At 36.3% G+C, this 55438-nt stretch overlaps 3 protein-coding genes and 1 non-coding gene across 12 annotated transcripts; 2 read left to right on the top strand and 2 right to left on the bottom strand.

Annotated features, from left to right (window-relative positions):
• Positions 1 to 8206: 8206 nt before the first annotated feature.
• On the bottom strand, positions 8207 to 15939 carry AMY2 (alpha-amylase-like 2). 8 transcript variants are annotated; one of them, XM_088845731.1, is made up of 15 exons: positions 15560 to 15939; positions 15249 to 15443; positions 15001 to 15119; positions 14748 to 14839; positions 14557 to 14593; positions 14132 to 14172; positions 12206 to 12332; positions 11896 to 12122; positions 10644 to 10789; positions 10449 to 10558; positions 9972 to 10060; positions 9536 to 9658; positions 9401 to 9436; positions 8914 to 9012; positions 8207 to 8666 (listed from the first exon to the last, which is right to left on the bottom strand). In XM_088845731.1, the coding sequence occupies exons 4-15, from the start codon at positions 14763 to 14765 to the stop codon at positions 8475 to 8477; spliced, it is 1245 nt and encodes a 414-aa protein (XP_088701857.1). In that variant the 5' UTR covers positions 14766 to 14839; positions 15001 to 15119; positions 15249 to 15443; positions 15560 to 15939; the 3' UTR covers positions 8207 to 8474. The 8 variants fall into 8 exon arrangements, with proteins under 8 accessions (XP_088701857.1, XP_088701858.1, XP_088701856.1 ...); XM_088845732.1 differs by having other exon boundaries at positions 10644 to 10778; positions 14972 to 15119; XM_088845730.1 differs by having other exon boundaries at positions 14972 to 15119.
• A 6903-nt stretch (positions 15940 to 22842) lies between these two features.
• On the top strand, positions 22843 to 26165 carry LOC18424232 (uncharacterized). The gene is made up of 2 exons (XM_006828822.4): positions 22843 to 24783; positions 25394 to 26165. Exons 1-2 carry the CDS (start codon positions 23276 to 23278, stop codon positions 25707 to 25709), a joined length of 1824 nt encoding a protein of 607 aa, XP_006828885.1. The 5' UTR covers positions 22843 to 23275; the 3' UTR covers positions 25710 to 26165.
• Positions 22883 to 22985, bottom strand: LOC148780360 (U6 spliceosomal RNA). Its single transcript, XR_016041811.1, has one exon. It is a non-coding gene; the product is annotated as a U6 spliceosomal RNA (small nuclear RNA).
• A 20093-nt stretch (positions 26166 to 46258) lies between the features above and the next one.
• Positions 46259 to 54485, top strand: LOC18424233 (putative methyltransferase PMT24). 2 transcript variants are annotated; one of them, XM_006828823.4, is made up of 8 exons: positions 46259 to 48349; positions 48722 to 48871; positions 51320 to 51590; positions 51906 to 52016; positions 52139 to 52313; positions 52600 to 52872; positions 53536 to 53730; positions 53997 to 54485. In XM_006828823.4, exons 1-8 carry the CDS (start codon positions 46982 to 46984, stop codon positions 54211 to 54213), a joined length of 2760 nt encoding a protein of 919 aa, XP_006828886.4. In that variant the 5' UTR covers positions 46259 to 46981; the 3' UTR covers positions 54214 to 54485. The 2 variants fall into 2 exon arrangements, with proteins under 2 accessions (XP_006828886.4, XP_020517335.2); XM_020661676.2 differs by lacking the exon at positions 53997 to 54485 and having other exon boundaries at positions 53536 to 53734.
• The last annotated feature ends 953 nt before the right edge of the window (positions 54486 to 55438 follow it).

The raw sequence follows: 55438 nt of genomic DNA on the forward strand, positions 1-55438 counted from the left end.
ATGATCTAACTTTAGAATTTTTCTTTTCAAAAAATATAAGTATTATTTTTTGTATTCTTTTCTTCACCTTCCATTTTAACTTTGAGTGGATGTAACTTTTTTACATTCATCTAAAAGATGGGTGTTAGATGGACAAGGGAACACATGGTAATAGGTAAGTCGGCTAACTCCCCTGATTACATGTGCATGTAAGGATATTTTGTTGAGCGAAGTATACTATGATCCCGTGGGAATATACTGTGCAACTACTACCTCACCCAAAATACCTATTTAGTAAGATTTTTTAGTCTAAAATCATGGGAACCATTTAAAAATTATTACATGATTATTCTCAAAAGAAAAATTTTTATTTTTGACTTTTGTGATACTTAGATTTAGCCTTTTAAAAATTAGATTGTCTCCATTCAATCTTGAAGCACTATTTTTTTTAGTACATAAAGAGTTTATTTGGAAGATTTCTTGAATTGAGATTAATCTGTAAGTTATAGAGATTACATATCCAACAATTAAGATCTAAAAAATATTCCTAGCATATAGTGTGCCCGATTAACCTAGCAGGAGTGGGAATTCTTTCGGGTATTTTGTTTTCTTCGATGGCCTCCAAGTCTGTCTCTCTCTTTCACACACACAACACACATTAAAGTTGTGTTTAAGTTCGTTTGAAAACAATTTGAGGAAATTTCTATAAATAGGAATTGAACATGGATGAATTTGAAATTGAGAAAAAAAACTTGAAAGGTGACCATAGACATGAATGGAAGACTGCCAATCCATAGAAGTAGTTTTTAAAAAATTGACAATTTCTCTTCATGCGCCGTCTTTAATTTCTTCCTGAAAACTATCGGTTAGATATGTAGCCGCTTTTCAAAGATCTTTTCCCAAAATAGCCTGAGTTCAATCCCTATAGTAAATTTGTTTTAATATTTAGTGGGGCACTATTGGTAAGAGAATACTTTGATTTAAGGGAAAATATCGTACAAATCCCTAATTCTCCATCTTATTTCATGGTAGATCCTTTTTCTATTTTTCTTTCAAACGGCATAAAAAAACTCGCGAGTATTTCACCATACCCCCTCATCTCTTCTCTCCTACCTTTATTCATTTTTTGCCACAAAGTAGCCCTCCCATGTTTATTTACTTTTGACTACAAAAACTGGCCCCGACAAATTGTTTTATTTCATTTCAATCCAAAAGCCTTTTTAACCCTATTTTGCTCTTTTTAAAAAAGTAGATTGAGATGGAATAAAACAATTTATTGGAGCTAGTTTTTATAGCAAAAAATGAATAAATATGGGAGAGAAGAGATGAGAGGGTACGGTGGAATACTTGAAGGTTTTTTTATGCCACTCGAAAAAAAAAAAAGAGGGTCTACCGTGAAATACGATGGGGAATTACGAAATTTTCCCTCGATTTAATGGTTCAATATTTCACTCGTCTCCAATGGTAGTTGGGAAGCCCATATATTATTGATTTTACTAAAGATTTTCATGTCTAAAGGTTGTGGTTTTTTGTTACCTTGTAAAGGGAAACATGCTTATTCATCTTAGTATATTTTGGATGGGATATATGGGAAATTTATTAAAATGTACCCAAGAGATGATCTAGTTAAAATTTTACTCATGTTTGTTATTCAATTCTAAAAAGCCCATCAAAATACAGAGTCTCATGAGTTAGAATAGTTGAAAATCAGAAAATTATTAAATAGTTGATAAGTTAAGTGTGCTTTGATAAATTTTCTATGATAAATGTCTATTTTTTGTCAAATGCTTGGACTGCGACCCTGACGCGTCAAGATTCCATCTGTTCTTCCTATCCCTTCAAACAGTGAAAATCTAGTTGCCCTGTTTTGGCAAGATCTTCATTTAAATTATTTCCGTTGTTTTATTGGGTTAATATCTATAACTTATCATCTCAACCTTTCTTATTGAATTCAAGTCTCTTCTTACCAATTCTTTGAATTATTTAACACTTTAGATATCTATGTTTGCAGTTCAAAGAGTTCACAGACAAAGTTGTTATAGTTTACTACTGGCTGCCTCCTCTAAGTATGATTTTAACATGAAAGAGGATTGCACATTTCATATGTATTTTATGGAGGGACTAATTTCATGAAAATATATTTTAAAGGCTATCATAAAGATTTCCCGTATTGAAACCACATTTATAGGCATTATTTGAATATGCGCTTTAAGTTGATTGTTTAGAGCCTCGGCTCTATATAAACCGCACCCTTAGTTAATAAACCTGCCGAGTTCTGATTAGACCTCATATTGTCCAGTATAATTACTCTATCTCTTAGTCATTGTCTCTGTGCCTGAAGTGGATACGCCTCGACTTTCCATTATAGATCTCATGCATCACTCAATAAATAGTAACATCCCTATCATAGTAGATTGAGATGGCGGGCAATGGCATCCTTAACAAGTATATGTCTACCAGTAAGTTCCTTAACGATTCTCCCTCTAAACTGGTGGCCTCCAAGGAAATTCTCTAACTCTACAGTGGATATTGAGATATATGTTCACTTGAATATGTCAAAATTTGATATCTTTGGGTTCGCCAACATATTGTAGGACAAAAATACATATTACCTTTGAGTTATTAAAGAATCCTTCGGATACATTCAAATGCTCTGGGCTTAGGTTACTGGTAAACTTACTCAATTTGCATATTTTTATAATTCAAATGCAACATCAGCTCCAGTACAATATACATTGCATAGTAAGGTTTTTGGGATGGATTTGGGTTTTGTTGACCCTGGGACATGCGTTAAGTGTGCAACAACTGGGAAAGTGAAAGAATTGAAGTCTGAAATTCTAAAAGTCCAAAGAATGGATGAGCTGAAATCCCATGTGCTCTGATGCTTTATGGTTAGGGTTCAATGAACCACGTACCATTCCATGCACGTGAGTAACCAATGGTCGCATATGAAGAGAAATGCAATGGCTTGAGCCATGTGATGGTCAGTGGTGATATGCATAAGGCGCCAAACTCATGCTTGATAGCAAGAGTTATGGCGGCAACGGGTTGGGTCTGGGTTGCCATACCCAGACCTGGAAAAATGATATGGGACCTGGACCCAGACTCTAATAGTCCTCGGGTCCAAGATTTGGACTTGGACTTGGACCTGGGCCCAACCCCCTAAGTCCAATTTTTGAACCCATACCCAGACCCAGATCAAGTCTTCCCCTCAAGTCCCAGGTCAAGTCCGGGGTCCATTGCTACACCTACGTCTGAATTCAAATCATTATAATGCTTGACGCGAAAACCAAATGGACATAAGTTCCCACAGCCTAGACTCACAATTGCGGCTTAATTATGCGAACTGCAAAATGAATCACTTGAACCGTCAATAGTTGTGTCCAATGTCTTAAAACCTAGACTGGTCAGGTGAACTGGCCATCTAGAAACCTGTTCCGGAATGGCAGCTTGCCGGTCTAGATTGCTAAATTGGATTGACTCTTCGGTGTGAGAATCTGTCCAAAATATACAAAATGAAAAAAAAACAAAAATTTAAAAATAATAAAAAGTATATTGTGTAGGAGCCAGCAATCTAGCTGTTTTTTATCGCTCGGTTCCTAAACAAACTCATCCAATTCCCTGACAGAACTAGACGGTGTTACGGGAAGTTTTGACAAGGAACAGTGTTTCCCGATCTATATCAGTGATTCACAATCCATTTTTTTAAACAATGATTCAAATGCCCGAAAAACTCAATGTCAGTGATTCACAATCCATTTTTTTAAACAATCATTCAAATGCCCGAAAAACTCAATGACGGTATTTGAATGATGAGGTGCCCACACGTAAGATATCAAAGCATCGTATCTCCCAGCAGCAGCAGGAGGACGAAACACCAGGTCCGAACATCTAACGTATCTAGGGTTTAAACAAAAAAGAGCTATGGTAAAATGGAACTAATCATTTTTTTGCTTTAGTCACCATTAACTCGCTCAACTGTGGCAGATCATTTCCATTAGACACTTTGTACGTTTTAAACTAATGTAGGACTACTGCATACCTAATCTTCACTGTTATTAGGAACTTGCGACATTTTAAGGCATGATTGGATGTATTTATTATCATTGATACTTCACTGTTTCAATAAAATTAACCTTGATGAATTATATGTTTTGTATTCTTTAAAAAAAAAAATTATATTTTGTTTGGCAGTCTCCATTATAAAATTATCTAAGTTAACTTATAGGTAGTTTTACTTGAAATTTTATCTTTTTTGATAATTTTTCTGCTATTTTATTTAAAGTTATTTGCTGAAATTCAAATGTTTTTAGTCATATATAACTTAGAATAGCTGAAAACTGGTAAAATGGTTAAATAATTGAATATATTATACATAACACAAGGATGTATTAAATAACTAATAAAACAATAAGAAATGTATAAAATGAAAATCACTTAACTTCGGCAAATAGTGGTCACAATTAATCTTGACCATTGGATGTAAAATTGGGTGACTGTATTTATTCAATTTTTCATGCTCAAAGTTCAAAATGAATTTTTTCGAACTTTGTAATACATCCAAGCTATCAGATTTTACATCGGATAGATATAAGTAATTGTGACGTCCGTATGCCAAAGGTAAATGGCCTCATTGTATGTAATTCTAAAATAATATTATTCAAAGTATATTAATTGTAAAAAAGATGATGGGAAAAGTTTATATAGAGCCGAGGCTCTAAACAATCAAATTAGAGCCTACCTCAAAATTTTCATTAGAAGATGTTTTTTTGATGCCCAAATGTCCTCAAATTGATCATCTCGTCATCAAGATGCATGACATGAGAAAAAAATGGATTTCAAGTTTCGAAAATAGTATATTTTGTAATGCATTTTTTGACCGTCAATTTTCAAGATTTTTAGATCTGTCAATCTACACTATATTTGAAGCTTTAAACTTTATAAATAAAGATGAAAATATATTTTAAGGCTAAAGATTTTCAGCATTGAAACTGCATTTCTCGATACTATTTGAAGGTAGGCTCTAATTTGATTGTTTAGAGCCTAACTATATACAAACCGCATCCTAAGGTAATATATTCAAGATACAATTAATTGTTGGAAAAGTATACAAAGTCACCATTTACTTTTAGTATAAAGAAGTCAACCATTTTTGTTCATTAAATTTCAAATCAAATGGTTGTAAGATAGATGGTCTCATAGTATGCAATCCCTTAATTGTTAGACAAATAGGGCTTTAGGGTACAAAGGAACATGCAGAATGTTCATATTTTATTCCTACGTGTAATGGGGAATACGCATTGATTCCCTATATCAAAACCTAAAATTATTACTATGGGCAGGTACCTAAAGGAAACCGTTGTTGAACTACTAAGCCTGGCTAACTTTTGTGGATGAAGGCATGTTCTCTTATGTGACCATCCAAAGTTTGAGATCAATGTAGATTAAAGATATTGTGCTATTGGTAGTAACCATATATCTTATAGAGTGTAATTAAGTCCTTGGCCGTAAACCGGGCACTACAACCTTATAAGTTTGACTCTTTTTTTTTAACAAAGCTTATAGTTTTGATTTCTCATGATCTAAGTCTTATATGCACATATTTAGTAATTATTTCATACGGGCTGAACCCCATTTCTCCAATATGTGGTCCAGAGTTATAAAGCATCCATCTTAAAGATGGATGCAAATAGGTAGTCCATCTAAAAAACAAGTGTAACTAACAGTTCAAATGTTTTTTTAATATAATTATTACTTTTAGTTTTCAGTTTTTTTTTTTTTTTTTTCATATTCATGATCTCCATGTTAAGGATTATATATGCCTTAAAAATTAAAATTAAATTATATTTAAAACATATATTTATTACGAAGCCCGCATTTCTACAATATGCGGGCTGGCCGCATAGAAACCTCCTTTAGAGATTGAGTTAACTTATATTTTCGTTTCTCCATTGTATCGTTCGGCCCCAACCATCCTTACCATGAACCAAGCGTTTCCAATGAATAGACCCTACACTATACAAGTCAAGTTCTAAATTAAGGTTCAAACCCACTTTGAATCCACCATGGCCTCCATCATGAAAGGAAGGCAAAGAAGGGAAATGGCTTTACTTAACTACCATCCAAAATCTAAAAAAGTAAAAACTATAGGTTAATAATACAGGAAAAGTAACTTTTTCTATTTTATTTTGAGTGTATGCATTATTTAGTTTTCCTTCTTTCTGAAAGAATTTGGTTTCTTTTCCCCACAGATCTTCCAATAATTTCCTGGAAAACCCAAAGTTTTACCCAAGAATTTCTCTAGTCCCCAAGGAAATCCTTCAAACACAATCTGCCATAAACGTGTAAATTTTGTCATTAAAAAATTCAATTGTCAGTATTTTTGGGTTTTGAAAGATACTTATGTGTATTTCAAAGTACCATAGTGTTTTGTATGATTTTCTAATCTTTATTTTGTAGAGAGAAATATGTGGGTTTTTACTCTCACATTTAAGAAGAGAGTGTGGATTGCGTAATATTTGAGTGTAAACATTCCCATGCATAATAGTCTTACAACAATGATGAGAATGATGGTGCATGTGTGCAGCATATGTGAGAGGGTTCGATGGTGCACTTTGCCCGCTCGCACTAGCTCATGATATGGATTAGGCTCGAGGCTCCGATATCTTTTCACGAGTGTGGTTGGTGTGAGACATCCAACGGTCACTATTGGTTGACGAGGTTCGATATCTTTTTGCTAGCTTGGCACATATGAGAAGAGATGGAGGCTTGTATCCCAGTCATGCCGTTGAAGAGATGGAAGCTTATAACCCAATCACTAACTGTTGAAGAGATGGAGGCTTATAACCCAATCACTAGCCGTTGAAGAGATGGAGGCTTGTAAATATCACAGCCACCAAAACTAAATGTGATTGTTAGTGCATGAAACCACCAAACAGTAGATGGGCAGCTTCTTGGAACTCTATAAAGGGGAACATTTTTTCATATGAATTACATATAGAATACAATATCTCTCTGCGAATTTCCAAAGAACTTAATAGAGCACTCATCCATCTCTCTCTATCTCTTTCTCTCTAAGAATACATAACTTCGATGTTCTACAATGAGCTTCAAATTCAGGTACATAAAGCTTTGAAACATAAAAAAAAACCCATCTATTTTCCTGTATCTTGAGGACAAATTATCCTTAATACACACCTATTACAATATCAAAAAGGGGCAAACATCAATTTGAAAAAGTGCTCCACGAGCTTGAGAATTGTCCTTATGCACACCTATTACAATATCAAAAGGGGCAAAATAGGATATTGAGAAAGTGCTATGCATGTCCGAAAACATGAAGGATATTTGCCTATTTCATCTATATTTTCTACCTCATTTTCACCCCAACCAATTTCCAACAAATTCAACCGATTTCCAACAATTTCAACCAAGAACTGATTGTGTTAACAAACTTCTTTTTTTGGGTATGGTGACGCTCGTTGTGTTGTGAAGTTCATTGTCGTAAACACTTGTGTTTTTTGAAATCAACAGAGCTCACAAACCATGGTTAATTACTCTCAGAGAGTATCATGGTTAATTACTCCCACGCCATTTACAGGCATGCGCGCCAAGAGAGAGAGAAATGCATTAGAAAAGGAACAGGCTTTGCATGCATTAATTGTACTATTCATGGTTTATAAGGAGTTACTGATCATCCCCATGGTCTTTCCTCACAGACGGACCGTGCCTCGAACTTAACAGACAATGGCACACTTTGATCAGGGGAATGCTTCATCTCCACCGTCCGACATCGAAGACAAAGAGTGGTGATGAGCATTATGTAACAAAGTCATACATAGAGCATATACTATAATACTTGGCTTGGGCCACCAAGTAGTTTGTTACTATCCCCCTGCTCTACAGGTAGAGCAAACCAGGATGTTCAAAGAGCCTTTTGAACTTAAAATAATTTCTTCTGCAAATTTCAGTCACATTCATGGTTTTCTTCATGGATAAAACATCGCCTTACTTTCCAGATATTCATCAAATAATTAGTTTTTTATCCTTTTTGCCAATACGATAAGTTCCTCGCATCAATCAGCCAATCTCCTGATTTTAAACCTGTAATGGTTATTAGTATCTCATCCCTTTCAAACCACTAAAAATCAATAGTGGCACCCACCTCAGGAACTCCACAAGGGGCAGCGGGGCTTATCCTCAGTTTGATCCTTAATAACAGTATCAATTTTCCAACACAAATATAACCCACTTGGATATAAGCAACATCCAGAAACTAACAAAAAAACCATGCTTCAGCTACTGGTAACAAAACTAATGGGGCACATTTCTGTTATTAGAAATATTGCATTAAACATTTAGAATAGAATGGCAACCTCAAAATAGGCAAGTCTACTTAGCCCAAACGGCATTTTATTTTATTTTACTTTATTTTTGTGCCATTTATTTTCTTCCCCATAGGATACCTAAGTTCATATCTAGGACTCTTTAGTACTCTACTTATGCCATACAGCATATCTATGGCCAGAGGTTGCTAGTTTCCACTCCCTTCCACTTGGGCACCACAATCCATCCCCAATTTTCATGCAAACCTTGTCTCCTATCATTGCACAATAAAGGTTATGATGGGCTTCCAAAATTCGTATAGGCGAGCGACTATAAATGCCTTGTTGTTTCCTTATATCCATCTGCAAGAAACAGGCCAAAGCTAAGAAATGATCCCAAGCTCAAAATACTAGAGTAGTCAGCATGACCCAAAGCTCAAGATACTTGAGACTTAAGACGTAAGTCCAAGATCCACATCCTAGGTAGCTACACTATGAAGATAACCTCAAAATGCTTGAAGGCAGAGCTATAGCCCAAGCTCAAAACATTCAAGAATTAAGATATCCCATGTTGAAAATGCTAAGTGAATTTTCGGCACTTTTGGCTTACCAGTTTTACAATTTCGTGGTGGATGGAGTCACCCCAGTCATAGAAATGGTCATAAAATACTGTCGGTATTCCAGGATGAGTCAATATATAGGCGTACCCCTGTATGTTGGATTATTTGTTAGACAAACCCTCAGAGATGGGACAAAAAGGGGAAATATCCAGTATGGGGAGCATGAATTCAAGAAAGAATAATACAACCAATGGGCTATAGAAAATCATTGGTCCGTTGGGGTCATTACTTTCAATTAAATGATGGACAGGGATAGAGAGTGGGACTTAACGAAACACCCCAATGCTGGGTCCATCTCTCTTGACCGTCCATCATTTCATCAAATGATGGAATATCTTCATCCATCATCCTTTGGGTTATAATATAATTTTTCATAAACTTAACAGAGAAGAAATGCTCTCTGTTAATGCAGTTATTAAACAACATAACTTCCATATATATGAAGACCATGTGCTAATCAAAGGAAGTATAACTTACCTCCATAATGTGATGAGAAGGGAAAGGCCAGTGTCCCTGAAACATTGAAATGGCCAAGAGTTATATGATAGGATTATGTGTCCAACTTTGGCATCACAGTTAAGAAAAAAGAAATGGAAGCCCCCCATAATTTACCTGAGTCGATCCTGTATCATGGTTTTCTATAAATGTGACAGCCCTTGATGGCCACCATCCAACTACTCCAGGTGGCTTCCCTTGGGCATCACGTAGCCGCCAAAGTTCTCCCTTCACTGCTTCCTTTTCATGACAAAGATGATAGTGCAGCATATCTCATTAATAAGCAAGCTCCTTTGTGGCTGCTTCTTCATGAAAGAGAAGTGTAGTCCAAATGACTGTGGAATATGGAACTCCAAGTCTACATCTACCATCCTTTCAAAATAAATGATCGATGGTTGGAGATTAATTACAGTGGGGTCCAAAGGGACTTCCAACCAAGTAGAATTGATGTCCAACCCTTTGATGGAAAAGTTAGGGCGATCTAACTTGGAGTACCACACACCAAAGTCCTTGACCTTTAGTGTACTCTCCCCATTATCTGAAACAGTAATACCTGAAGGATACCCTTTGTCGTGAAATCAAATGCTGCACAACATCCCCCTGTGTTGTCTATCCAATTGATGATTCGCTGTCTGTGGCTGTCTGTACCAAGTAAAGGCAATATCAGACTGTTTCTACTTCCCACAGTCCAACAGAACACACATTAAAACCAGGACAAACAAATAGGGTAAGTGTCTCGTGGAGTAGTATTCCTATCCAACTGGACCCAATAGATGTTCTGGATCCCTCTCAGGCCAGCAATAAATAAGTAAGCTATAGAAAGATGCAGAAAATATCAAGGTAACCACCAGTTATTTTATGGGTATTTGATAAAATAAAAATGAAACACAACATTCAAGTACAGCAAAATAGACAAATAGCGAAAAAGGGAAAGTGGCAAAGGGAGAGGATAGTTTAAAAGGTGATTCACAACATTAACCTATCAAGAGGTAAACTGAGAGGGGACCACACCACTAAATAGCAACTATACCTTGATTGTAATCCAACTGAGGGCAGTAATTGCAGGAATCCCAATATTCTCCAACAGAGAAAAGAGGCTGTGCCTTCTCAACATATTCTTTCACATACTTTGCTGCATAGCTGATAGTTGTGCAATATAGTTAGGAAATGAAGCAACTCCACGAGATATGACAATTAGCAACAATTAACAGCAATACATTCATACCCTTTAGCAAAATCAAAACGGAAATCCTGAAAGCCAACCCTTTTGCGAAGCCACCTCAACCATTCAATAATGTCCTTTTGGACAAACGGTTGGGTATGATCTACATTTGGAACTCCATTGAAGTTGTCGCCTGTGCTGCGATTCCCCTAAAATTTATCATGAAAAATTGCAAGCTCGGTAGAAACTAGAAAAGAATACAAGACACAGATCTCATTATACAGATGCATTGTAAGTAAAAATTTTCTGAACTTTTCTAATTCCATATTCCCAAATTATTAGAGCAAGAAACAAGTCTTCCAAACACGCAGATGTATCAATCATATTACTCTGTAAGACAATGTCTGACTGAGCGTACGGCCCTTGATAAAGCTGAATGGCAGAACAGGTTTGTGTAGCTGACCACAAATATTTGGGATAAGGCTCAGATTATGATGATGATAATACTCTCTAAGAAAAATCAAAGGCCCTGCAAGCCTTTGATTGAAGATGAAAATCAGTTCAAGTGGCATTAAAACCTAACAATATGATTCTACATATGACTGTCAATCTTTATATGTATGTTGAAACAGCAGTTTGTAATAATGTAATGCCACTGTGCACGACATATATATTTGGTATCTATTATTTTCAATTGGACAATACTGGCGAAGGGCCTAGAACAGGGATAACATGCATAGACCATGGATCATATGACTTGGTCTATTTGTATGAGCATACACAAGGATTTTGTGATGATATGGATGAGCATAGATCACTGTATGGAAACTGGAACATTTTATACAATCTGATGAGTTGCCACACATTAGGAACATAATGAGTTAACCATAAATTGGAAGATTACAAGTATTTCATGTGTGACATCTATTTTAATGACCATAAGTACAGCCAGTATTATGTACTCATGAACCGTCCATGACATTTCACATTAAGCTCAAGTAGGGTATCAGTTACTGTGTAGTAGGTTTTGAGACATTCTTGAATTACCAAATAATGTTTATGCTTGAACCGAGAAAGTACATGTCTCTAGGATAGTACAGAACCTCTAAATCAGAGCACTGCAAGTGCCCCAAATCTTTCATCAAAACTGTGACTGCAGCAGAAATTTGCTGGATACATAGAAGTCCAATAATTTCAAACACATGACAAAAATATACATTTCTCAACCAGAGGTAAACTGTCACGTTATTGATGAATCCGACATGAAAGGTTCTTTAAGAACAAATAATATACTTAACAGTACAAAATAACTTACCAGACCACCAGAACAAGATGTGACAGATCTTTCATCCCATGGCAAAGGAATGCCATCATAACGATTATACATGCCCCCATGTCCCTTAGTCGTCCCAATACGATGATTTATAACAATGTCAGCCATTGCTCTAACCTTGTGTTGCTGCATTTTATAGAGTAATGCTTTCAGTTGATGCTCTGAACCATATGTTGAGTCAAGAGAGTAAAGGTTTTGAGGAAGGTAACCTGAAAGGAGAGATGAGCTAAATATATGATCACGGAAGGTAACATTAAAGGTAAAAAGATGACAAACATGATACAACGCTGACCTTCTCGTGAGAATGAATGGGTTGCAGGAGGCAACCACACTGATGTAAACCCAGAGTTCCCAATATCAGGAACTTTATTTTCCAAATTTTGCCACCAGTCATATTTGTGGGATTCCCAATTAAAACCCTGTAAGCCAGAATTCTCAATGATCAATAAAAGAAAAAGGCAAACTTTTCGAATGCAAGCTTAATCACAAACAATCATCAATTTGGAAACTCGGACTCATATGAACAGCCTTTATATAATGGTCAACTCTAGCCAACAGCACACTGAAACCATACCATATCATGCACTAAAATATGCTCGACACATATACAAGCATACTTATCTATTTTTTACCATACAAACAAACCACATTCATCTTGCCTTTCAAATGCAACACAAAAATTACTGACAGGTACAACAATAATCAACAAATCAACATTTAGGGATTAAAATAGTTTGGATATGGGAAATATAAAAGGAGAGAAAGAAGGTAAACCAAACCTAATTTCAACTTCACGAACTGTTTTTTGTCCAAAAGCAGGAAAGGGTTAAAAGAGAACTGCACTTTTATAATGTTGTGTGAATTATTTATTTATAAAAATAAATTAAAAATTATTTATTCAAGGTTTTGGGTTCCATAAAAAATACTTCAAATAATACAAGGTAGAAAAGTCTTCCCATGCCTATATGCGAAAATGAATGGCGATTTCGCCTACCTTCATCACCGTCTAAATTTCATCGTACGGTCACGATTGTCCGGTAGTGTTTTATTTTTCATTATTTTTCTACAGATCAGAATGACCTGAAATTTGGAGGGTATGTACATCTTATTGAGGCGCATCTAATAAAAATATAAAAAAATTATCCGTAAAAACATTATTGACCAAAATACCCCCGAAACTTTTTGGGAGTATTTTGATCAAGTTTTTCGAATAAAATATTTTTTTTATATTTTTCGAAGATTCCCTTATTTTTTATAAATACACACTCCAAATTTCAGGTCATTCCGATTTGTAAAAAAAAAATGAAAAATGAAACACTACCAGACAATCCTGACCGTGCGATGAACTTTGAACGGTGATGGGATGGACGAAATCACTGTTCATTTTCGCCTATAGGCATTGTGTAGTGTTTTCCATACAAGGTACATTGTCTTTTTGGAAAGAAATGAGACAGGGCGAAAAAACTTAAGATCAAAAGGTATTCCAAGCTGTCTAGGAAAGTTCTGTAAAGAAATGAGAAAGGGCGAAAAAACTTAAGATCAAAAGGTATTATTCCAAGCTGTCTAGGAAAGTTCAAAGATGAATATAATGTATTGTCCTTGGAAGAAATGAAAAAGTGCAAATAAAATTAAAATCAAAAGGTATTCCAAACTCTCTAGAAAGTTCAGAGATGAATATCTTAAAGTGGCCCTAAACTGCACCAAATCTGGACAATAAACCATGAAAAATGAATCTCAAGCAAACTTTTCTCTACATGACAAAGGTTTGCATTTCCTTGTCCACATATATTAAATTGTTTTTAAATAAAATTTAACAGAAAACTGGAAGCAGCAAACTGTAGGAAAAAAGGACAAAACTATAGCAGAAAAAGACATATTAATTTCAACAAATAAGATACATATACAAACTCACCGTCCAGAAGGTCAGTAATCTATCAATGCGGATAGAAGAACAAAAAAGTTCAGAAAGAAAAGAAACAAAACCAAATAAAAAACACAACATGAAGATACTTATATGTGTAAACATTAAACAAAGACACTTATATGTGTAAACATTAAACAAAGTTCCCAATCATGGCCAAAGCCAATAATACAGAATAAATCTTACACTATAAACTTGGTGATAGAATATACATAAATAAACTTTGTACTAGAACTTAAACGCTTCAGTCCTCAACAGTCATGATCACTATGATGGATGCATAACTTATAATATTACCTGTAAAAGAACTTCTCTTCCTTCACGTATCACTCTCTCGCCTAAAAAAGCCAGTTGAGATTATTAATCCATATCAGAACATTAATTCAGGATAAAACATTCAAATGTCTAAAATCATACATCAAATTTGTTTTACATCTCCAAAAAATAAAATGAAGACCATAAAAATCAAGATGCGGATGTATGTGTGAGTATCAAATTAACATGTTAACAAACTATAATTACCCTCTAGCATGGCAGCCAAGCCAAAAGTTTAGTTGCCACTGTATATCATCTTATACTCAAATTTTTATATTTTTCAATAGAAAATTTTGAGCATTTAGATTTTAATCCAGGAACCAAAAGAAAATGGAAGTTTTAAATTGTTTATCGATCAATTATATGCTTGAGGTAGTAGATATAACATAATCATAGAAGAAGCTTACTTTCTGATTTTCCCATGTGATTTTCTTGATCAGGCATCTGCATTCAAATAAGAAAGGAAGGAAGCAAGTCAATAATCAAGACCTAAATTTTTGAGCCAAAGCATACAGAGAAAACCTTAATGCCCCTTCAAATCCATACAAGAAAAGATTGAAAGCAGATTAGAAGCATGGAGGATAAGGCCAAGTCTTACAGGATTCAAATAACCCATATCCTAGGGTGGTTCAGACAAACGATTCTCCTTCAAGTTCAGACTTCACAATGGTGATAGGAAAAAAAATATTCCTGAATCCATGATCGACATATTATGTAAGACTTTCCATTCCAGTAATTTGATATAAGTCCGAATTACGAAAACATGAATCCAAATTATATCATCCAAGTCTGATATGCATTAATGTAAGATTATGACTGCACATGAAGGATAACGGATCAATATCTTCTACAGGATGATCAAAACTTCAAATAGGACAGCAGGGAACAAGCATCATTTCAACAGGCAATATTAGTCGCTGCCGCCCAAATTGATCTGGGGATTAATACTCAAATGTTCATCCAGAATGCTCTGTCAAACATGTATTAGCAGTAAAATGAAACAGATTAAGAATTGAAAAAGAATGCTCCACAAATGAAACAGATGAAGAACTGAAAAAGAAAAAGAGAGGAAGAAAAATCAGAGAAACAGTGGGCGTGCCTTAGAGATCTCAACACAGGAGAAGGGGAAATGAAAGATTTGGATCCCTGAAATGATTGACTTGGAGCGCGAGGCCTATAAATTGAGGTCGAAAAGCTGAAAGATTCGAGGGCACCCACCGCTGAGAAGAAGTATTCCAATTCACCATCCCTTCAAATTGACTAGAGCTTTTCTCCATCACCCTTTCTATATTCGCTTTTTGTAAATGGGAATCCAAATCAGTCCACACCCGTGGAGTATGTGTAAGATTTCTGGAAGAAGAATAAGCGTTGAATTTGAATAATCAAATGGAGAACAGAAAAGAAACCAACCTTTTATGGGTTTGAGGGAGCTGAAAAAACGCGTGGGATACCATTCCAATTTTGAAATTTCCAACCCCAAAGCCTGAACCTTCACTCTCAAAGACCTCATGAATTAAGGAAAACACTATCTCTCAAGCGGCTGTCCCTGTTTGTGCGGGAGCATTTTTATTATGATGTGGTTTGTATAGAGCCTAGGCTCTAAACAATCAAATTAGAGCCAAGAAATGTAGTTTTGGACGCTTTTGTGATAGCATTAAAATATATTTTTATCTTTATTTATAAAATTTAATGCTGAAAAAATAGTGTAGATCGGCATGAAAAACTTAAAAATTGGCCGTCTAAAATATGTTACAAAATACACTATTTTTAATTTTTAAATCCATTTTTTTCTTATGTTCATGTATTTTGATGTCGAGATGATCAATTCGAAGATATTTGAGCACCAAAACAACCTCTTCCAGTGGAAGTTTTGAGGTAGGCTCCAATTTGATTGGGCTCTATATAAACGTTTTCCTTTTTATTATATTGGTTCCCTTGGTGGAGTCTATGGTCCTGCAAGAACATTTTGTGTCCTTACTCTCTCGGTCAAAATTGCCTGGCAAAATTGTCCAGGATTAGGACAATTTTTTAGATTTATAATCCTGAGTCCACCTGGGAACATACGCGTAACTATTTTAAGAAAAACTTTGATTTATAATCTTGAGTCCACCTGGGAACTACGCATAACCATTTTAAGAAAAAATTCGATTTATAATCTTGAGTCCACCTGGGAACTACGAATAACTATTTTAAGGGAAAAACCAAGTTTGAAATACTCATATATAACCATCACAACTTAATCTCAGAATATTTTTCACGTGCATTTGAATTTTTTCAGAGGCAGATCAAGTAAGAACTTGACGGCCCAAAAAAAAGTGTTTTCAGATTCACGTTGTAGCCTTGTTCGATTTGGTTGAAATAAATGAAACAATTCTATACTTCGGCCAAAGAAGACTTAAGAATTTTATATAAATAAAGCATATATTTATGCATTAAAGTATATTGAAATAATAAAAAAATTTAAAAAAATCCAAAAAAAGAAAAGAAAAGACAATCATGTGTTTCAGCTGAGACAAATTAGACGGAAGCAGGCCTAAGTAGATGCACCGGAGCTTCCCTTCGCTTCTATTGAGGCTGAAAATCTAAAGACTTCGGCATCTTTGGATGAAGCAAATAAAAAATGATAACATTACTAAAAATGAAAATACATAACAGTTGGGGTTTATCCGAGGGAGTGAATAAGGGAAATGGGAGCACAGAATCTTTTTCCATTGCTTTTTTTTATTCCTGTGCAATTTGGTGAGTGCCATGCCCCCTCGCTCTTCAAAAGCGGCGGCAAGCGCGTGTCTCTCTCTCCCCTTCGATCTTCAAAAGGTTCGTTTTTTCGAAATTCGAATCATGTGGAAATCTAAAAGATTTCCTTTCCCCAGGGAGTATGCTATTTATTTACTTCTTTGGACAAAACAAATGCTAGGATATACTTTGAATCTCAAATTTTGGAAATGTAATATCTAATATTATTAAAAAGAATCTCCAAAATAAACTTTTTATATATTAAAAAAGAACTATTGTCTTAAGATTGAAAAGAGGCTGTCCAATTTTTAATGGATTAGATCTAAATGCCACAAAACTCCAAATTGAAATTTTTTTCTTTTGAAATAATCATCTTGTAATGCTTATGTGGTTTTAAATTAAAAATATCTTTCTAAACAAGTTTTTGAGTGAAGGAGTATACATACAGTCTGTTCCTATAGGAGCATAACATACTGCTCACGTGGAAAAGTTGGGTGCCTCCTTAAATGGAATTGGGTGCAAAAGCAGTGGGATGGGGACAGGGCATCTCATACGAGCCATTCTTGTATCAACGGTGCTAGGCGAGCCATGGGCCAAGTCCAGCAGCTTTGCAGGTCCCGTAAAAATAGCATTAAAATTTTAAAAAATTGACAACTACTAGCAAGAACGAAATAGATTTACGATTTCACAACTTATTAAAATGTGACATGTATTGATAAATTTTTTGGAAATTTTATCTATACATCGAACTTATTTTGATTTCCAGAAGTTTTTAGAAGTGGGAGTTGAACATCCCACTTCCATGTTCGATTTCACAATGTCGAAACCACCACATGGAAGTGCGGCCTTCCATACAGTACTTTTTTTATGTCAAAAAATATCTCTTTTTGGAATACCACCCTTCCATAAAAAATGATGGAAGGGCAGTCTTCTCTATGTTTTTTGCGAGACTCCCTCTAACTCCAAATTCTTTGGTGTGAAACGCACCTTTAGAGTTTTTTTGTTGCGGAACATGCATTCAATGGTCCAGAATGGAGTACAATGAGTTTCATAGGATCGTTCATATTCTAGTTTAAAGATTACAGATTTGCCAGTCAAGTTAAACATACCAATATCAATAACGGAGGGGCTCAAAGTTATCGCAAGCACCGCCACCCCATTTATTGTCACCCTGAGTATGTATGTAGTGGTTTGAAAATGATGTCCCCTGACTAGCTTACGTTGTGGTTTCACACCATAAACGTTAGTATTAGTGGCTTTATCATTGTCATCATCATCGTATCCACCTACATCCCCCTTTAGTGGTCTTATCATCGCCATCATCATCTCCTTCTACTTCTCCCCTTGGCTTCAACTTGTACTCTTCTTACCTAGAAGTTGTGAGGTTCGTAGCCATTTAAAAGCTTTATGAGAGCATGATCCAAAAATATATAATACATTATTGAGTATATTTAACTTGGACTGTAGGGCATTAACAATGCTTTAGACTCGCATGAATTTTGATTGGCTATAACTTAATGTGAAGTTCAAAACCCGTAGTCTTGGGCATCATGTAAGCACAATTGATAAGGGTTGCGATGTGGGGTTGTCCCTAGATGAGGTCAGAGATATGTCTAGGACAGTTGACAAAGAGACATGGATTTGACCCTATGTGTGATGGATAACTTGAGAGGACAAATTTTAACTTCTCATTATTACCATCAAGCATGTACACTAGATAGTCGTATGAAAAGCAACTATTTGGATAAGGGTGTATGACGTGTATATGTGTAGAAGAGATGGCTCCCAGCAACACTGGATTGTGTTGGAAGGACCCATGAAGCATAATGTTGAAATGAGTCATAAACTTGTCCTCAGGGAAGGACCTGTAATCCATGGTATATGATCGTATCTTCTCTACTTATTGACTGACTTTGATGGTCTAATTATGAACCCTTATAATAGGCTGTGGGTCATAGGATTGGTTGGGTCAGTTTGAGAAACTGCAGTGAGATGCAGTCTCTATAGAGGATGAAGTCTTCAGCGTATTTGTCATAATCTTAATTCTATAGATCCAATTTCCATCGAACTTTTTTAGATATGTTTTAATATATTAAAATAAAATTTTAAACCTCTCTAAGTATTTTATTTTATTGAAATATGATTTTAAATAGAGAAAACTTAATTTCTTGGATTTATTTTCATAAAAAATAAATAAAATATTTTGAGGTTTTATAAAAATTATTTTATTATCGGGAAATTATGTTTAAGGTATTGGGGGCCCATTGAGTTTATTGGGCCCACTATATTGTGGGATGTGAGGCTCACATGGCCCCCACCTCCTCCATACTTTCCTAAAGTTGAAAGATGACAATTATGATATTTTAAGAAACTTTTTTGTGTAAAGATTTTGATCGATTTCAAAATAGAAATGTGTAAGAACTTAATTGTGATTGATTTTACAATAGGATGGTGTAAGAAATTAATTGTGATTGATTTCAAAATAGGAATGTGTATAAATTAATTTTGATAAATTGATTGTTTTCTCTACACAAAATATTTAATGGGAACGGAGTTATGGAAACTGATAGATAAGGTTCGACTGCATTCATCTAATTACGATGGCTGATTTAAAGAATGAATGTTTGAAATCTCATCACCCCATAGGTCTCCAAAATCAAATGTCAAGATTAAACCTCATGATGATGACAAAACTCTAACCCTAGCAACCGTAACCTCTTGTATATAAATACTAGCTATAGGGATTTTATTTCTTATTTCTCTCCATCTTTCTCTCTCTTTTTCTTTCATCCAAATTAGAGTTTAGGGAAGAGTTAACCCTAAGGGGTGGCACGCCCAAGCCACACAAGCTCTAGCCCTAGGTTCTTGCTTCATGCTCATGAGTTAAGCCTTGGTCAAGGAAATCCCATGGGATGCTCTCTAAAGGTTTTGCTTAGGTTTTCTTAATTGTGAGATGTGTTTTTAAACTAAGATTATGTGTGCCATCGGTGGAGGAGATCTAATTTGGGGTGTCCAAAGTCTTCAAGGATAATTTGAGGCAAGGTACAATATATTTCACATTTTATGTTTTTGTTGCTTCTATTGTGTAATGTTCAATTCTACGTAATGAATGTAATTTCATTTAATGACATGCAAGTGAGGGGGTCTTATTCTTTCATTAAGTGTCAAAATTGTATTTTGAACACGTATATTCACTCGATCATCCAATAATTTGTGCAATAGTTCCTCATCATTCACAACCACTGTAACATCTAAACGATTAAGGAGCACCATCTTTAACGGGTAATACACCAATAAATTAAGGAAAGTTACTTACATATCGTTTTAGCCATCAGATATGATCGTAGGTTAAATTACACATCTCTTTTTTTATTTTTTTTTGTATAGTTCAGTGGAGAAGACATGCCCCTACTCGTTTTTCATATTAATTAACGAGTTAGTTTTTTTGAAGGTGTCTATGTGTTTGGTGTCAATAGGATTGAGAACCACAACATCGTAACTAGGTATGAGGATGCTACCACGACGACCCAACCCTTTTCCTAATCCACATCTTGTACTCATCTACAAATTGCCCCTCCTCAGTCACTTCCTAAGTACGACTCATTGGTTTTATAGATGGTGGGAATTTTGACTCTAGGCACTCCATTTCCGACACCTCCTATCTAAGTAGGGCTCACTGGCTTTATAGATGGTGGTGATTTTGACTCTAGGCCCTCCATTTTCTACAGTTGGGTTCATTGGCATGTAATATTCGCTATTGGCTACAGTGAAAGAGCTGGTAACATCATAAAACCAAGAACAATTGTTTCATGCGGGCCGGACCGCATTTCTACAATATACGGTCCCGAGGGATAAAACATCCATCTTAAAGATGGATGCAATTAGGTGGTCCATCTAAAAACAATTGTAATTAACGGCCCAAATGCTTTATTGATATAATTATTATGTTTAGTTTTCAATTTTATTTTATTTTTCATATTCATGATCTCCATTTTAAAGATTGAATTTTCTCTAAAAATTAAGATCAAATTATATTTTAAAATATATTTATTGCAGACTTGGCAGCATGCTAACCGCGTCCTAAAATCAATTTGCAATCACCTTCATCATATGCTTCCTTATCACTTTACAAAAGCTAGTATGATGTTCATATGCTTTGATACAGGCTTGGAAAATTAAAGGATCAATTCGCCTTTAGGAAAGTTGCACGGGATCGATAGTGCATGCCTTTTTAGTAAGGCGCATCTTCAAATAGTATGAAAAGATGTTATTTTAGTATTGGAAATCTTCGCGATGACTTGAAAATTTATTTTTATTTATAATTATAAAATTTAAAGCTTGAAAAATAGTATAGATCGAGCATATCTATGAACACTTGAAAATCTTGAAAATTGATGATCTAGAAAATTCATTCTAAGATACCTATTTCCAATATTTAAAATCTATTTTTTCTCATGTCCATGCATAGATCGAGCAGATCCATGAACATTTGAAAATCTCAGAAAATTCATTCTCAGATGCCCTATTTCCAATATTTGAAATCCATTTTTCTCATGTCCATGCATCGTGAGGATGAGATGATCGATTTAAGGATTTTTGGGCATCAAAACAACCTCTTCTAGTGAATTTTGGAGGTGCACCTTAATTTGATTGTTTAGAGCTTCACCCTTATATAATTTTTTTTTCCAAAAATAATGTAATTTCAAAATTTTATCTTTTAGAATAGTTAACGGGCCTTGGCCGTGTTGCTGACATTTGGGCCGCACTAGTGTTGAACCCCATGTTATGCCCATGGGCTCTAGCTAGGCCGGGTAGGCCCCAAAATATTTGTATGGAAAAGCTACACCCATGATTTGAACTATTTAACATCTTGTCTATACTTTGGATCTAATTCCAAATTGCCTAGCATTCTTTCAATCAAAGTTCAAATGGCCCGTTAAATGACTCATCAAAGTGGCTTTGAAATTTATCAAAATAGTTCAAATGTTAGGTCTATTTTGATAGAATTTCCCAATGCTTTATTGTAATGACAACTGATCTGGTCTCTTTGGGGGATTCAATTTCAACTTTCTTACTATTATTCAGAAGTGGATTGACAAATATTCCCATCTTCTGAATGGAGGCCTCCACCTGTGCATCGGTATGAGTGTAGTTGATAGCACCCTTATCTAGGAGTTCCCAGATGATGTGCTTTAAGCTCTAACAATTTTGAGTGTTGTGGGTGTGATTTCTATGGTATCAACACCATCTGGATTTATCTTTAAGCTCATACTTTGGTTGAACAGGGTTTGGAAGAACAATTAATCCCGCTTACAAGATCTTAGTTAACATTGTAGAGAGAGGGTGTTGCAATGGTGGAAGGTTAACTTCTAGAAAGGGCTTCCTATATCCCATGTTGCATTATTACTGAGATCTTAGTTAATATCGCAAAGAGAGGGTCCTACAGTGGTGGAAGGTTAACTTCTAGAAAGAGCCTCATGTATCCCGTATTTGCGTTATTACTGAAGTTGAAGTTATTGGTCTTACCAGTGCCCTTGGGATGATCATTTATCTTTTGAGCTTGGAGTGGAACTGGTGTAACAACAATTTGGCCTACCTGGACAATAGAATTATTCTTTTTATGATTGTTGTTCAACGAATAACAATAAAAAAGATACTTGATAAAATTTCGCACTTTCTCCTTGGGATCGTGCCATCTTCAAAAGCAAAGGAGCCGTAGTCAACACAGATTCATGCATAAACATGATTTCAATTAACCGGACAACACTCCATCGCAAGATGAGAAAGCTGAAAATTTAGGGGAATCTAGACTGGGTGTTATGGTCGTGGCCAGTAAAAATCCTCAACAGGTTGACCACCTCTCGGGAATGGGGCTTGACCCAAAAGTTTTTTTTTGGTGGCTGATTTAGTGCGGCGAGAGCCCCTACTTTTAGTAGAAATTGAGCCTAAGACATAAAATCAAATTATCGAGTAGTAATCAATTAAGTTCAGGTTCTTTTCCTAAAATTGGACCATTTTTCGACTTGTGCGTGTCATCCTTGGGCACAGGCCATGTTCATCTTTTCTGTATCGTTCCGATTTTAACGGAGGTCTCCGAAGATACAAGGCTTGTCCCAAAACCTTCTCATGCATATATTACATTTTCCGTATTTTTTGAGGGTTGGTTTGGCCGAATTTTTCCTGTCCGGGCCAGGCTAAGGCTTCGTTATTGTGAATTTGGTATGGTCCCAAGCCTAGCGTGGGCCTACTAACACTGTAGAACGATCGAGGCGGCCCAAAACGAGCCCATTTACAAGCCTGTTTGTCCTCGGATGAGATTCAAGGTCCCTAAACAATTTTGAATGCAAGTTTAAACCCTATCACTGAAAACCATCACTCCTCTTCCCATCGGCGATGGCCTTTACTCTAGAGCCGCTGCAACTCGATGCCCCTAAACCTCCAAGCCCTAAACGCCTCAAAATGACCCCTTCCACCACAGATGACGAGAACGCATCAGCTCCCAAGAAACGCTTCAAAAAACGCAAAATCGCCATTTTCCTTGCTTACTGTGGTGTTGGCTATCAAGGCATGCAGAGAAACCCTGGCGCCAAGACCATTGAAGGTGACCTCGAGCTCGCCCTCTTTAGAGCGGGCGCAATTGCCGAATCTGACTTCGGTGACCCGCGTCGAGTAGATTGGATGAGATCGGCTCGAACTGACAAAGGAGTGAGTGCCATCGGCCAAGTGGTTTCAGGACGTTTTTTCATTGATCCACCTGGTATGATCTCGCGCCTTAATGCTCATCTTCCTGAACAAATTGTGGCTTTAGGGTTTAAGAGAGTCACTTCTTCGTTTAATGCAAAGAAGTTCTGTGATCGAAGAAGGTATGTGTATTTGTTGCCTGTTTTTGCTCTTGATCCTAGTGCGCACCCTGATAGAGAGGCAGTGGCCGCGAGCTTGGGTTCAGATAATGAGCTTGTGAAGTGTACTGAGTGTTCAGAGCGTGGACGCAAGGTGCCTGGTGTCATGGGCCATGGCGATGGTAGGGTTACGGTTTCTGGTGATAAGGTTAAGGTTTCAGAGAGTAATGGGGATGCTGCTCAAATTAGGGAAAATAATGAAGGTGGTGGTGACCAGCACACGGTTTCTGAGGAAAATGGAAGTGGTGCTCAGATTAGGTTTACTGATGATGATGATGGAGGCGCAGGTGAAATTAGGGTTTCTGAAGAAGAAAGAGGTGCCTGTGAAATTAAGGTTTCTGAAGGTGATGGAGGATCTAATGAAACTAGGGTTAATAGACGTACTATTGAAACTAAGGTTTCTGAAGATGAAGTTGTAGGTGCTTCGGGCCTTGAAATTAAGGGTTCTGAGGTGGAAACTAGGGTTTCTGAGAATGATGCTGGTTTCACTGCATTGGGAACTGACAATGGTGTTCAAGGTGAGCTCTATGAAAATAGAAATGGTGTTTCTCTTTCAGACAGTAGGGAAGGAAATGGTAAGAACCTGCAGCACAGGGTGTCTGTAGACTCTTCATTGAAAAATGAAACTGAAACTGAAATCCACATCACAGGCGATCAACCCAGAGATGGGGATCTATCAAATGGAGTGACCACAGACAACACTGGTTTCATTTACAGTGAGGAGGTAAAGGAGAGATTTAACAAAATTCTCAAGCAATATGTGGGGACTCACAATTTCCATAATTTGACAACTCGAACCAAGGCAGAATGTCCATCTGCTTTTCGATACATTTTATCATTTGAAGCAAATGAAGTTGTTACAGTGGATGGTATTGATTTCATCAAGTGTGTGGTTTTGGGTCAGAGCTTCATGCTCCACCAAATTCGCAAAATGGTTGGGCTTGCTGTGGCCATTATGCGAGGATGTGCTCCTGACTCCATGATAGCCACTGCTCTAAGGAAGTGAGTATTCTGGTTGCATTGAATCAATTCTTTTTTTTGTTTAAGTGAATGTACTTTGCATGAATTACCTTTTTTATGCATGCTTCAAATCTAATCTGTTTTGTGGTACCCTCAGATTAATCTATTTACTAATCTGAAATTCCTTTTCATGGTTTTTTTTGATAATCTATCAATGGATGCATTGAGCCAATCCATTCCTCCCAATGCCATTCAGGTTGGATTTTTGAATTAAAATGCTCATCTATTTTTTGGCTTCTTTGAGTCCAATTTCTTCCATGAATTTGCTCTTTTTGCTTCTTTGAAATAATGCAATTTCTGGTATGTGCGTGAAAAAAATCAGAATTTACTTGTTTTTGGTTGTTTGTATTGGCGTCTTCTGTTCTTTTTTGTTTACTGTTCTTTATTGTATTAAATCCATACCTCTAATGTCTATTTATCTGTATCAATCTATTCCCCTAAATAATAATGCTGGCCAGAAAAAATAAAAAATTGATTGCAAAACAACTCATTGATGACCACCTTTGGCCCTTGTGTCTGGTCTGAGAATTTGTTAACCAAGTGATGCTTTCTCTACTGATTGGTGAAAACTGCAATATGTGAAACTTTCCAGGGATTTGAGAATCAATGTTCCAACTGCTCCCGAGCTTGGGCTGTTTTTGGATGAGTGTCTCTATACTTCATATAACCAGAAATGGAGCGATTCACATGAGGAATTGTCTCTTAAGGATTATGCAGTGCAAGCTGAAGAGTTCAAAATGAAACACATATATTCCCACATCGCATCTACTGAACATAAAGAAGGTCTTGTTGCCCTTTGGTTGCACTCTCTGAACCAGAGGAACTATCCCGATTTTCAAATGGCAGGGATAGACGGAGGTGGAGGCTCTGAAAGCATTGCAGTTTTAAAAGGTGAAGCAGTTGGCTAAGTTGGTTTTGTTAAAATTGGTCTCCACAGATGACGTCTATGATTTTATTCAATGGCTGTGTTGTTCGTGTATGGAAATCCACAGTTGATTTTTCCTCTGTTTTTCCGCCTTTCCTTTTGTATCTTATTTTGTTATGTTTTTTGTTTCTTTTCATGTTTGCTTGTCTAGTTCTGTTATTTAGTAGGTTTCACCAATACAGCAGTTAGGGTTATTCTAATGCTTTTCCCCCTTCTTGTGGAGCACGTACTTTCAAGAACCACATACTTTACCCACTTTGAGAACGGGTGGCAGTATACTGGCATTGGAAAGCATACTATTCTTGATCACATGCGATATATGTTAATGTAAATTGTAAGAAGCATAAAGTTATGGCCTTATTGAATGTAATTATTATAACTAATAATTCACTGTTCCTATAAAGTTATTGATTATAAAGGCTCCTTAGTTGTTTGGCAATATTTATATGAGATAGAATTATCGGTTCTTTAAAGTTATTGATTATAACGGCTTCTTAGTTGTTTGGCAATATTTATATGAGATAGAATTATTGGTTCTTTTCAATATAACATTATCTCCTGCAAAACCCGTTTTTTAATTTATCACGTATAACTTCATGCAATTTTATTGGGCCCTCGTGTTTTAAGACCGAAGCTCTCAGTTCAGGCCTTCAAGTTTAAGCACCCTTGCCTTCTCCATCTCTTTCCTTCCCTACCCCGAAGTTCTCTCTCCATCTAAAACCATAAACAGAGACTCTCTATCTTCATCTGAAAAGCTGACCCAAAGTTCTCTCTTTCCCAGCCCAAATCACTCTAGCTCTCTCTCTCATCATCCCAACAAACCCTCCCCTTCCCCAACAAAACAAAAAACCCACAAAAAACAAAAACTTTTCTTCCTTCCGTTCCTCTTTGTCCCCTTTTTCTCCCTTCCCCTCTTCTCTATGATTTTATTGGACTGTTAGGTGCAGTGCATAACAAAATCAGAGAAACCACATCTTGGTGGTCTCCTTCTTAAGAAGCATTCGATTCAGATCATGATGAAAAGAGGAGGATGTCGCAGTAGAGCTTTGAATCATCAAGGTATGATTATTTTGTTCACTCCATCGAAATAGGGTTTCAACCTGCAAAAGTAAGAGTTAGGGTCAGGGTTTATTCTGGAATCTGGTATGGAAGGTTTTGGCATCATTTGTGCTTTGATTCTTTATTGTCTGCTGCGAAAATCCATGCTCTGTTTTGGTCGTGAAAAGTGATAAATTTGATGAACTTTTGGTTGTTCTGGGAGCTTTAGAGTTTGGTTATGGGAATTTATCAAAATACACCTAAGAGATCAACTATATAACATGTTATCCGTATTTTTTGATTTAGCTTCGAAATATTCATAAAAATACACATGACCATTAGTTGGAATATTTGAAAAAGGATAAATTGTTAGACTGTTGAAAGGTTAGGTATATTTTGATAAATTTTCCTTTAGTTATTGATTGGCAACAGAAGATTCATTCATGTTTGTACCTGTAATTTCTACTGTTCTTCATTGTTTGAATTATATGTATGTGGATTTTCAGTTTGAGAAATGCAGATTCGATGAATTTGGGGCTTCCGTTTGGTTATTAATCTGTGTTCCCTGATTTTAGGCTCTTGGATTTCTGTATTGACCTAATGCATAGATTGTTGGCGTAATTTTGTTAAGGGGGAAAATAATGATTTTCCTTAACTTTGGACCATATTTTGGGCAAACCATAAAATGGGAGAAAAGCTTGAAATTTGTGAATTTTGTCTACTGTTGGAGCAAGCCTGATGAAATAAATCAAAATATCATCATCACCATCATTTGAGCCTCACCCCAACCATTGGTGGTCAGCCACACAAATGCTGCTCTGCTATTCCACTCTAAAATAAATCAAAATAGAGGTGCTAAAATTGTCAAATTTTAGTCTATATTTTGATTTCAATTTCAGAGATGCTTGTTAAAATTCATCTTATCTCTATGTTTATGTTTTCTTTTTCAATTTTTTCTAAAAGCCCTCTCCACTATTGGGAAATTTGGTGAATTTTTGCCAACTTGAATGGTAATCTAGATGGAGTGTTAGCAGACATTGGGTCCCTAGTGTCTACTAGGGTCCTTTGATCTCCATCCTATGCCATTTTGGTTTAGTCTTGAGTCCTGCATCTGAATTTCAGAAAGATTTTGCCAAAAGTGAAGTCAATGTGTAATCTTGCAGAAAAGAGGCCGCAAGTTTGAGAATTTGGAATTTAAGCATTCGTTTTATACAATATACCGTAGTGGTATTCTACATCAGAGTTCATTTGTTTGATAGTTGCTTCATTTTGATATAATGGAAGAGTAGAAGCAGACCCTTTATTCTCATTTGATAGTTGATAAATTTGGTCCATGAACAGTGTGATTTTGCTCATAATCTGTCTCCTGTTGTATTATTAGCTATGTTGAAATTTTGGTTATCGTTACAATGCTACCCACTCTGGTAGAATTTTGTATAAAATTGTCAAACTCTTTTTTTTTTTTTTTTTCCAACGACAGTGTGTTTTAATGTTTTGGCTAGACGTACTGTGTGGGCTTTCAGTGTAGCACCTATGTTTGGTTTAAGTTTGATGTTATTCCTAGAGTTTATTGTGCAAGCATGATCAAAACAAACTAAAATAATTGAGCTTTGTTGTGTAGAATGAACAAATTCATTCAGTCAGTTCTGTTTTTTTTTTTTTTCAATTGAGCACATCACAATCTTCACCATAAAGCGGCAAGGGAGTTATTCTTTTGTCAGGTTGTTAACTTATAGAAGTGTTTTGAATAAAATTGTCAAATTTTTTTCTCTTCAACGTCAGTGTTTTAATATTTTAGCAAGAATTACTCTGTGGGCTTTTAGCATTGCATCGATGTTTTGGTTAAGTTCGATGTTGTTCCTAGAGTTTATTGTACAATCATGATCAAGTGTGTACAAATGAACTAATTCATTCAGCCAGTACTTTTTTTTGTTTTTTCAATTGAGCACATCACAATCTTCAACTTATAATGGCAAGGGAGTTGTTCTTTTGTCGAGTTTTTGACTCAAAGAAGTATGTGACTCTTGCATTTGGTGCTGGGTGATGTAAATTCGCCAGTGCCTGTGAATCAGTTGGTAGTTAGTGATGGAAATGAATGCATCGACTATGTTGGTTCATGGGGGCCTACAATTATTGGCCATGCAGATGGTATGGTGTTGTTTTCTTTTCTACCATTGTTTTTAACCATATTCGGAACTATTAGCCGTGCTTCTATAGGTATGTGCTGAATGAAGAGCTATTACGAGACTTTGGGTTTTTTTTTTGTACTCTGGATTCCATGCGATCTATGCTTTTCACCGAATAATCAGTGAACCATTTGCAGACTTATAGTTTTATTTATTGTGTAAAGTAGTTACAGATCATGAGACTGAACATTTTCACGGACGTCTGTTAGGATGCGGCAGAATCCTACATGCAAAAATGCATCTATGATGATGCATGACTTCAACTTATTTCAACTAGCTTTGCTCTTTATATTAAAATTTAGACCTTCCAAAAAGGGCTCCAGCTTTTGTGCTCTTGCTTGCTTGTTGGGAGCACGCTTTTTGAGATGGTGATCGCCGTTCAAGCATCATAATGGTACAGTTGGTGAACTCAATTACTGAAGGGTACAAGGGTTCTGTGTCTTGCACGAGAGTTAACAAGCTCCCCCTGGCAGAATTCAATAGGTTTTAAAACACAGTGGGATTTTGTGTTTGAGGTGGTCGGTTTGCTCCAAATGCACGATATGTAACTCCTAGAATTCAATATTAGGCGTATATGTAGTCCAGCATTTGGTCTCATAGGTAAAACTCCTTGAGTCAGCGGGCTTGGTACCCGTGGACTCGTAGAACACTTTTCCCTTGGATATCCTACATTAATCTCGAAGCTTGAAGCTACCTCGTTTCACTTTTAAGAACAACCATAAATTCTTGATTTGCTAGCGTTTGGATCATAAATGGTCATTTGCATGTGAAGATGTGACACAACAGGACCAATTTTTTCTTTTTGACAGTATTCGAAACTTTTATTAATCAATCAAGGAATTACAACATTCAGATCATTACCACCCAATTACATTATCAGCGATCACCAAATCAGAGGGAGATGCACCCTTTTTTGCTAATCTGCCATGTCATTTGCTAAATCCATTAATAGAACTTTGAAAGCTAGATAGAAGGCCTCTCTGATTTCCTCATGATGCTAAATGATTAAGCATCCTATGTGAATAAAAAGGGAGACACGGGATGCCTCTTGAGGCCTTAAAAGTACCCCACTGCCTTCCCTTTGATTAAGATGGAAAAATGTATTAAGTCAAACAACCATGATCCATTTTGTCCATCATTCCCCAAGCCCATGAACTTCTTGATGTTGAGTAGATGGTTGCATTTTACTCTTTCTGGACTTTTGCAAAATCTAATTTACATAATTCTAGGTCTTTTTAGTAACATTGTGTCATGAATAAATATGCTCTTGCACCACTCAAATACTATAAGCCTTTGTAGTAACATCTCGAATAAATACACTCTTGGGCCACTAAAATACTATCTATGATACGATAATATCTTATAAAAGCAGATTTTGTTGCCTCAAAATTACACTCTAGAGAACCCTTTAGCCTATTGGCCTATACCTTGGCAATATGTCTTGTTAAAACTAATAAATAAACTATAGGTTATGTTAGAGTGCTCATACGTGTGTATTGTTTTTAATGTACTCAATATTTTTGGACATTTAGTACTCTTATTCTACAATGTTGTAACTTTTTGTCTAGAGGTATATTAGGTGATTATTCATGGGTAACGTAGAAATTCATGACATTATCTAGATGGTAAAGGAGACTACTTATTAACTATAGTGGATAATGACATAATCCAGATGGTGTGTGATGTCACCCACATGCAGCTTTAATTGTTTCTTGGCTACTAATAGAATGCCACTAAAATCTTATAGAAATTTCTATTTTAGTATTCGAGCCCTTCTAATGATGAAAAATACCTTTGCTCAAAAAACTATGTAGTAAAAATCAAGGGTAATTAAAAATGTTGATTACATTAAGGAAAGGGTGAGGTTTGTATAGAGCTGAGGCTCTAAACAATAAAGGCAAAGCATACCGTCAAATAGTGTTGAAAAATGTGGTTTCAATTATAGAAATCTTTGTGATAGCCTTAAAATATATTTTCATATTTAATTGTAACATTTAAAGTTTCAAACATAGTGTAGATCGAGCAGATCTATGAAAACTTGAAAATTGACAGTCCAAAAATGCGTTACAAGATGCACTATTTTCAAAACTTGAAATCCATTTTTTTTCTCATCTCCATACATCTTGTGTTGAGATGATCAATTTGAGGATATTTGGGAATCTAAACAACCTCTTCTAGTGAAATTTTTTATGTGGGCTCTAATTTGATTGTTTAGATCCTCGGCTCTGAGAGTTCTAATAGATTTATGATGAACTCGTGCTCCGAAGGACAACCGATATGGTACATTTTATACTTTTTAAAGTAGAATATGGAGTTAACGGTGGGTTATGGGTTCTAGAGATGGTTCTGGGTTCTAGAGATGATGGTTCTGGTGGTAGTAGGGATGGAATGGTAGTTGGTTTTGGTGGTAATGGGGAAGGAAGTGGCAGTTCTTCGCGAGCGCATTCAGTGCTTATCAACAAAGAAACTTTGGGACTTCTAGATGTACCCTATTGTCTGTTTATCACTGGTTCCTTCTCTCCTCTGAGAGATTTTTTTGGACTTGAAGATTGGGGAAGACATGGTTGGGATCTGGATTATTCCCTGGATGTCAAAGTCATTGGAGGCAATAAGGTGGTGTTCAAGCTGAAATCTTCCGTCGATGTCTCCAAAGCTCTGCGAAACCGTTTATGCAGATTTTGAGGTTCGCTTCTTTCTCTTGACCGTTGGAAGCCCTCATAGCATGTTTCGTTTGTAGATAAGAAGCTGGTTTGGATCTGCTTGTGGGGCATTCCTCTCCACGTCTGGAAGCTAGAAACCATCAAAAGAATTGCATCCTGCTGTGGAATTTATTGCGACCTTTATTGGGATTCTTTCTTGGGGAAAAATTGCTCTCCAAGAACATCATTGCTCTCATGGTTGGTATCTGAGGTTACAATGCTACTGGTGAACATTTAAATCATGGGATTTCAAATTTCCGACAATTTATGTGAGAATAAGAAGCCCTCTTGTCCTTTAAGGAAGAAGATCTCAGCCTTCCACAAGATATGAGTAGGATAGAATAACAAAGATGAGATTGCCTTAAACTTGTCCATGTATGCATGCCATTAGTTTCATGAAATAAGACTGAGAACAGAACAATGTTGGAGAACATCTGACTCTTATAATGTGAGCATTCCTGAACCCAAGAATCATGATTACAGTGAAAGTTCCCATTCCAAATCTACCGCTCATGAAGTATTGTATGTAAACCAAAGCAGCCAATCACTTAACAGTTGTAATCAGAAGGTATTTTCCAAACTCCCAATTTATAGAGGATATTCTTATTTGGTTTCATTTGTGGCCATATTTTCTTTGAACGTTGGGCACTTTGTTGTACTACTTTGCTTTGCGTTGACATAATTAATCCTTCAGTCCTCGTGTCTGTATGGTTTGTCTGTCCATTGCAGACGCAATAACACAAACAAAAATAAAGAAAGTGAACCGCAAATTAGACCTTACTCATTAGTCACAAAGATGCTGGGCATCAGACCCACTAGGTAGTTAGCATCAAGCTTGCACGCTAAACGAGTTGTGTCGAATCTCCTTCAGCGGCAGAACATTTTGCAAAGGGCTCGCACGTCCCCTACAGATTTGTGCGACTTTGGGCGATCTAGCTATCTCTTTTGGTGGCCTAGTTCTTTAGACTAACAAACCTACCTATCTGAGAGAGTAATCTCCGATTTTGACCAACCTTGGTGGGAGGTGAGGTTGGTGTTGGGAGGCGACGTGGGTGTAGTGTGGACCATGGAGGCATGTGCACATTTGTACTAATAGGAGAGACCTTTAGTGTGAGACCTCGAGTAAAATGGCTCATGGCCAAAGTGGTGGGACATGGTGGACCATCAAGATAAACAAACTTAGGCATGGATGGTCAATTGTCAAATTTGCTTCGCTTCGGCCGGATTTTAAGCATAATCCGAAGCAAAGAGAAGCGTGGTGCTATCGTTTCAGTCATACTCGAGCTGCTTCGGTCTGATTCGGCTTGCTTCGGTGTTCTTCAGGTCTGCTTCGGCCTAAGCTTCAGGCTTATTCGGTTAGAAAATAAATGCTTATATAAAATTATTTTTTTATTTTTAATTTTTTTCCATTATTTTTATATGTATAATTTATAAATATCGAATTTATTTATATTAAATTTAAAAAAATCCGAAGTCTTCTTCCGAATTGGCTGAAGCACCGAATTGCTTCATTTTTATCACCAAACCTAAGAAGAGTCTGAAGCGAATCCGACAACATTGGGTTGGGTTGCATGGTGGGCAGCATGTGCTAACATGAGATGGGTATAGTCCATGGCAAGTGTAGTTAGGTGTGGGCATAGTCCATGGCAAGAAGTGTAGTTAGGTGTGGGCATAGTCCATGGCAAGAAGTGTAGTTGGCCATACACCTAGCTAAGCATGTGTTTGACCAAAAACGGTCAATTGAGAATCACCAAACTGCCTCTTTTTCTTTTCACAAATTGAACTAAAAATGTCTAAAAGTACTTGTTATAGTTTCAAGATAATAGCCTAATTTTTTGATTTGTTATAAGTTTCAGAACCATACGTCTAAAAATTTAAGGGAAGCAAGAACATGAGAATTCGCAAGGAAACACACCCCCAACAAATTTATTCTCTTTATCTTCAAATTTATAGAAATGAGGTGATTAACTGATTTTGTAATCTAATAGTATTTTAACCAAGGTGACAATGCCATAAGAATCCCCTTTGCTATCCTTTACAATCCTTTGGGTTCTGTTTTGCTCAAGAAAAGTCAGATCTCCTTTGATCTAATCTTCATGGAAGAAGAAATTCATAAAACAATTATAAAGAAGTCACCCAACAATTAATAGAGCAATATATGTTCTAATTGGGGATCATGGTACCAAATTAAGCCCATTAAAAGCCCCCAAACTGTATTATTCTTTTACTTGAGATGGGTTGAACTTATAGATATCTGCTCACTTACAAATTTAGGGTTTTTAAGCTCCATAACTTGACTTTGACATGAGAATGGGGCTGCATCAGTAACATGTTTCCCAACCATGAAAACCTTGGGCTTCTGTAAATGATCCACCCCTTCGCCATCGAATGGAATATGAGAGTGTAGGTTTTGAGAAAGTCTAAATCGCACCATCGTCTCCTCTCTCTCTTGATTTTGTCAAATGATCCGCCTCCGTATTACATTCTCTCTATACATGTGTAAACGAACATATTATACTCATACTAATCAAATACTTCACATATCAATTCATGAAAAATCCATGGAACTCAGCCTCCTTTTTTATCCATTTGATTAGGTTAAGTGAATCACCTTCCACAACCACTAGCTTAATCCATTTGATTATGTCAATTTCTGCAACCACTAGCGTATTCAAGTGTTTTGCCCATTTCACACCTTGTAACACTGCTTTTAATTATGCTTCATTTGCAGCGATTACCCCCACACCACAGGTTCAAAGCAATGTTGTCAAATTCGCTTCGGTTTGGCCAAAGATGCTGAAGCCTTTCGGATTTTAAGTATAAACCGAAGTAAAGGGAAAAACGGTGTTGCCGTTTTGATTAGATTCAGGCCGCTTCGGTCTGATTCGGCCTACTTCAGTGTTCTTCGGGTCTTCTTCGGTTAAAGCTTCAAGTTGCTTCGGTCAGAAAATAAATACTTATAAAAAATATTTTTAAATTTTTTTCATTATTTTTATATATTATATATATAAATATCTAATTTAGTTATATATATATATATATATATAAATCTGAAAATCTTCTCTCGAATTGGCCGAAGCACTAAATTGCTTCATTTTTATCAACAAACCGAAAAAACTCCAAAAACGAATCTGACAACATTGGTCCAAAGTATTTTAAGGCCCTCCCCTTCCCTCTCTTTCCATCCCTATCATTTTTTATGTAGTTAACTTGGATTCTTATTAAGAGCAAGAGCTCAAAGATACAAAAGATGTTACAAAGACAAGTAACAAGAGAGTGAACAAAGAAAAGAGGGAGGGAGGGAGGGAGGGAGAGGAGAAAAAAGGAGGAGAAAGAAGAAGAAAGGGAATGAAGGGGCTACGGATGAAGCCGAGCATCTGCATCCCCAGTCTTCCCTCCCTCCCTCTCAAGGTTTTAAGCTTACGAGTGCAAAAGACCTAGGATGACCTTTCTTTTTCATTTGAAATTTTGGGATCCATGAGTATTTACACAAACAAATTAAAACATCGAGTTCATAAACACGTGGGTTTGATGGTCCTAAATGGTGGACTTTTGACGTTATTTTTTTTAATCATTTTCGGATTGCCCATTAAAGTTTTGTTTTTTATTTTTATTTTTACTTATTTTTTATTTTTTATTTACAAGGTTGGTCGAGGTTGAGGTGGTTGCCCCCCCAAGATTTGGACCCGAGGGAGTAAATACAATTCCGCGGTACTATATAATTATTTTGCACACGATCCCCATAGTTATGAAACAAAATCATCGAGATAAGCCCTGAGATAATAATAATGACCGTCTAAATTATCGCAATATAAACAGGGAAAGCGTGCATAGTAGAATGGTAAACCCTGTAATGTCTGCTAGGGTGCCGTTTATGCATTGGGAAAAGCTTTCTATACACGGAATTTATATATGCCACCCTTTCTGATATAAATAGATGGCTAAGATGGCCCCAACGGAATTTATATATGCCACCCTTTCTGATATAAATAGATGGCTAAGATGGCCCCAATAACAATGTCATGTTTGAATACCATTTTATTTTTTGCTTTTTCCTTTTGAATGATATTGAAATCAAATTTGGGGCGTGCAATCCTCTCTTAAGCTTGTCCCTACAAAAATATAAAAAATATTTTTGATAAATAAAATGATTAAAATACCTTTACAAGTTTTAGGGTAGTTTGGTCCTTTTATTTTTTAAAAATACCTTTTTATATTTTTTTGTACGTGTACCCGATGATGACACGCCAAATTTTATGTTTATATGATTTGTAAATAAAAATAAAATACTCTGAGGCATCGGATTTAGATCAAACGGTTAGTGCTCACTGTGATATTATGCCTGAAGCTATCTTAACCATCCATTCAGTTCGGACGACCAGGAGAGAGTGACATATATGAATTATCTAGACCTAGTAGTCCCTTATACAAAAGGTCGTGAACTTCAAACACCAAGAACAAGACCCACCACCTCCAAATCATGTCGGAAGATGTAGTTGGGACATTAGAAAATTTTATGATCCTCAAAATTTTGAAAAAAGTTTATATAAGGTGTCAACCTAATAATTGAAGTAAGGTGTACCTAAAAATTCCTTTAGAAGAGAGTGTTTCTTTTTTCTTTTTTTTTTGGGTAATTCAGTAGGGAAGACAAGCCCCTACCCATTTTTTTAATAGATTAGGGAATTACATTTTGAAGGTGTTAATAGGAGTGTCAACGGTGGGAATGGATACCAATAGATTAGGGAGGTGTTAATAGGAGTGTTATCGAGAGTGCGGTGGGAATGGATACCAATAGATTAGGGAGCTGTAGATTAGGAGTGTCAACGAGAGCTGTGGGAATGGATACCAATAGATTAGGGAGGTGTAGATTAGGAGTGTCAACGGTGGGAATGGATACCAATAGATTAAGGAGTTACATTTTGAAGGTATTTTGAAGGTGTTAATAGGAGTGTCAACGGTGGGAATGGATACCATGATGTGGTAATTGGGTGTAGGAATGTTACCACCACAACCCAGCCTTTTTCCTAGAAGAGAGTGTTTCAATGTTTGGATAGTACATCTTATAACAAATTATTTAGACATTCTATTTTCAAGATTTTCAAGTGTTTATAAACCTCGTTGATTGGTATTTTTTAAAAAATTTAAATTTTATAATAATGTTTCTAATATCAAAACTATATCTCCAAACAAAAATTAGAGTGTTTTATTTCTACATTATAAGAAAGGCACCATATACGAACCCAACTCTAAAATTTGTCAAAAAGTATATATTCTCCTAAACAAAGTTCAAAAGGTGAAGAATATATTCTCCTAAACAAAGTTCAAACAAACATAGTCTCCTAAATCCATAGAGCGTTCTATTTCTACACCACGTCAGCATTATACTGGGTATAAACTACTCTTGGGGGAGCAGATTGTATATTTGCTCCTGTATCAAAAGGAGCTGATTTTTTTTTTTTAAATACTGTCAAAAGTAGCTCATTAGGAGAACATTTCTGATTTCAATAATCATCAGATGGTTTTTCTTAAAAAAGTCATTTGAACGAGTTCTTAGAAACTCAGAACTCATCGTCCAATAAAAAGGTGCTCTTTGGAATATTTTTTCCAGGTATACAATAATTTGAATTATTATTTTCTATCTTTGGAGGAAATTTCATTGATATCCTCTTCCCCCTTTTTTTTTTTTTTGCTGTATTTAAAAGTAGATGTAGTTTGTCTAAGGCTAGGCCCTAAACAATCAAAGTAGGGCGCACCTTCAAATAGTGCAGAAACATGTCATAAATCTTTATAAAATTTTATTTTTATATCTAATTATAAGAGAAAATATCTTTGTAGACTCTATTTTTAAGTTTCATTTCTCGACCTAAGGTTTCAAAACCTTTCTTGAACATAGAGATTCTATTTATTATATCTTCGAAGCCTCTAAAACCAAATTCATCCATTTTTACCTTATATTTTTGGGAAAAGTTTATGTAGAGCCGAGACTCCAAACAATCAAATTTGAACCTAGCTCAAAAATTTTATTAGAAGAGGTTGTTTTGATGCCCAAATATCATCAAATTTATCATCTCGACATCAAGATGCATGGACATGAGAAAAAAATGGATTTCAAGTTTTGAAAATAATGTATTTTGTAATGCATTTTTGGACCGTTAATTTTCAAGATTTTCAAATTTTCATAGGTCTGTCGATCTACACTATTTTTAAAGCTTTAAACTCTATAAATAATGATGAAAATGTATTTTAAAGGTATCACAAAGATTACCAATGTTAAAGCCATATTTCTCGACACTATTTGAAGGTAGGCTCTAATTTGATTGTTTAGAGCCCATGATCTTTATAAATTGCACACAATATTTTTTGTCCAAACAAAATCTAAAAAAAAAAGGAAGACTCCCCATTTATGTGTGTAGAACTCTAAAAAATTACTATTAAATTTGACACGGATTTATAAAAAAATTAAATCTTATAATAATTTTTTAAAAAATTCGTGCCAACTTTAATGACGATCATTTAAAATCCTAAACATATTGAGTAAAAAATGATCCTATAAGATCATTACTCATTTAAAAAAGATATTATTTTTCTTCTAAACTCCCTCTCTCGGATTTTTTCTCTCCCCATAAATCTCTCAAGCCCCTCTTTCTCCGTACATCCCCAACTCATTCTTCCCTCTTCCCCCCCCCCCCCCCCAAAACTGCGCCAAATCCCTCATCTTTGTTTTCGCACATCCTCTCTCTCCCTTTATGCTCTCCCAAATGCCTCTCTCTGCCTCTGTTTTTCCATATATCTCTCTCTCCATCTCCATCTTTTTTTATCCCAAATGCCTCTCCCTGTGCTTTCCATATCTCTCTCTCACTCTCCATCTTTGCACTCTCCCGTGCTCCCCCAATCCCTCTTTCTATTTTTCCCTTATTATCTCTCTCGTCCTTCCTCAAATCCTCTCTTTCTCTCTCTATTCTTCCCATCCACTCCCTCTCGCTCTCATCCCCAATCACATTCTATCTCTCACCCAAAATAAGAACCCCGAGTAAAAAGAGCAGAATTACGAAATTTTTTTTTAAGAAGCTTGGTATAAAGAGATCATGTGGTGAAGGTTTTGATAGTTATCAATGCAGATAAGTATGAGTCGTGAATAATGTTTACAAAACTGGCCGATCTAACCGTTAATTGTCCGGTTAGATCGTGGCCGATTCCGATTTTGAGTGGTTTTGATGATCATCGGTATTTTTAAATGTTAAATAAAATATAACTTCAAATTTTTATTAGTTAGGTTACAATGGTAAGTTGGTTAGCTTTTACGAAAAGATTGTATTTTGATTCGGACTTAGTATTGTGTATTTTTGGTTAGCTTTGACAAGAAGATTCTATTATGATTCGTGGTTCGAATCCTATAGCCAGTGCGTTTTCTTCAATACTATTTATCTACGACTTAGTAGTGTGTGTTTTTTTGAAATGCCATTTATTTACTATTAAACAAACGCCATTTTATTTACTATTTAGATTGTATCGTTTTTTTTTTAAATGCCATCTATTTACTACTTAGTTGACTATAGGACTCACTAACCAATATGTCATTTACTAGTTAGTTGCCAAAAAGAGGAGTCTATATTATATATGACTTAATTTTTTTAAAAAATAGTTGGTCAAATCGATTTTTTTAACATTATTTTAATATTCTTTACATTATAGTAAAGATTAAAAATTTCTTTGGTATACTTATTTTTATATTTTCTTTTCTTTTTTAATTTTTTTTAATAATACTCTTTCACAAATTGATTCGTTAAATCTATTTTTTCCATTAATTTTCAATTTCGTTTGAGCATTGGTTGTGCAAGATGTTCCGGTGCTTCCTCATCTAATTTCAAAGAACCAAAAAAAAATAGAAGAACTGTACGAAAAAGATAGAAGTTTGGATGCCATTGAATTTCCAGTCCCGATGCCAGATCAAAAGCAAGATCTTGAGCATCTCATGCTCTTTGCGGCTTATTGGTGGCTGGCATTGGTTTTGTGAACAGTTATAGAAATTGTATAACTATGAACAGTGATAAAAACTGTAATTCATGCATAAATCCGCCATTGTAAATCAAGTTTACAAGATAACATCTTCTCACGTGGTATCATAGCGATAGACTTCTCAGCTCAGATCTAAATTCGCCAACCTCAGATCTGAGGTCGGACCCTGTTGTTGGCTCATATTCGTTCTGAAAATTTGTCACATGTACCTCTCTCTCTAACTGAACTGCTCTGTTATCTCTCTCAGTTAGGGATTTGACTGATTTTCCACTTTTCCCCCTTTTGCCTCAACCTCTGTTTCGTGTTTTCCTCCCCCTGAAGGTCGATCGGAGTCACTACAATCTCAGCCGTCAGATTAACCGGTGGCTCTCTTCCTTGGCAACCCTCGTGTTCCGGTCCCTCTTCCTCCTAGCCCTCACCCCCTCCTTCGCCTGCCTCAAAACCTCATTGACCGTCCCGCAGAGCCATTCGCGTGGCACCACCACCGCTGCCGCCTCATGGGGCGGCCCTGCCTGGGAGAAGTAGCTCCGACGATCCTGCGAAACCCGTCGTGCCTAACGGCCAGGTCGTCGTGGTCACAGGTGCCCACCGTGGGGCGCATCTTCCTCTCTCTCTACTTTCCTTCCTCTCTCTCTCTCTCTCTTGTTTCTCTCTCTACTTTCCTTCCTCTCACTCTCTGCTAATATGCGAGGCCGCAAAAGGCCCCCACTGGATCTGTTGAAAACCTAACCCAAATGCGGGTTCCCAAAACCCCTAATTCATACCTTATCCTCTTAAACCCTCCATCTTTCTCTCTAACTTTTACAGGCTTCAATGCAGTTGCATAACCTCTCTCATCCTACCACGAATTCCCTTTCTCTGGTTCCCCAATTCTCTCTCTGACATTTTTTTTGAAAAAAAAGAAAAAAAATAAGGTGGGTTGGCCTTATGGTCTATTGTACCTTTGTGGACCATTTTGTTTATTTGATCCTACAAATTAAGGTTTTCATTCTTGCTTGTTCAAATTGAAAAATCCGAATCCTTTTGCCCATTAAGCTCAATGGAAATAATTACGTTTCCATTGAGCTGAATTGTATCTTTCCATATCACTGCACTATCTTTCAAAGTTCGCCAACCATCAATATTGCACTGTCTTTCACCATTTTGATAAATCGCACCATTATTTTACATCACTCGATTCTGCCTTATCTATATTTCCACATTGTTTCGACTCTATGATTTGTCTTGTTGTCGAGTCGTGTTTCGACTCTCTAACCTGTTTTGGATCTTACTGTTTTTTTTAAGATTGATGATCAAGTTTTCCGCTACTTGATCATGTTTGATAATTGGGTTTTTCGGTACTCAGTCTTATTGGATGGTGGAGTTTTTCGTTACTCCATCCTGTGTGATGATCGAGTTTTTCATTTCTCAATCCCGATTGATGATCGAGTTTTTGTTACTCAATACTGATTGTTCCGAAGGCCTATTTGTCTGTTGTTGATCGAGTTTTTCGTTACTCGATCCCGTTTGTTCCTAAGGCCGTCTGTTGTTCTTGAGACCGTCTGTTGTTCTTGATGCTTGTTGATCTGCCATTACAATCTGTGCTTGTTGTTCAAGCAATCTGAGCATAAAGATCACGATTTCTAACAGTCATACCTTGCAGCTGAAGACCTGAAGATCGAACTCAGTTCTTTTGTGCCACTTATTGTTCAAACTTGAGCTGCTTTATGTCAAATCATATCGAGTTTGAGGGAGAGTGTGAATAGTTATAAAAACTGTGAACAATTATAAAAATTGTATAACTGTGAACAATTATAGAAACTGTATATTCATGTATAAATCCGCCATTGTAAATCAAGTTTACAAGATAATAGAAACATCATCTTCTCACAGGTTTTATTGTGTTCTTCTATTTGCTCTTGCAATTTCCTAGAGCATTGTATCATTGGAATATTCACTTTGTCAAAATGGATTGACTTTCTTGAGATGGGTTTATTCCAATTTATCAGTAGGCAATAGAGAATTTGGAAAAGAAAAATCATCAATGGACCTGATCACACAGAGTCAAAATTAAGCACGCTTATGAATGAATATAACAATGGTGGCTTACCTACTTATAAGCCCTGGCCATTTGAGATGAGCAAATAAAAGCTTTAGTTGATGTGATTTGGGGTGAGTGAGAGATTGTGATTTAGGGAGGGAGGTTGGGGAACAATGGAAAGAGATAGATTTGGGGGAATATAAGAGAGAGAGAGATTCGGGGAAGCACGAGGGAGAGAGATGAATTTAAGGAATCACAAGAGAGATGGATTTGGGGAAGCACGGAAAAGAGAGAAAAGATGGAAAAAATGGAAGAGAGAGAGGACATGAAAAGCAAAGGAGAGAGAGGATGGAGAAATATGGAGAGAGAGAGAAAGAGGGGTTTGGGAGATTCATAGAGAAAGAAAGGGAAACACGTGAGAAGAGGAAAAAATGTCCAGGGATTTAGAAGATAGGTTTTGAAACTTTGGGTTAAAAAGTTATCTAAGGGGTTAGAAGATAGGTTTTGAAACTTTGGGTTTTTGAAACTTTGGGTTAAAAAGTTGTCTAGGGGGTTAGAAGATAGGTTTTGAAACTTTGGGTTTTAAAAAAAAATAGAATTTAAAAATAAGGTCTATAGAGATATTTTCCCTAATTATAAAGGGAAATTATCACAAATATAGTTTAATTTTTGCTTAATTGGAAAAAAACCTTTAAACTTTCATGAACCTCGTCCACACCTTTTTTTCTCAATTTGGTTTTTTTTTTTTTACCAAAATAGCCTTTACGGTAGTAGTATTATTATAATAATTATCGCATTATGGTACTTTAAGAACCGTAATGATCAGACTAAACATTGCAATACTTTATGTACTGTAATGACCAGGTTAAGAATTACGGTACGTTTAGTACCGTAATGATCAATCTAAGTATTACGGTACTTTAAAGACCGTAATGCTCAAATGTGATAAATGAAGGAGAAAGAGCCCCAATGAGCATTACGGTCTTTAAAATATCATAATGTTTAACTTGGTCATTACGGTATTTAAAGCACCATAATGCGGTAGTCATTACAGTAATACGACTATCGTGAATGTTATTTTGATAAAAAATACCAAAATTGAGAAAAAATGATGTAGATGAGGTTTATGAAAGTTGAAGTTTTTTTCCAATTAGCCGAAAATTAAGATACATTCTGATAATTTCTCAATTATAAAATTTAAAGTTCAAAATTTGTGTACATCAAGAAGATTTATGAACACTTGAAAATCTTGAAAATTGACGGTCTAGATAATATAATACAAGATGCATCATTTTCAAGACTCAAAAGCCATTTTAATCATATACATACATCTTAAGGTCGAGATGATATTGAGGATTTTTCAGTATGGAAACAATTTTCCAATGAATTTTTTATATGCGCCTCAATTTGATTGTTTTAGGGCATCATCCTTATATAAATTTTTTCCTTTTAAAAAGGAGGATTATCGAGAGGTCACAATCAACCCTACCTATCTTTAAAAGCTTGGACTATATTTCAAATCTCGAAAATAAACAATTGTGGAATTTAAGCCAAGTTAATCGCACGCTTCCAACCGTGTGTACTTTAACACGCTGATAATGATTGTTACTTCTTGTACCAAAAGAAATAATCTTATCCTATACTTTCGTTTAGAAGATATCCCCCATATTTTGAATTTTCACTTATGCATTTTTCTTTTTCTTTTCTCAAAATATCTCACTTTAGAACTCCAAGTTCACACACAGTCTCTTTTTTTTTTTTTGGAACTTCAGAGGTTCTTAAGTGAATTTTTTGTTGACAAACACCGGACAAAACATAAAGTACCAATCATATCATTTAAATTTTTTGAAAAATACAAAACTTGTGTCCGACCCATTTTTTAACAAATTTTGTAAATTTTGTGTAGAAATCCAAGTAGGAAGTTGGAGATTCACCCTTAAACAATCAAAGTAAACGCACCTCCATACTTTGTCAAAAACATGTAATTTTGGTGTAATTTTTTTTTTTAGATAACGTAAAAATCTATTTTTTTTTTTATTGTAAAATTGTAAACTACAGCAATGGTTTAAGATCAAGCAAATCTATAAACATTTGAAAATTTTAAAAATCGGTAGTTTTACAAATTACACTATATTTTATACTTAAATTTTTTTTTTTTCATTTCTATATATCCATATATCTCGATGTCAAGATAATCAATTAGAGAGTTTTTCAATCTCCAAACAATAAGGTTGACCCCTTGTATAAACTTTTTCATACCCCGAATGAAAATTGTGCTCCTCCAGGGACACTATATTTTTATCCATGCATTTTCCAAAGTTCAATTTCCCAAAATTTATGTATATCTCTTGGGCAAGCTTCCTATGCTTCCCCTTGTTTTAAAAATCGACGAGTCGAACCTGACTCGTCTGGTTCGACTTAAGAACCGGCACAGCCTGTACCTGTTCCATCATAAAACCGGGAACCGCCTGATTCTAGAGTAGAACCGCGGTTCCCATTCGGTTTAGCCGGTTCATGCACGTGCTCTCGTTCATCCGTGCGCACGTGCAAGGTTGCCCCAATATTTTTGCACATCGCCCGCTTCTAGAAGAGAATCGGCGATTCTGGCCGAATCACTGTATAGAATTGGATGGTGATGTCATGTCTCGGCATGTATGACGTTTCCAAGAGTAATTGGGATATTTGTCTTAAAAATAAAGGTAATTTTCGACATTGTTGGACCGCAGCACTACATTCACATATAATCGCGTGTTACCCCATGTATCGTTTGCTCGCACGCTGTTGGAGAGCTCATCCTCACATCTTTTATAAACTTGGAAGTCGCTTGATATTTCCGATGTGGGACAATTCCCACTTGCCTTCAACAGCGTGCAAGCCATCGTCACACAAGCCATTACCTAATAAACGGCCATATAATTTTTCCAAGCCATTAACTATTGCAAGCCATTGTCCATATGTGTAGCGTTTTAATTTAGCGTGTCAAATTAATAGCACTAATAAACGGCTATATAAAATTAAAAAATAAATTAATAGCACTCATTAATTTAGTGTGTCAAATTAAAAAATAGCCATATAAATTTTTTGATGTTTATTAGTAAAATAGTTTTTCGATGGGTTTTATTACAATATTTTATTTTTATTTTTATTTTTTTGTAGCTATTGTGCATATTGCTGATAGGATTTTTTTTTTGAATTTTGGCATCTTTATTTTTCATTTTTTTGGGTAAAGTTATTTTGAATTTTTTAATATAATTACATTAGAATTTATTGGTGGTTTTATTTTTAATTTTAGTCATATGATATGGAAGCCTCTTCTAATAATTTTTTAATCACTTTTCAATTAGATAATATTCTAAAATATTTTTAATTTGTTATTATTTGTCTAATAAAATAATTATAAATGTAAAGTAATAATTATAATTTCAGTATATAATATTATAATTAGTTAGATTGTAATAATTTTGGATTATAGTTAGTTAGGCTGTAATAATTTGGGTTTTTTTTAACGGATTAGGGTTTTTCGCCAAAACGATATTTTAATGGCCATTCTTTCATTGATTAGTCTACACTTTATAATAGTCCATGTATAATTATATATTTTATCCATGATAATTCTATGATTTTTTTTTATGTGATGTAAATTTAATATTTAAGTTTATACAGGGAAAGAGTATCTCAATATATACAAATTGATGAGAAAAATGAAAGTTAATAATGTAGTACCCTCATTTCTTATTGGATTCTTAAAAAACAACATTTATAATGAATTTTAATCATTTTTTTGGATTTTTTTGAAGCTTTAATCCGACCGATTCAGCCGATTCCCGATCCAGATGGCCGATTCGCCTATCTAGATCGGTTTTTGAGATGCCCGATCGGGGTCACCGATCCGCTTTTTAAACCATTGCCAGCAACATAAAAGTTACATACTTTCATTTATCCAATTGCCTACAACATAAAACTTACATACTTTCATTTATCCAATTGTTCATTCTAAATGGATGCTCTAATCACAATGTCACGTCTCTATACTGTTTTATTTTTTATTTTTTTCTATAAACTATTTTGACACCAAATTTTGGACATCCAATCCTCTATTTAAGATGGCATGTACCAAATTTTATATTTATATAATTTATATAAAAAAATAAAAATAAAATACTTTGAGACGTTGGATCTAAAAACAAAGGAAGAGTGACTCTCTTAAACAAAATTGGCCACGATGGTAGAGAAAGCATAGATCTTCCCATACTTCAAAACCATCCCATACATCAAAACCTTCCCATACATCAATCTGTGCATGGTATCTAACATGGGTGGCAGGCACATCATGATCTTATTACGAAATGATTGGTTCTTGTGAGTTGACCCCCCGTCTTTCTCGCAGTCCTTTTCGGTGTTAATGCCACATTCCCTCTACCTCCTCAGTTTAGATCCTCGTTGCTCTCCTCCCTAACATCTCCCCTATTCCTCTTCCTATTCTTCTGTTCCTGAACCCCTGACCTAAGACCAGGCTCTCTCTCTCTCTCTCTCTCTCTCTAATGAATAATACCTAATTTCATTGATCAGTTGTACAGACAGTAACATGCCTCTGATGAATAATACCTCACTTCCCATCCTCCCTTTGTCCGTGTCTTTCTCTACTGACTTTCATTTCCTTTCATCTCTCTCAGACACACGCCAGGAAAACCTGCAATGGCTACTCCTAAGGCTCCAAGAAACTCACTTCTCCATTCTTTCAATTCATTCTCACTTGGGTCTTTTGTATCTCGGATTTAGGTCCTTTTTTATATGATTCTGTGTCCTTATTTTCTCTATCTTCATCTCACGGAGAGACTGATTCTTCAGTAATATCACACGGTTCATAGGATTGTTATTCACCTCATGTTCAAGTTTAGCTGAATTTGAAGCTGGTCTTGAATAGTTTCTTGAGAGATTTTTTACTGTGTTAGTGCTCTTATTGCTATCCTAAATTTTCCTTAGGCTCAAAGAAACACACTTCTCCCATTTGATCCTCAGGCTCATTCTCCATTCGGTCCTGTGTCTTTCGTTCAGGCTTCATTCCATGATTTTGTCTGCCTCCTTATTTTCTCTCTGAATTCCATTCATTCTTTAGTTTGCCTACTTTTCTCTCTCCGCACCTCATTCATTCTTCAGTGTTATCATGTACTCCATGGATGTCTAATTGCATTTGACGAATACGATTTGGCCTTCGTATGATGACCCTGTCTTTGCAAGATTGATATCATTTCGTTGACATTTTACTTGGGTTTATGGTTTGATCTAGTCTGAGAAAATGGGTTTTAGTAAGAATTCTCGAGCCAATAGAAGATCCTCCTCCTCTTACTGCTCGACTATAACAATGACAATGTTCGTGTGTTTCTGCCTTCTCGGTGTTTGGATGCTCACCTCCTCAGCAGTTGCTCCAGGCCAAAGGGGAGGCTTTGCACAATCAACAATCAGAAAAGAAACAAGAACCACCCAAGTCTCGAGTTCTCGAGCATATGAAGATAATCCTGGTGATTTACCAGATGATGCCATAAGAGGAGATGAGCAAAAGTCAGGGACAAATAAACCAGATGATCAAAATGAAGATGAACCTTCTATGGAGAGTCCTTCCAAAAATGGAGGTGAGAGATCAGAGGGTGGAGGAAATGCAGGGTATAATAATGAAGAACCTGATAAGAATTCTGATCAAATCTTGGTTGAAAGAAATGATGGTGGAAATCATGAATCTCATTTGGAAGAGAGAGAAGAGGCAAAGGAATTGGAAGGTCGAGAAAGTGAGCCTGAACATAATTCTGAGCAACCCATAGAGGATGAAACCAAGAAACAATCAACAGAGGAGAAAGAAAAGAGTAATGAAGATCAAGATAGCCAACAAGAACCAGAGAAAGGAGAAAAACAGCAGTCTCAAAGAGAGGAAAGTGCAGAGTATCAGCAGTCTCAAACAGATGAACGCAATGAAAATCAGAGTGCACAATCAGAGGGACAGGGAGAAAATCAACTAGAGAGCCAATCAGAGGATAAAGAAGATAGCCGGGAAGATGGTCAATCAGATGAAAAGGAAGAGAACCAACAAGCGATTCAAAGTGAGAAAGAAAATGAAAAGGAAGATACTCAACAAGAGGATCAAAGTGAGCAAGAAGATGCGGAGAACCAACAATCTGCAACGGAAGAGAGCACTGAAAAGGAAGAGTTCTCTGGTGAGGAAGCAAAGGGGTGGACACAATCTCAAACTACTGAGAATCAACAGCAATCTCAAGAAGAGGAAAGAGCAAATGACTCAAGCATGAACGATTCATTCCCTAATGGATCACAGTCTGAGATATTGAATGTGCCCAAAGCGGAAAACGGGTCATGGGCAACCCAAGCTTCACAGTCACAAAATGAGAAGAAAAGGCAAAATGAATCTCATGCTAACAATCAAGGATCAGCTGAGAAAGAAGGGAGCATATATGATTATACGTGGGAGCTCTGTAATGTAACTGCAGGCCCTGATTATATCCCTTGTCTTGACAATGAACTCGCTCTCAAGAAGCTTCATAGCACTGGGCACTATGAGCATAGAGAGAGGCACTGCCCTGAAGAAAGCCCAACTTGCCTGGTTCCACTTCCTTGGGGCTATAAAAAATCGCTCGAGTGGCCTGGGAGCAGGGATAAGGTATGAGATTTTTCAGTTTGGTTTCTTTTTACCTCTTCATAGAGATGGAAACACCGACCATGAAACAACCGAGCTCCATTGGGCCTTCACTGTCCAATAATATGAAGGATGGTGATGGGGAGAGTGGCAGCCACCACTGGAACAAGTTTATTCTAGTGGGTACCACTGTTCTCCATCATCGTCAATCATTTAATGATTTAGTGATTGACCACTTGGGTGAAAATTCTCAAAACGTTCATAGGATTAGGGAATATCAATCTTATTATACTTCATAACGGACCCCAATTAGTCGGGAAAAAGCTTTGATGATTATGATGAATCTTATTATATTTCATGATTTTAACAAATTTGTGTTTGTACATGCCTTTTCAGATATGGTATCATAATGTTCCTCACACTAAGCTTGCAATTGTAAAGGGGCACCAAAATTGGGTAAAAGTTACTGGAGAATACCTTACTTTCCCAGGAGGTGGGACTCAGTTTATACATGGGGCTCTCCACTATATTGACTTCATTCAACAGGTGAATGAACGCTTCTGGTGTTTATTATACTTTTTTCCTTGTTATTTCTGGCTATTTATCTCTTTTTATGCCTGCTGCATAAAACCTTTTCTTTTGTGGTCTTTACGCTCACCCTCTAGGAAGATTTACCTTCATTGTCTTTAAAAGAGCGAGGACATGAAGTTTGGTCCTATTTTGAATTATATATATTCCAAATAACTCATCCATGAGTGAGCATTAACTCAGTGTGAGTCAAGCGAAGCTGATTTAAGGTTAACCATCACGGGGTTGCTCAGGAATTTAACGCATCAATCTATTTGGACACAATGACTATAGGCACAAAGGTCAAATTTTTGCCATAGGCATAAAAATAGAAGTCAAGGAAACACATATTACTGAAAAATAAGGCTGAATGGACGCCCATTCTCCTCTCTCCCGACCACCAAAATATCAGATGCATATCCACCACCATTCAAAGATGATCACGAAAATTCTAGATATTTAGAAAGCTAATGCATGCATTTGCCCTTGCAAGTCATTGCTCTCTTATCAGGCTAAGTCATGCAACTTGTTGCCCAATGTTGGCCAGTAGGTATTGAAAAGTTTCTTTGAAGCCAATAATCTCAACTAGCATATTTTAGGTTATTAGGAAATTCAGTATGTGCCTACAACTTTAAGAGAATACGAGCTAAGCTTTATGGTTTATAAGTAATTTGACTTGGAAAGAATATCGATATAGGCTACGACATGAGTTGGCATTTTGATATGGGATTGGGGCAGTTTCTGAATATAGCAACGTGGAAAGAAAGAATGCTACTTGAGAAATGACATAGGATTGACCATGTGCGTTCCTCACTTTCATGAAATATTGAGAAACAGTGAGTAAACCCTGGATCAATGAACTTAGCTCATTCACCCACAACTGCAGCTGGTTATCATTTGCCAGTGAGAACAAGGAGGAGAGGGCATTGCATGCTTTGTTTAGTAGTGTCTTTAATTCTTTGATGTAGTCCATGGGCTCCTTCTAAATCGATGCTTGTAGGACATACACCACTTTTCCCTCTCGGATCTTCCACGTCTACAAGGCCTCTCCATTTGCAACTTCTACTGCCGCTGCGACAGTGTTGCTGCCAGTCACCATCTCCTAGAGGTCTTGCCCTTTCAATTTCAACTCCATATAGGATCGCCAATCAATGTAGTGGTGGCTGCGGGAGCTTTTCGATTCCAGCCAACAAGCTTCCATTGTCCACCATATCGACCATGTTTCCTTCAATCCCGATCTTTATTTATCAATGCCCTCTCTCTCTTGTTCTCTCTCTCTCTACTGTAATGCTCTAGCTACTGGAACAAAGAGACAGAATATCTTGTGGAGATTATAAGATTCAACAGTAGCCCATATAGTAATTTTGTGGAGGTTATAAAGGACACTGGTGGTTACAGTTTAGTTGAAGGACTATGTCTTAACTGAAGGATTGTGATCTCCCCTTACTTTATAGGATTGAATTTGTAGTGGGAGGTTATCCCTCTTGGGTTTCTATGGAGGCTATTCGTGGAATGTAATATGTAAATAAATAAAAAAGAGAAACAAATAACAATAGGAAAAAGTTTATATAGAGCCGTGGCTCTAAACAATCAAATTAGAGGCCACCTTAAAAATTTCACTAGAAGAGGTTGTTTTGATGCCCCAAATATCTTCAAATTGATCATCTCGACATCAAGATGCATGGACATGAGAAACAAATCGATATACACTATTTTTGAAGCTTTAAATTTATAATTAAAAATAAAAATATATTTTATTAAGGCTATTACAAATATTTCCAGTATTGAAACCACATTTCTCGATACTATTTGAAGTTGTGCTTTACTTTGATTGTTTAAATTCTCGGCTCTACACAAACCACAACCATAACAATATGAGGGAGAGTTCTTTCTGGGAAGTCTAGAGACTGGAGAATTTATAATAAGGTGTCGTCAACATTGGTTCTCCTTAAAATCCAAAACTCTAGAATGAAGACAATGGAGTGTGTGAAAAAATGCAAATCATGTCTGTTGTTATCTGCATCATTTGTAAAGCTCACCTTAGTCCAATGATTATCACTACCTTGCATGTTTTCTGCCAACTGAACTCTGAAACATTCATTATTCTCATTGATGTTTTGGTAGATTTAGGGGATGAGAATCATTTGTAAGTTTTTCATCTTAAATTATTCAGTGATCTCATAGATAGTACAGTTTGGTGTAAGGGATCATGTTTCTTGAAAAGCTGATGTGGGAGAGAAAGGCTAGCAGTTTAAAATGTCATAGAGTAAACAAATTTTATTAAGGAATCTTCGGGAGCAGATGAACTTTACCTCAGTTACAATTTCCCATGAAAGTGTATTTCTGTGTGCCTGATCAGCACAAAGGACCTTGAAATCTTAGAGAACCGAAAGATATTTCAACTCACCATGTCGATTTCTTTTGCAGTCTGTACCTATCATTGGTTGGGGGAAGCACACTCGTGTAATTCTCGATGTGGGTTGTGGAGTTGCCAGTTTTGGTGGCTATCTTTTTGACCGAGATGTTGTCACCATGTCTTTTGCACCCAAGGATGAGCATGAGGCCCAAGTTCAATTTGCACTTGAACGTGGCATCCCTGCAATATCAGCAGTGATGGGTTCTCAGCGCCTCCCATTTCCAAGCAGGGTCTTCGATCTCATACATTGTGCTCGTTGCAGGGTTCCTTGGCATGCTGATGGTTCGTAACTCAATAATTAAACATGAGTAATTCGTTATTTTCTCTTCAAAATTGTACTCAGAACCAATGGACAATGGGAACAGCATAGCCCAGTTATTGATCGTTGTCCATGTAAAATGGTAGATGGTGAAGGAAGTGGGACCGACCCAAATAAGACATGATCTCACACTCACCATCTGTTGTTCCAACGAATGGAGATGATGCAATAGCCTGTGGCTATTCCACAGTCCAGGGGATTATAGTGCACTTCAACATCTTCTCTTCTAGTCATTTGTCTGTGCGTATTGATAAAGACTGATAAAAGCTGACAAGCAGGTGGTATGCTTCTTTTGGAGCTCAATCGAGTTTTACGACCTGGTGGCTTTTTTGTGTGGTCAGCCACTCCTGTATACCAGAAGCTGAAAGAGGATGTTGAGATTTGGAAGGGTACGGTTTAGGTTGCCATACCAGCACACTTATTACTACTATTATACTTAAATCATCATATTTTGTCTATATGTTTGTTGAAATTAATAATGACCTGACATAAAAGGAATCTTTTATTTCAGAAATGACAAAACTCACAATATCCATGTGCTGGGAACTTTACAAAATCAAGAAGGATCGCTTGAATTCTGTGGGTGCTGCAATCTATCGTAAACCCTTCTCAAATGATTGCTATAACAACAGAAAACACAACAATCCCCCTTTGTGTGACAAAAAGGATGATCCTAATGCTGCATGGTGAGGGTCCTTTCAAGGAGATGGTTTTCCATGGAAGCCATAGTCCATTGGGTTTTATGGAAAACCATAATCCTTTAGGGTTATTTTTGTGTTATGGAATGATGGACAGTGAAGGAGGAGAATTGAGACTCATAACTGGATTTGTCCTGTTCTGGCTGCATCACCATCCACATTTGATGGCCCCAATGGAATAATTGGTTTCCCATCCTCCAGTGGATTATAAACTTTATGTAGTTTCTTTAAAGCCAGATGGTTTGAAACTTTTCCTTTTTATTGGCATTTCTAGGTATGTTCCTCTGCAATCGTGCATGCACAAGGTGCCAGTTGACAATGACGAAAGGGGGTCAAGGTGGCCTGAGGAATGGCCCCAGAGGCTAAGGGCCATACCTTATTGGTTAAACAGATCTCAGATAGGAGTCTATGGAAAACCAGTGCCAGACGATTTTGTAGCAGATTATAAGCACTGGAAACGAGTTGTAAGCAAGTCGTATATCAGCGGGTTGGGCATAAGTTGGTCAAGTGTAAGAAATGTTATGGACATGAGAGCTGTTTATGGAGGGTATGTATCAATATCTTGTGATGAAAGCATATTCATTTGTGAGTTGATGGCTCATTTTCCTAAAACTCAGCATCTTTAAATCAAACCACCCATCCTGTACCATCACATGCATGGTCAGTGGCATCTTGATAACAAGTATTTCATGGAGGTATGTGTTTATCATGTGGTTTTACAAATTGATGCAATGTTTCCAAAAGTAAAGATACCATCTGAAAATCAAGTCACCCATCATCTACCATGAGTTATAACTCACTAGAAGGGGACATTTATTTCGTGAGGAAGTTCTCTCAAGGGGAGAACTTTCGCAGCGGATCACTGCTTTTACATGTTTGTTTCATGGGAAATGGTGAATGGCATAAGAAGTATTCATACACCTATATAGGCATGAAAGTGCTTTCCCATGGTGGACCTTTATCCTGAGAAGGCTCTCCCAGGAGAGAACTGTCAAATAAAACAAGCATCCTCATAGTCTTCATGGTAAAGCTCATTAGTTTGTGGATCAATGGCTCATGTTTCCCAAAAATAAAAATGCCATCTCTGTTTCAATGCTCCCATTTTACCATAAAACGCATGGATCACTAATACAATCTTTATAATTGTGTGAATCACTAGTAGTCTTTCAAGTAATTCATTAAAATATCATACTAACAAAGGTGTTTGCAGGTTCGCTGCGGCTCTAAGTGAAATGAAAGTTTGGGTCATGAATGTGGTGAACGTAGATTCTCCAGATACACTCCCCATAATCTATGAGCGTGGGCTTTTTGGAATATATCATGACTGGTGCGAGTCCTTCAGTACTTACCCAAGAACCTATGATCTTCTCCATGCTGATCACCTGTTCTCTAGGCTTGACAAAAGGTAAGGGTGACGGCCCTTTATTTTTTATTATGTTTTATGGTATTCCAAGGCTACATGCACCATCCATTTCACACTTTCACTTAAGAGATATTAGGATCTGGTACCAGAAAGATATTCACAGGATATCATTAATCTCCAACCATCAGGTAGTGGGAATGGACAGTGGATGTATTCTCATCGTATCATGTAGTAGTCCAATGGACTATTTATTCTTCCACTTTTGATTTTATACCTACTTATTTGTCACTTTGCTCGTGTATTGGTAGGTGCAATTTAGTTGGCGTTATGACTGAGGTGGATCGAATACTTAGACCAGGTGGTACAATCATAGTTCGAGATGAGTCCGCAACTGTGAGTGAAGTTGAGAACTTAGCGAAATCTCTTCATTGGGAGGTTAGTTTGACATTTTCCAAAGATAAAGAGGGAATGCTGTGTGCAAAAAAAACCATGTGGCGGCCAGAGAACGCTTCAGGGTCATCCTAATTAGTGTTTGTAAAATTTTGTTTAAAATTTTTGCCTTCAGCTTCAAATATGTACTTGAAAATTTGTAAGGATGCAAATCATAGCGTCTGTAAGGTTTAAAGTCTGTAACGTAGTAATGCTAGAGAGACTGATGAAATATTTCAGTATTTAGGTGTTGGAATTAGGATCCGATTGTTTGAGCTTTTATCTTGTTTCAGTGTATAATTAGAAGAGAGCTATAGTGTATTGTGAATCGAAGAATAATGGGGAAAGAAGCCTTGATTTTGAGCTAAGTTTGATTGTTTTCATCTCTCTGTCTCTCTCATATGGAAGTTCTTAGCAACGTACCACAAGGGGCAAACCTTATACATCAGATTAAGCGACCACAAAGATTTCTGGACTTCTTAAGCCCTGTACAGCTTCAGCCAGTGCACTAGAGCACTTTCTCAAGCAACATTTCCATGTATATCATCTCCAAAGCTGGCCCCATTTAATGGGCCTATATAACACGTAATTCTTTTTGTTATAGTACTATAGTAAGGAAAAATATACAAAGAGACCATTTAAGTTTGGTATAAGGAAGTAAAAAATACTCTTTGTCCATCAAATTTCAAATCGGGTGGTTATAAGAGTGTTATTGACTAGATTCAAAGTTTTAAAAAGAAGTTTATGGAACTTTGTGACACATTTCAAGCCATCCAATTTAACATCTAGTGGCTAGGAGTAATTGTGACCTCGTACATAATATACAATTTCACATAATATCTAATCAAACATTTTGAGAAAGAAAGAAAAATGGTGAGGGGCAGGAAACAGGTAAAATACTTAACCAATACTTTTTCCCAAAGGAATGTGTGTAAATGACCATTATGTTATACCACACCAGTACTTTTTCCCAAAGGAATGTGTATAAATGACCATTACGTTTTAACACCATAAATAAGAGGAGCAAATGCCTGTGGACCCCCAAGGCCCAATTAGATTCCCATCCCATTGACAGCTTTGGACCATAACATCCTCATGTATACGTTATCAAGGTCATAGATTTCGGATTTCCCCCAACTTAGGTGGCACACTTAAGTTTTGATATTTTTAAAAAAAAAAAACCCCTAAAACTAAACTTACAATGCAACTTACCCCCACTTAAGGTTTTCTCTCACTTTTTTTCATAAAATAATGCTTCCTAACAAATACCCCCAACCATCCCAAAAATTAAAAAAGAGGCAAAACTACCCATACTTTACCC

This window comes from Amborella trichopoda, chromosome 9 (assembly GCF_054954075.1).
Source record: "Amborella trichopoda isolate Santa Cruz 75 chromosome 9, AtrichopodaSantaCruz75HAP2 v2.0, whole genome shotgun sequence".
NCBI lineage: Eukaryota > Viridiplantae > Streptophyta > Magnoliopsida > Amborellales > Amborellaceae > Amborella > Amborella trichopoda.

Coding starts and splice junctions, on each gene's coding strand:
- AMY2 (XM_088845728.1), bottom strand. Junction 14,173..14,556: donor TCACATGGGAAAATCAGAAA/GTAAGCTTCTTC, acceptor TGGCTTTTTTAG/GCGAGAGAGTGATACGTGAA. Junction 10,061..10,448: donor TCAGTTGGATTACAATCAAG/GTATAGTTGCTA, acceptor TACTTGGTACAG/ACAGCCACAGACAGCGAATC.
- LOC18424232 (XM_006828822.4), top strand. CDS start 23,276: ATGGCCTTTACTCTAGAGCCGCTGCAACTCGATGCCCCTAAACCTCCA. Junction 24,784..25,393: donor ATAGCCACTGCTCTAAGGAA/GTGAGTATTCTG, acceptor GAAACTTTCCAG/GGATTTGAGAATCAATGTTC.
- LOC18424233 (XM_006828823.4), top strand. CDS start 46,982: ATGGGTTTTAGTAAGAATTCTCGAGCCAATAGAAGATCCTCCTCCTCT. Junction 52,314..52,599: donor GATGATCCTAATGCTGCATG/GTGAGGGTCCTT, acceptor TGGCATTTCTAG/GTATGTTCCTCTGCAATCGT. Junction 53,731..53,996: donor TTCTCTAGGCTTGACAAAAG/GTAAGGGTGACG, acceptor GTGTATTGGTAG/GTGCAATTTAGTTGGCGTTA.